General features: G+C 43.0%; 1 protein-coding gene across 2 annotated transcripts; it reads right to left on the bottom strand.

Annotated features, from left to right (window-relative positions):
* Positions 1-44,286: 44,286 nt before the first annotated feature.
* On the bottom strand, positions 44,287-59,879 carry MGST1 (microsomal glutathione S-transferase 1). 2 transcript variants are annotated; one of them, XM_083365330.1, is made up of 4 exons: positions 59,716-59,879; positions 50,291-50,439; positions 47,705-47,799; positions 44,287-46,758 (listed from the first exon to the last, which is right to left on the bottom strand). In XM_083365330.1, exons 2-4 carry the CDS (start codon positions 50,414-50,416, stop codon positions 46,509-46,511), a joined length of 471 nt encoding a protein of 156 aa, XP_083221456.1. In that variant the 5' UTR covers positions 50,417-50,439; positions 59,716-59,879; the 3' UTR covers positions 44,287-46,508. The 2 variants fall into 2 exon arrangements, with proteins under 2 accessions (XP_083221456.1, XP_083221457.1); XM_083365331.1 differs by lacking the exon at positions 59,716-59,879 and adding an exon at positions 51,003-51,286.
* Between the last annotated feature and the right edge of the window lie 12,210 nt (positions 59,880-72,089).

Genomic DNA, 72,089 nt, shown 5'->3' with positions numbered 1-72,089 from the left:
TGAATCAGTTGCCAAGCATCTGAATGTAAATCACAAGACCCTGGAGATGCTGCAACATTCCAGCTGATCGGCGCTTCTTGTGGGCTCAGCAGAAGCACCAGGATCAGCGCAGAGCTCCAGCTGGAGCCTGGCGCTGATCCTGGCGCTTCCACTGAGCCCTGACAGCCCTGCAGCTCCAGCCATCTCTCGCTCAGGCTTGTGCGGTGCTGCCACCGGTTCAGCTCATTCCCCTCCCCCGCTACCACTTTTCTAGGATGGTCACGTACCACCTGCTAGGTGCCAATGTACCGCAGGTGGTACCCGTACCATTGGTTGAAAAGCCCTGGTCTAGACCAGCGGTCCCCAACTTTTGCAGCTTGGCAGCCCGGCTGTTGGGAGGGAAGGAGAGGGGAACTGGGCCTCAAGAGCAGTGGGATGGGCTGCACTCACACAAAGAAAAAAGAGAAGCCTTTGGGGCACAGGTTTCATGCTCCTTCAGGCTTCTCTGCACCAAAAGCAAAGGCCTGAAGCAGCGCGAGATCGCTCCCCCCGAAGCCTTTTGGCTGATTGCAAAAGCATTTGGCACAGAGAAGAATTTGGGAGTGTACTCTCATGCTCCTTCAGACTCACCGAGGCTGTCCGACACTCCAAAAGCAGATCGGGTATCCTGCACAGGCAACCTCGGTGAGTCAGCAAAGCTGAGCAGGCCACACTCGTCCCGCTCAGCCTCTGCTTTCACCACTCTGCTTTTGGAGCATCAGAGCAGGTGGCTTGGCGGCCTGGCTGGGACGGAGGGTGGGGTGGGGGGTCAAAGGGAACTGTGTTGCATGAGCAGCAGGCTGAGGCACTTGCATGAACACAGTTCCACACACACAAAAGAGAAGTGAAGCCTTTGGGGTGCCGCTCGTGCGAGTGGAGCTGCACGCGCGCACCGCCCCACCTCTTGCACGGCCCGGTTCTGAATAGGCCACAGCCTGGGCAGTAGGGAGCCCTGTTCTAGACAGTTAAAAACCAACTGAAAGCTCTTCCATGTCAGCATTCACTTCAACAATGTGGTCCTGGTTTTAGAATAAAAAACATTTCTTTCTCTTTTTTTCTAAAACAAAATAGCAACCCATATTACACGGTACATACGGTAAGAATTTTCCAAACTCCTGTCTGGGTAGATTTGAGGCAGTCTCTTCTCTCCTCGTCTCCTGCTACTGACTGGCCTAAGATCACCCGGCTGGATCTAGAACTCACAGTCTCCCCGTTTCTAGCCCGATGCCTTCACCACTCTTCCAAACTGGCTCTTGTAGTTGTGCTTATGTGCCATGTTACAACATCTACGTGGTGTCCACTGGTGAAGAGAGAAGCCAGATGAGGCTTGTTCTCTGCAGCAGGGGTCCCCAACCTTGTCCACTTTATGATTTGTGGACTTCAACTCCTAGAATTCCTTAGCCAGCCATGCTGGCTGAGGAATTCTGGGAGCTGAAGTCCACAAGTCATAAAGTAGACAAGGTTGGGGACCTCTACTCTGCAGGACTGGTTAAAAGCAGAACCCCTTCAAAGCAGCAAAAGCCAAACACATTTGCTTTTGTGACTGTAAAACTGCCCACCCCCATCACATCCTTTATTCTTCCTTCCCAAAGCAACGCCTCTAACAACTGTTTTCAGATGTAGGTCCGGGGTTTTTTTTTGCCATGGCCATTCTCAGCATACCAAAGCATTGGTTCCCCCAGCTTGATTAGCAAAGCTCTCTCTTGCTTGTTCTGAGTGGTCTATTTGTTCCCATGGGGACATTATCATTCATCATACTTATGTTCCCTTCGCCCTATTCTAATCACAGCAGTTTTCATGTAAAGGGGGGGGGAAATAGAAGAATGCAAGATTAATACCTTGTTACCACACCTTTATGACTGCGCACACGCACCTCAGAAGGAAACACGAGGCCCCACATTCTGTTTTGTCCCCCCCCCCCATCTGCTCTCCCTTCCCTTTGTCAGCATTACCAGACTATATAAATATTAGACAAAGCTGTAGGGAAACAGAAAGCAACCTGTAAATCTGCATATCCACCAGAGATGCAAAACGCCCCCCCTCCTAAAAACCCCCCAAACAAACAAAGAATGAAAATGCAAGCCAATCATCTGTTTTTAAACAATGCTCCATTTCAAAGGTAACTATTTATAAAGCAACGTCTACTGATGATCGGGCAGATTAGCATAAGCACACGTCAAGCCTGCCTTTGCTCCAGGTGCATTTCTCATATGCCCACCAGATTGCTAATAGAGACACGGCTCCTTTCTTTCATTTAGGATCTTATGGGGAAAGGAGGTTAAATGAGGCTCAAGGGGGTTCTTGTAGACCAGCAGCTCTGCAGGCTGCAAAATTGGAGGTGCGTGAAGTGTTGATCTGGAGATTCAATCCAAAGTCAGTCAAAGTCGGCAGGATGGTGGCTCCCTTGTGGGATACCCCAAAGGTCAGTACCTTTCCCCCTTGCTATTCAACATCCACGTGGAGCCACTGGGGAAGTCACGTGACAGTTTGGAGTCTGGCACGTTCAATATGCTGATGGTGCCCAAGTGTAGATTACAACCCTAGGCCAGGCCAGAAATGCTGTTCAAGTCTTCTCTCTCGTGCTTGGAGACAGTGCCGGAACTGGAGGACAAGCTTAAACTAGATCCTGGCAAGACAGAACTACTGTTTGTGCATCAAATATTGCTTGTGTTTTGTCACAGGATGGGGTGGCGCTGGTTCACAACTGGGTCTCCTTCATGCTCACCCAGAAATAGAAGAGGGTTTGCAAAATGCAGAGACCCTTGTGGGGTCCTTGGTGTTCTCCAAGCTTGGTTGTTTTCCTGCAGATCTTTCATTACCAAACTAGGCAGCACGATCAGTGCTAGTAAGGGAGCACCAAGGACCCCACAGTTCAATCCTGAGCTACAAATATTTGTCTTCTGTCAGCACACCCCATTAAACAGCTTTCAATTTCCAACTTGCAATAGGTCTCTCAGCAACCCTATTCAGTGTCCTATGGCAGGGGGTCTCTATGGCATCCTTTTAATCACCTGTCAAACCTATCCAGAAAGATAATAATTGACACTCTGGGCAATGGTATTCAATATTCAGGACTATCAAGTTTCTAAATATATATATATATTTCTCTTATCCCCTCTTTTTTTCCCTTCTCCTCTCCTAATGGGATGAAATATCTCCCAAACCTTGATAGAACTTGACAGGTGACTTGAAGTCACCTTATACCTGATGGAACATTTTAGCCCATTTAAATATTACCACTGCGTGATGGTATATTAGGATACCAACTACCAGAATTCCCATGCTGGCAGTTACTCTCCCAACACACTTACATGAGGTTTGATGGAAACTTAAGGAAGATGTAATCTAGCTCCATTTCTTGATTCTATGGTCTGTCCAACAGAAGATCAGATGCATTACAGTCTACTCATCCTTTCAGTAAGTAAGTACTCTGTAGAGAGGCCTGATTTGTCCCTAGTACTGTTCCATTTATTCCTTTCTGCTTAAAAAGTATTTGGGGGGGGAGTAAGACAATGATGGGGTCATTGGTGCTCTCTGAGCTTGTTTTCTTGCAGACGTTTCATTACCCAGTTTTTAGCACTGATGATGTTGCCTAGTTCGGTAATGAAACATCTGCAAGAAAACAACCAAGCTCAGAGAGCACTAAGGACCTCGTCATTTCAGCCCTGAGCTACAAATATTCTACTTTATTGTAAGTAAGATAAACCAAGGTTATCCACACAGGTAGTTCTCAACTTATAGCAATTTGTTTAAAGATTGTTCAAATAACCAACATCGTTGAAAAAAGTTATTTATGACTGGGCCTTGCACTCATGATTGTTGCAGCATTCCCATGGTGACATGTTCAAAATTTGGACTGTTGGCAACTGGCACGTATAGGTAGTTTTCACTTAACCCCCATTTGCTTAGAGACCATCTGAAGTTAAGGCAGAATTCCCCCTTAAAAAATATACCTACAATCCAGATTCAAAGATCGGAGGGCCAGCCCCCCCCCAAAACCATGGTCATATGATTACATTTTGGGTGCTCAGCAACCAGCCAAACATTTTCTTTCATTTGCAACATCTCCCAGTCATATAACCGTGGTTTACGACTTATTTTGCCAGAAAACCGGTTTTGATTTACGATTTTTAGCAAAAATGTGCATTGAGAACAAAGGGTTGGCTTAATGACTGCACCATTTGCGTAATGACTGTGGCATTCATTTTACGACTACCACATTCACTTAATGACTACTGTAGAAAGTGTTGTAAAATTGGGTGGGTCACATGACAATTTCCAAAATTTGCGACTGTAATTCTGGGCTTAATTACATTCGTAAGTCAAGGACTACCTGCACAATGGGTTGCAGTGTTCCAAGTTCTTCTAAGTGATTTCTGACAAAACCAGTGGAGCAACCCAAATTTGCTTAAAGAGCATGCGATTCACTCAACAAGTGCAGTCCTAATTGTGGTTAGAAGTCAAGGGCTATCCCCATACTGCACCCTCCGCCTTCTTGTACTCTTGCAGATACGTAGCATACACAATGCAAAACAACACCACATTCCAAATCCCCTTGAAAGCAAGGATGGTCATGGTGGGGCCTCTTAGAACAGAGATGTTCCTTAACTTAAAGAAATGGGATGGGATTTTTCTTTTAATCAAAAGATGATACCTTTTAGATCTGCAGCTAATTTACTCAACAGGTTTGATTGAAGAAACTCAAGCTGTTTTTGTCATTCGTGATGGGCCCCAAAGGTTACCTAGATGTTTCTAGTCCACGACTTGATGAGCAGATGGAAATCTGAGAGTCAAGGTTGTTGCTAGGTTAGGATTCCACCCCCCCACCCACACACACACAAATACTTACATTAGCAAATTCCTATTTGCTTTCTGGAAACATTCCTTCGCTTCTCCTTGAGCATTCAATGCCAGTAAACACAATCAGAGGAATGATTGCTGAAAACAAACACAAAAGGAATGCAAGTCAAGGCAAAGGGGTTGATTTTATTTTATTTCTTTTTAAAAAACTGAATATGTGCTTGAGATTGTGTTGCAATTTGTACTTTATTCATGTCACATAAAGCATGTTGAGAGACAGCAAAACCCAACTGAAGAAAAGTTAGAAGGGACTTGATTAAGGTATTCAAATGCATAAAAAGACTCCGTGAAAACTAATCAGCCATTCTTTTTAACTCACATCTACCCCCTTCCACCTTCTTCCTCTGACTTTCTTCGCGTTTTGAAGTTTTGGTCACTCCAAATGAAAGGGCAATAACAACAGAACAAATTAGAGTTGCTTCTTTCTGCTACTTAACCAAACAAATTCACATGCATGAGATATTATCCAGTTGAGTGCATTGGCTTGATTGAAAAGGGCTGGTGGAATCTAGCTGATTTTCTGAATATAGTTATTAAAAATGGACTAAAAATCTTTCTTTCAGAATTTTTTGATTGACATCTCCTCCTGTTCTTTTGGCTCGGTGCTGAATCTGCAAGCAAGAGAAAGCCTGCTAGAAAAAATAAAATAAAGTCAGGTTGTGATGGCATTCCTGGATTCAAAAACTGAATCATGTATGAATTTTGAACTTATGCTTCCCCCCCCAGTTTGGTGAAGTTCTGCTGAGGAAGTGAACGTCATGGACATCATGAACAAAAATCAACTGCTGCCTGTCAGCAAGTTGATCTAAATCATTCCGTATTCTTTGTGTGTAACAATATATGGCAATGGTCTTTTTGTTGTTGTTGTTCAAAGCAGGTTTTCAATAAATGTCAACAATAGAAAGAGGAGGAGAGGAAGAAGGAGAAGATCTGTTCGTTATTTCATTCTACAGATTTGGATGTCCTCAATATAAGATACACATTGATTGGAAAACTCAATTTTTGGAGGGCGACGTACAACTTAATAAAAAAAAAGTTACGTGACAAGTAGACAAGAATATTTGTAGCCCAGAGTTGAACTGTGGTGTCCTCGGTGCTCTCTGAGCTTGGTTGTGGGTTTTGTTGTTGTTTTTTTTGCAGATGTTTCATTACCTAACTAGGCAACATTATCAGTGCTAGGTCCCATTTGCATGCTTTCTGAAGCATTTGACATCGCTAAGTGGTACCGATAGAAGGGAATGTTTGTAGTTCAGGGTTGAACTGTGGCGTCCTTCATGCTTTCTAAACTTAGTTGTTTCCTTGCAGACATTTCCTTACTCAACTAGGTAACACCCAGCTTGGTAACTCTATCACTGCCAGCAGTGCTTGCTAGTTGAGTAATGAAATATCTGCAAGAAAACAACCAAACTCAGAGAACACCAAGGACTCCAAAGGGGCAAATGTTTGGATCCTTTTCATTTGCCATTGATCCAAATACACAAACTCTTTAAAGCAGCAGTCTCCAATCTTTTTGGCACCAAGGACCAGTTTCATGGAAGACCATTTTTCCACGGATTGGGGGAGGAGTGCACAACCTAGATCCTTCCCACACACAATTTACAGTAGGGTTCATGCTTCTATGAAAATCTGGGGAGGAAGAGCTGAGGCAATGATACTACTAGCACTGGGGAGTGGTTGCAAATGCAGATGAAGCTTCATTCGTTCATCTGCCTGTCACCTCCAGCTATGCAACCATTTCCTAACAGGCCATTGACCAGTACTGGTCCACGGCCCAGGGGTTGGGAGTTGGGGACCCCTGCTTTAGAAGTAACGGTTTTTCTTGTGTACCTGAAGAATAACAGGTTAGCCAAGGCTAAAGCATTTTTTAATTCACACTAATTGCAGCTAAGAGACCTTTAAGATAAGTAACCTGCATCTCTTGTAAGCCAACACGCCCAATCTTGGTTTGAGAAAGCCCTTCTATAAATGGTCTTCTGTTGGGTCTCTTGCTGCATCAGTGGGATCTTTAGCAGTTCCCTATTCAACAATAGGGAAATGAAGGTTTATTTATTGATTAAATGTATATGCCACCCCTCTCACTGAGATTCCTATACAGTGTGCTGCTACTCTTGCCATTTTCATTTTCAATATATATATATATATTGTTATTTATATATATTGTTATTTGAGAATGTTGTGGGACATTTAAAAGGCTGGCGCCCTACTTTTCCATGGGAAATTTTAAAAAGTAGCTTGTTTCTTAGCATTGATTGACAGGTTCACTGACGTCATTGATGGTTCATCTCACTGGACCAATTTACCTATTCAAGAATGCAAGTTCTGACAATGGTTTGAGACACATTGCCTTATTAATGCTGTTGAATTATAATTTCATTAGCTCATCTGATACTGCAAACCCTTAGCTAGATAGGGAAGCTGAAAGTGACACTTCTTTGCATCACTCTGAAATCTCCCTGATGCCCCCTTCCCCAATTTGGGGGAAGAGGTTAGAAGCCCCTGGTTGAAGATTAGGCGACAGCGAGTCTGAGCATCATTGAAGAGATGATTGTTCAGTAAAAGACAGAAATTCTTGGCCAACTTGTTCAGAAACGTTCCACAAATGAGAATTTCATCAACGTTTTCTTCTAATTTGAAATTTCAGCAGCAAATTTTCTTTCACATCATGAGAGGTGGTAGGAAAAAAGTAGAAGAAATGGGAGTTACCTTCTATGATGATGATGATGATGATGATGATGATGATGATGATGATGATGATATCCATTCAGTTGTGTTCAACTCTTAGCAATTTGATGGGCCAGCCTCTCCACATCTTCCAGTCTTGCACTACTACTTTGGAATTTTCTATGCCCTGGCTTGTGTCAGCTTTGATGGTGTCTAGCCACCATATATAGGGACGCGGTGGCTCAGTGGGTTAGGACACTCAGCTTGTCGATCAGAAGATTGGCAGTTTGGCGGGTCGAATCCCGAGTGCCGCGTAACAGAGTGAGCGCCTGTTACTCGTCCCAGCTTCTGCCAACCTAGCAGTTCGAAAGCACGTAAAAATGCAAGTAGAAAAATAGGGACCACTACGGTGGGAAGGTAACAGCGTTCCGTGCGCCTTTGGCATCTAGTCATGCCGGCCACATGACCACGGAGACGTCCTCGGACAAGCGCTGGCTCTTTGGCTTTGTAACGGAGATGAGCACCGGCCCCTAGAGTCGGAAACGACTAGCACGCATGTGCGGGGGAACCTTTACCTTTACCTTTTAGCCACCATATTCTTTGACAGCCAGAATCAAATGGAATCGCATAGAATAACAGAATTAGAAGAGACCTTGATGATCTTCCAATCTAACTCTCTGCTTGAGCAGGAGACCCTATATGATTTTAGACAAATGGCTGTCCAGTCTCTTCTTGAATGCTTCCAACAATTTGGGGCACCAACAATTTGTGAAGGCAAGCCATTCCACTGGTTGATTGTTCTAACTGTCAGAAAAGTCCTCCTTAGTTCTAGGTTACTTCTCTCCTTGATTAGTTTCCATCCATTGTTTCCTGTCTTGCCATCTGGTGCTTTGGAAAATAGGTTGACCACCTCTTCTTTCTAGCAGCCACTCAAATATTGGAAGACTGTTAGTCTTCATGTCACCCCTAGTCCTTTTTTTCACTAGACTAGACATATCCCATTCAGCCCCCTAATCACCCTTGTTGCTCTTCTCTGTAGGCCTTCCAGAGCCTCAACAACTTTTTATATGGTGATCTAAATTGGATGCAGTATTCCAAGTGTGGTCTTACCAACACTTTGTAAAGTACTAATACTTCACATGATCCTGATCCTTGTTGTTGTTAGTTGCGAAGTCGTGTCCGACCCATCGCAACCCTATGGACAATGTTCCTCCAGGCCTTCCTGTCCTCTACCATCTTCTGGAGTCCATTTAAGCTCACGCCTACTGCTTCAGTGACTCCATCCAGCCACCTCATTCTCTGTCGTCCCCTTCTTCTATTGCCCTCAATCTTTCCCAGCATTAGGCTCTTCTCCAGTGAGTCCTTCCTTCTCATTAGGTGGCCAAAGTATTTGAGTTTTAGCTTCAGGATCTGGCCTTCTAAAGAGCAGTCAGGGTTGATCTCCTCTAGGACTGACCGGTTTGATCGCCTTGCAGTCCAAGAGACTCGCAGGAGTCTTCTCCAGCACCACAGTTCAAAGGCTTCAATTCTTTGGCGCTCAGCCTTTCTTATGGTCCAGCTTTCACTGCCATACATTGCAACTGGGAAGACCATAGCCTTGACTATACGCACTTTTGTTGGCAGGATGATGTCTCTGCTTTTTAGTGTGCTGTCTAGATTTGCCATGGCTTTCCTCCCGAGGAGCAAGCGTCTTTTAATTTCTTGGCTACAGTCCCCATCTGCAGTGATCTTGGAGCCCAGGAAAATAAAATCTGTCACTACCTCCATTTCTTCCCCATCTATTTGCCAGGAATTGAGAGGGCCAGATGCCATGATCTTGGTTTTCTTAATGTTAAGTTTCAACCCAAGTTTTGCACTCTCCTTTTTCACTTCAAATGGTTTGCCATTTCCTTCTCCAGTGGATCACATTTTGTCAGAACTCTCTGCTATGACCTTTCCGTCTTGGGTGGCCCTGCACGGCATAGCTCATAGCTTCATTGAATTACGCAAGCCCCTTCGCCACAACAAGGCAGTAATCCATGAAGGGGGATCCTGATCCTATCCCTCTATTAATGCAGCCCGGGGTTGCATTGGCTTCTTTGGCTGCAGCTGTCTGGTTTCCTTTTACCACTAGCTCTTCCAGACATAATTTTTTTCTCCAGTGAATTGTTGCCATTTATTTCTTTAATGTGCCAAGAACAAAAGGATTTATATATCTGCCCCATATATGGTTGTAGCTTGTTAATAAACATACCCTGTCAATATGGGCAATAAAAATGTGACCTATTTTATGGCACAATCCCTGATGTGTAGATCATTCCATTGTCTTTTTGGGGCACATAATAATCGGAGGACTTCATGATTCCAGTTGGCCAATCTGTGTTTCTTTCCAAAGATCAAAATGCTGATCTCACTGGAAAGGAAGACGCCAAGAAACCACAGCCAGCTGGTTTGCGCCATTACCAGGAGTAGCATGTTCCTATGGTGAAATGACAGAAGTTATACTCCGTGTTTCCTTTTAACTATGCTTTGCCATTATACTGATAAATGGCTATTTAAATACCTGCAAGTTTAAATTACTCAGCTGGAAAATGCAGCAGGGGGAGAAATCAAAGACAAAGAACTTTTGAATAAATCTCAACCTGCCATATGAAGCAATTTTCATACCAGATGGCAGGTGTTTATGATGGTGCTTAAAACAAGTAAAAAAATTAAATGAATCTCAAAACTTACTTGTTTGAAGTCTAAAAGGGCACCCTAAAGAAGCTTTGAGGTATATTTTCTCCACACACCTCATTCAGTTTGGCTATGGGTCTATTTAGATGTGATACCCACACCTCCAAAATTATAATTTAGCTATAAAGGAAAAAAAAGAAGCTTCAAGAACACAAAAGTTTTTTTTCCTTGTGTGTGTGTGTGTGTGTGTGTAGAATGAGGACCTTAAGTCACTCACAATGCCACAAAATGCAGAAAACCCAAGAACAGAATATGCAGAGAAATTCTGTATTTGAGGGAAAGGTTTTTAATACTTTTGAGTGTGAAAATGTTTTAGCAGGTGATTTATTGGTTTATTCCGTTCAGATGGCCACTCATCTCAACAAGTGACTCTTGATGTCTGTTCAGATCTTATAAGGAAGAACAGTTACATGACTTAAAATAAATAACACCTTGAGCTGGACGTCAGTGTGCCATGTAAGTATTTGCCTTTCTCTATGATTTGCAAGAATCTAATAACCACTTTTAAAATAGTTATAGGCATATAGACTTATATGTAGACTTGAAACAAGCTCAACTCCTGGTGACTGCAGCCATAAAGTTTCACCAAACAAGGCTGACATTATCTTCTTCTGAGATTCTTTTCAACTATTTCTTTCTGTGGATAAAAGCCTTGGAATTTTAAGGATAACCCCAGTATCCTGGGGTTTATCCGTGTCCTGTGATTCCAACCCAAGGAGGATCATCCTTGCCTTCACAAATTCACCAAGGCCAGCTAGGGCCCTACCACTTGCTGAAACAATTGCATATATATGTGTTGGAAGAAAAATCAAGTCCAGTTTCAATCCAGGAATAAAATGGAGGCTGCTTAAGAAAGGAGGTTTCTGTTTATTGATGAGCAGAACCGGAGACAGCATGCAGTTCTGCGACAGCTGACAAAATGGAGTTGAGAGTGGGTGGGTTTTTATACCTTCTTTGGGCTTTGTATCTGAGATGCCTGTTGCTTGTGAAATGTAAGGAGTTGATCTGTGCTTGTGTGTGCCCTTTTGGTATTCTAATTATCGTTTCCTGACTCCCATTGTGGCTGGGTGGTCCTTGGAGCTGGGGAATGTAGATTTTTGGAGTCTTTGTTTTTCTAATCCCATCAAGGCTCAAGCCTTCTGTGGGGGCTGTGGCTGAAGGCATTTTGTTTTTTTTGTTTTTTAAATTCCATTTATATCCCGCCCTTCTCTGAAGACTCAGGGCGGCTTACAAGCTTAGCAGTAGCCTTCATTCTATGTATATGCCTGCTTATTAGGGCTTTCACACACGCACAAGCAGCATTATTACTAAGTCAGCTTAATTGCCCCCAACAATCTGGGTCCTCATTTTACCTACCTCGGAAGGATGGAAGGCTGAGTCAACCTTGAGCCTGGTGGGATGCGAACCTGCACTAATTGCAGGCAGCTGGTGTTACTTAAGGAGGCATTAGCCCACTGCTCCACCAAGGCTCTTATGAATAGTGTGGCCTGTGTCTTTCTGAATGGATCTCCTAAAGACTGTCCTCTTCATGTTTTTGCTTGAGGCTGGGACTGCTTTCTGCTGATGTTAAGATTTTTCTGCCTTTCTCCTATAAACTATCTTGCCTTTTTTTTTAATATTCCCCAAAATATTTCATCCTCTGGGGAGGGTGCTGACTTCCTACATATGCACACAGAGATATTTTCTAAAAGCAGAATGTAAAGAAAAACAAATGTCAGGCCTGACCCAACTTGGTCAGACAGGAAAGAAACACTCTCGACTCCATTTGTAGTGAAAAGGCTACTTTACTAATAGCCAAGTTGGTTACAGGAACAAAGCAAATCTAAGAGTTTGCATGCGAATATTCCCTACTTGTTTCCCTTCTCTGTTCCACACACCACAACCACCACCCGTTATCTCCCAATTGTCTGGTCACATTCAAAGATGTCTTGGTGACTGTCCCTGCAAAGGTTGGGCAGATAGGTAAGCATACGCATTCCATTCCCAAATCCTTGAGATGTCTCAGGATGGCACGAAGATCACTTTCACTTTCCTCGTCTTCCCACAGCTCCCTCCCCCTCTCCCCCATGACTCATGGCAAACCAGCATCTAGCAAAGCGTAGCGAGCGAAGGATGGCAGTTCTGACATTACGCATAAACACGTACTGTACAGAAACTGGTCCTTCCCCCCTCAAAAAAGGATAAATTATCAGAATTTCTTCCATTTGGATGATGTGCAGATCAAGAATTTTCAGCTTGTCTTGATATCGGTTTTCATTTTCAGGACACAAAGTTTATTTATTTATATATTTGTTTTTAGCATGATGTACCGCAGTTGGGATACACACAATAGCTTAAAGGAGGAAGAAAGGGCTTTTGTTCACCTGCCCCTGACCTTCGCTCATTCTGCCGGGACCTGAAGACCTGGCTCTTTGAGCTTTCGGGCCTGGACTGAGGGTATTAATTGGGGTTTTAATTGGATTTTAATTGGGATTTTTTTATTTATTCAAGGTTAATGTAATCATTTTAATTGTTTTTAATTTTTGCAATTTGTTGTATTGTTTTTAAAAAACCTTTTGAACCACCCTGAGTCCTACGGGAGAAGGGCGGTATATAAGTTTAATAAATATAAATATATGTATAGTGGTCTAGGCTGTACCAAAAATAAAAAAAAGAAGAAGGAGGAGGAATGCCAGGGCATGAGCAACACTGATTGTAGTTAGAAGGAAGTGTACCTACATAGAAAAAAGATAATCAGAGGACACACTGTCCATGAACTAGCAGTGCATTTAAGCAAGATCTCCATGCTTCATTGCTGGTAGTCTGCAAATGTGAAATATGAAAAACAGATTTTTAATTCTGGCTCTAAACCTGATAGTCATCTAATATTTCACACTCTATTTTGCAAAAATTCCAAATTAGTTAACTATTTTAAGAGAATATAGTTCCCCCCATGATCATATGGGGAGAGAAAGGATGGGTACATTTATAAAATTAGCAATTTTATATGTGGAAAAGATCATAAATCAGCATGGATGCTGATCCATGATCTCATCCATATATAAAGTTGCTAATTTCATATACAGACTTGAAACAAACTCAGTTCCTGGTGACTTAAAGTCATAAAGTTTCACAAATATAGAGAGACATTGCCTTCTTTTGAGATTCTTTTTAAATATTTCCTTCTGTGGATAAACGCCTTGGAATCTTAAGGATAACCTCTATATCTTGGAGTGTCTGCAGGCTAGAATAAAAACAATTAAGATGGCCGGGACAATCTAATTAATGCTCTGTCTGTTTTATCCGTGCCCATATGTTGCATCCAAAAGTTTCTATATTACATCTTGACATGTCCACTTAAAAGGACCAACTAGCAAATGTCAATAGTTTGGCTGATCTCCCAAAGCCAAAACAAGTTTCTGGATGATCCCCAAAACCATAATGGGTTACAGGCCAAATGGGAAGATTGGGAAGGAAAAGGATTCTGAAAAAGGTTGAAAGCAAAGCACTTCTATACTGTTGCCGGTAAGTAAGAAGTAGAAGTAAGTCTCTATGAGGCACAAAGAGATGTTCATCTGGAGGAAGACTGCACATAGTCTTCCTACATAATAGGAGGTAGCCAAGATTTCAGCTTGAGAACTTGGAAGTAGCCACTGCTAGTCAGTGGAACCAATATGAGGTTACATTAATCAACTGTCTTATATATATAAAAAAATCCATGTGGCTGGAATAGTAAATTGTAGGTTTGGAGCAGAATATATGTTTTCCATACAAATTTTCTACATTAGTACATAATGATGAATCACTGAACAAATCAACAAATTTTATATCTTAATGTTGCTATTGTTATATTGTTGATATCATTATGTCATATTTGTTAGCAAAGTGGAAATAGTCAAAAGATCAAAAATTGTCCAGTTCCAAATGACAAAATCTCTTGCCTGTTTGGCGCCCTCTAGGTGTGTTGCGCTGTAATGGGCTGTGAGAGTAACCTTGGGGATGACAGGACGAAGACATGCAGCTAAGACAGATAAGGGATATCTCAGCCCGCATTAGCATTGGGGGTGGTGAAAGCATCTCAGAAGGGACCCTTCCAAATTCTCCAGAAAGTGAAAGCAAGGAAGGAGAGAAGTGCAAGATTCTATTGCTGTAGTTTTACAATAAAGGTAGCATTGCTACTCCTGGTTTTGATTTCCTGTCTGAACTACCTTAAAGGGCAGATATGGACTAAGGTAAAGGTAAAGGTTCCCCCGCACATGCGTGCTAGTCGTTTCCGACTCTAGGGGCCGATGCTCATATCCGTTTCAAGGCCAAAGAGCCAGTGCTTGTCCAAGGACATCTCCATGGTCATGTGGCCGGCATGACTAGACGCCAAAGGCGCACGGAACACTGTTACCTTCCCACCGTAGTGGTCCCTATTTTTCTACTTGCATTTTTACATGGCTTTCGAACTACTAGGTTGGCAGAAGCTGGGACGAGTAACAGATGGTCACTCTGCTACGCGGCACTCGGGATTTGACCCACCAAACTGCCGACCATCTGATCGACAAGCTCAGCATCCTAACCCACTGAGCCACTGCGTCCCTTAGATATGGACTAGCTAAGGACAAAATGTGTGCCCATTCATAGCTTGAGAATATAGATATGAAAGTCATGCATAGATTGAATTAGAGGATATATATGCAGCCAATGAAGGACGATTGATATAATGTGGTATTGAAAGGATTGTTCTGTTTACAGCACGAAGCCTGGCAGTAACAGAAGGAAGCCTAGACTTGTTTCTGTAGATAGGTGGAAGTATAGGCTGGCCTGTCCCAGTGTTAGTCATGTATGTCACTAATGGCAGCTCCAGAGATCATAGATTGGGTATTCATGGAATCTATACAATGCAAAAAAAAACCTTCTCTTGAACAGACAAGTACTACTCTATAGTGTTGAAAGTCAACTAGGATGCATGATCTAGAAGTTACTTAGGGGAAGTGCCAGGTTGCACGATCAGATAGATGGAAACAGACATGGAAAAACAAACCAAAAAAGTTGTCAACAGGATCTGTGAACTCAGAAGAAGAGTCCAACCTAGGACTGATATGCTAAAAATGGGAAAATAATAACTCATTCAAGAAACAGTGGAAGTGTCAACATCTAAGATACTTTAGAAGATTGTTGAAAGTCAGCTAGGATGCGTGATCTAGAAGTTAGTTAGGAAAGTGTCAGGTTGCATGATCAAATAGGCAAATGATCTAAATTCCTCTTCTGGTTCCCCACTTCATGTCAGATAATGACATGGAAGCCTCATCTTCTGATCAAGACAGCATCTTCATTGAAACCTTGGATGGATGTAGGCGACCATCCACAAAATGATATACAAACAACCAGTTTACTATCAGCTTGCTGGGGGGAAAAAAATCACATAAATTGAAGCCTTGGTGCAATCAATGGTTCTGCAGAGGAGAAGGGCAAATTAGACTCAACTTGAATGGTGTGGATTACATTGAAAGTCCTGAATCATTTCCAAGGTGATATGAGATGCAAACCCCAGTTCCACTAGGTCCCATTTTTTAAAAAAATCTCATCATCCCAGAAATGGATCTTAACCTATCAACTAGATTTGTAGATCATAATTAGCGAGGGGAAGAGGAGGAGGAGGAGGAGGAGGGGGAGACATTTTTATTAGGCAAACATAAGCAATCTTTTTGCCCTCCACAATGGAGATTCATTGACGAAACAATGAAGTGCACGCAACACCCTTCCTAAATACAGTTTCACCAATAGTGCTGTATGTTAATGGAGCTATTTCATTGTTAACGTGACTGACTGCTTATTGATTCTTCCAGTAATCCAGCGACGGTTTCAGAGTACAATTTCATTTGGAGAGCCACGGGCCCAACTTCTCTGCTCAATTACAACTTTCAGAAGGTGGGATCGATAAAATTTAAATTGCTTATGGTAATCACAACTTCAAATCATTGCGATCAGCATAAGCAATCCGCTGACCCCAGCTAAGCTCCTAAATTGAAACGGGTAATGAGTGGTCATTTAGTTTGGATCCATTCATATTATTTGGAAGGCAGGTGATGAACAATTAAAGATTAGCCAGCCTTTTGCCAATCCAGCATTCCCATCTGAGTTTCCAAAAGTACTAATACGCATTTTACCTGGCAGGTACGGGATTTTGCACTTCCTTAATGTGCATTCGGTATGAATAAGCAATTATATTTTCTATTAAACTATTTCATTGTAATTGAATTAGCAACTATAATATTGCTAGGGCAAGCGGAAACCTTTCCTAGGGAAAAATTAAACAAGATTGGGTAATTCAAATTAACGGATAGGGTAGGATGGGAGGGGGGGGAGAAATGTGACCATTAAGGAGAAATTGCACCCTTACCAAATGACAATTAAGCAGTATATTGCTTTACAATATACATATCCTAATACTTCAGGAGCTTAGGTGGTTCATAAAGACATTTCCTATTTCATTATCAAATTCTACTCGTACTAATGAAAATTTAATCATTTGTTTTCTTTGACAAAGTAGGTTGCACATTTAAACCGAGATAGCCCGCAAATTTCATTTTATGATACATACGTACTAACCTGGAGATTACATTTTAATAAATCATTGACAATAAATCTTCGTTGATGTTTCACAAGGCTTTACATGGGAAATGAGGAGGGAGAAAAGACGAGGGAATATATTAAGGGAAATGATCAATGAAAATCTCTTTATGCCAATAAAAGAACAGACTGTCTATCCCAAATGCAAACTTTGTTGCCAAGAAAAGGGGCCCAAAACCTTAATTTAAAGTAGATGGAGGCAAGACAAATATCAATAAAATCGTTAGGCAGAAATGGGATTGAATCACAGTTATTCATATTCACACAAGACCTTTAGCAAACAGAGAGGACCCATCTGCAATTTAAAACTCTTGGCTAAATTCTAAAGTCCTCCTTATTCAAGATTAGACCTGGTGCTGAATTGTTAAAAAAACTGATTTTCTGAATATTTTCATTAATAAAAGGACCAAGTTAGTTTTCTCCTTAGTTTCAATAATGGCTATTCATGCATATTTGGATTCCTTGTGGATGTTACATTAAAAGATTCACAAATCCAATTTGAATTACAATCTAAATGCAACCTTTCCTTGTGCAAAAGTCTCAGTATATTTAATGCAATTTCGTCCTGTTTAAAATGTTTCCAGCAAGTAGCAATCAAATATATTTCCACCTGGATATGAACCTTTTTTTTTTATTCTCCAGCTGTGTTGAATATCATTCTGCTGGCAATATACATTGAATGCCACCTGGATAACATCAAAACAAAATTATCATCCTAATTTCCCAGAATATTAACTCGGTTAGGTTGTTGCTATCATTTGATGAGTCACTGTCCCCAGAGAAACAATCACAGCAAACTAAACATGATTGCTTTTACTGGCAATGTGCAACAGGATGATCAATACATTCAATGCAACTTTTGCAAACAAAAATAATTTCAAGAGCAATAGCAAGTTCTGAATCAAGAGTTATTTTTACAAGAGTGTAATGGATTCATTAATGGCAAAATTGTATATTCTAGAAATGGGCACCCATTCAGCTGTTGACTAATTGGTGAACCATCACTTTGATCTCCTCCTCCTCCTCCTCCTCCTCCTCCTCCTCCTCCTCCTCCTCCTCCTCCTCCTCCTCCTCCTCCTCCTCTTCTTCTTCTTCTTCTTCTTCTTCTTCTTCTTCTTCTTCTTCTTCTTCTTCTTCTTCTTCTTCTTCTTCTTCTTCTTCTTCTTCTTCTTCTTCTTCTTCTCCTTCTCCTTCTCCTCCTCCTCCTCCTCCTTCTGTTTTATCACTTCAGGTGTCAAGGATATCGTGTAGGTAAACTCTTATAATTAGTTTTTTAAAAAGGTTCTGGTCCTAAAGCCACCTTCCCTAATGTGGGTATCTCCAGATGTTATCTGCAGTGAATTATCTCACATAAGTGGCTGCAGCTATTAAAACAACTGGAAGGATCAGCTTTATGAGGAATCCAGCTGGCATTAGATCTCTCTCGAGGTGAAACTTCATCTGGGCAAGGTAGTCTTTATGTTTCCAACGTTTGACTCATTTGATGTGCCAAATTTAAAGAACCAGTAACTTTAAATTTGACTCGGTTGATTGCTGGTTACCACTTCTCAGTTCTGGCTTCAGGTTCAATGGGGTCTCTATAGGGCTCTGACAATTGGCAAGGACGGTGTTATTATACTGTATACCTTTGGAGACTGGTGCTTCCTGTTTGCTGAGACCAGGAAGGCCTTTAATTTCCTAACATAAAGATTGCATGCCCTCAATTTCCCATACACCAGGGGTCTTCAAAAGTGGCCCTTTTATGTCTTGTGGATTTCAATTCCCAGAATTCCTCAGCCAGCATGCCTGGTAGAGGAATTCTGGGAGTTGAAGTCCACAAGTCATAAAAGGGCCAAGTTTGAAGACCCCTGCCATACACCCAAAAGAAAATAAGAAGTGCCCTGCTGGATCGGACCCCTTGCCTATGCAGGCAGCAGTCTGTGCTCAGTCACCAATCAGCTGCACAAGGTTTTCCAGCAGATGGCCTTCAAAGGCAGTCCCATTGCCATCAAGGCTAATACATGGAAAGGTTTTATTTAATTATCCAGCAGTTAGTTGCCAAAGAGATAGTTTGGACCAGAAACTCTATAGCAGCCTTCAGATGAGTATGTTCATTCATTCATTCATTCATTCATTCATTCAGTTGCCCTGCTTCCTAAAGTGATGGTTCCACATCTTCGTCAGGTAATTTTTGCAGACTTTCCCAAACTGATGCACCCTCATGCCCAGGCAGCAACACCTTTTGCCTAGATGGAAAGTGTAGTCCACAATATCTGGAAAGCAGGAAGTTAAGGTTAACTTAGTAAAAGAAGGCAAGTTGGTACACAAGATAGGGGGGAAAAAGCACTATTACAGGTAGTCCTTGACTTACAACCACAACTGAGACCAGAATTTTGGTCATAAGTCATTGTGGTCATTAAATTCAGTCCCCATGTGGCCAGACTCAATTTTACAACCGTTTTTACAATGGTGATTAAGCAAGTTATTGCCGTCATGAAGCAAATCATGTGGTCATAAGTTTGAATCCAGCTCATCCAATGGGTATTTTTTTTGCCAGTATTGGTGGGATTATGTGACCGCTGGATGCTGCAACTGATTGTAAAAGCAGGCTGGTTGCCAAGCCCCTGAAGTGCAGCCAAGTGACCGTCATAGTAGTGCAACAGTTGTAACTTTGTGGACAGGTTCTAAGTCACTTTTTTCAAGTCTATCATAACTTCAAAAGGTCATTAAGTGATCCGTTGTAAATTAAGGACTACCTATATACATGGATAACGATATATAGTTATTTGGGCTGCACTATTTCACAATTAGTCTGTCATTAACAATAACAGGCTTGGTCCTCCCTATGTTACTTTGGATTACAGATTGGTTCCTTTCTCCTCCAAAGTTTGATCTGCTTGCCCCAACTTCAGCTGGTCCTCTTTGCATCAGTCATGCCTTGACACATAGTACCCAGAACAGCAGCGTGATTCAAATATGTGAACAACGGGTTCTCTGGGTGGATGCTGCTTCCAGAAGTCCATTCTGGGCCTGGGCAACAAAAAATTAGCTACAGGTTCTGCCAAACTGGTGCGAACCGGCTGAATCCCACCACTGCCCCAGAACCAATAACCTTTCCTAAACATGCCTAAGGAAAGATGGCTGGCTTTCAGTTTTGCTGAAATTCTCATGTTGTCAGCTGCAACTTCTCTATGAACATAGCAGAGAAAGTTCATGCAAATATTTTTATGCCCTAACCCACACATATCTCTTAGGTATGTCACCTTCCTCTTTATGTCTATTCTTGCATATACTGTTTATTCTATTTATATCCCACATGTTCTCTGAGATGACAAAGAGATAAGTTACACACTTACAGGATTTACAGGCTGCTCCCATCTACCAACTCTCTGCAAAGTACGGCTCCCTGAATTTGTAGTTTGGGATTAGAGGCAGATAAATAATCAAAATTAAAATGTATAACCATAAAATAACCATATAAAACCAGGAAACAACATTTAATCCTTCCCCCATGTTCTGCTATGTTGACTCTTTATGGTTGGGTGAATAAGTGCAAAACACTAGAAGTGTTCATCAAGATCATTTAATAAAGGTAAAGGTTTCCCCTGTCCAGTCATGTTCAACTCGTGGGAGTGGTGCTCATCTCTGTTACTTAGCCAAGGGAGCCAGCAATGCCCGAAGATGTTTCCGTGGTCATGTGGTCAGCATGACATCACGCCACAGGGTAGAAGGTGTGATGAAACAAACAACACTGTTACCTTCCTGTTAATACCACTTCATAATGCCTTCCTAAGATCACATTTGGAATATTACGTCCAATTTTGGTTGTCACAATATAAAAAAGAAGTTGAGACTCTAGAAAGAGTGCAGAGAAGAGCCACAAAGATGATTAGGGGACTGGAAGCTAAAACATGCGAACAGTTGCAGGAATTGGGTATGTCTAGTTTAATGAAAAGAAGGACTAGGGATGATATGATAGCAATGTTCCAATATTTGAGGGGCTGCCACAAAGAAGAGGGAGTCATCCCATTGTTCAAAGCACTTGAAGGAAGAACAAGAAGCAATGGATGGAAACTAATCAAGGAGAGAAGCAACCTAGAACTAAGGAAAAATGTCCTGATAGAACAATTAATCAATGGAATGACTTGCCTCCAGAAGTTGTGGAGGCTCCAACCCTGGAGGTCTCTAAGAAGAGATTGGACAAGTGTTTGTCTGAAATGGTATAGGATTTCCTGCCTGAGCAGGGGGTTGGGCTAGATAGAAGACCTCCAAGGTTCCTTCCAACTCTTTTATTGTGTTAAGAATGTATAATCCCAGCAAGGTCAACCAAAATGTGAAGAGCATCCCAGCTTCCCTTCTAAAGCAGGTAGGAATCTGTATCAAGTAGCAGTAATCAGGAAGATGCAGGAGGCTTTGCTAATGGCATCACATCATGTCTGCAAGTGAAGGAAATGGTGAACCATCTCTGTATTTTACCAAGAAAATCACATGGATGATCAAGATGCAAAGATTGATGATCTAGTACTGGATGACGGATCCCTTGGGTCTGATGACACTCAACATGTTACTGCACAATAGCTGAGGATCTTTACTAATGGTGCTTATGGCATGAGTACATTAAACCTAGATTCTGGATATTCAGTAGCTAGTAAATAAAATCTGAAACTGCAAAGATAGAATTATAATAGGAAGATGAAGAAGCCTGAACATGGGACAGCTGAACACAGCAAAAGATAAGCATTTGTGAATTGAAAGGGATTGGAATGTGACACTTTTAATCAGACAATCAAAGTTTACTACTCTGGATGCAAAAAATAAAGAAGGAACAGCATTGCTTTCAGAGTCTGAAAAGATGCAGCAAAAATAGTACATTGGCACAATGCAGTTATTGACTAAATAACATTAATTAGACATCACGGATAATCCTTAATGTGATGGTTATCTGAGTTTATGCTCCAATTACTGATTCAGAAGAAGAAGAGGTTGACAAGTTTTATGGTGAAGACTAATTTGAAATCGACAGAGCATGCAGGCAAGATGTATTGTTTATGATCGGAGACTGGTATGTCAAAGTTGAAAATAGTTATGAGGAAAATGCTAGTTGGACTGTAGGGCATAGGAATCAGAAATTAAGCACCACTTTCTGCAAATACAATAATTTCTTCATTTGCAATGCATTATTCAAACAATCAAAAAATATATATGCGTGTGGACATCATGAGAAGGCAGGCACTGAAATTAATTATATTATTGGTACAAAGAGGTAAAGAACTCAGTGAAAATAGCATAGTTGTGGTCAGAATCTGAATGTGAAACTTATTGTGAAGTATGCCTGTTCTAAGGCAAGCTAAAGCAGAAAAACAAAGTTATCATGCCGTAGTCTTGAGCATAGTATGCCCACCATTTTCAAAGAGAGCATCAGGAATCGCTTTGAAATCCTGAATCTTTGAATAGGAAGCAAGAGAAACTGTGGAATGAAGTCAGGGAAGTTGCTAAGATTAATGTGAAAAGAGTCTGCTCAAGTGTCAGGACCCACCCCAATCCACATCTTAGGAAAATAACTCTTAGAGCCAGGGCTTGTCCAAAAGGAGGTTTTACTAGGATGTGATCGGTTGTGGAAATACAAGACAGGATCTGGCATTGTGTTACAACTTGATACTTTATAAAGAGTTCCCGGTTCAACCCCCTCCCCTCAAAACCCATTTGGTCAGACCCACATCAATTAAACTTCGGTGTCAACCCTTTCCTGGGAAAGAGGGAACTTCCCGTGTCTTTATGATTATTGCCTCCTTCCTTTTCAGATTCAAATGGAGATACAAACCAGATCCCCCCTCCCTTCCCCTCCTTTGTTGGGGTTTTCCCTCCGGCCAGGCTGAATAAACACCTTCTTTTCTCCCCCTTGGAGAAATGGCAGAATCCAGGGAAGGCACAGTATTTTAAACATACATTTATGAATGCGATATAAATGGATTCTGACACCAAGACTAATAAACAGAAGAAAGCTAACTAGATGTCAGAACAGACTATAGAAATTGCCAAGAAGTGGGGGGAAACCAAATCCAATAAAGACAAAGGAAGAATTTAGGAAAGAATTTCAGAAGCTGGTTGAAGGGACATGAAGCCTTGCTAAAGTGGCAGATGGAAAGACATCAAAGATGGAAACAGACATGGAAAAACAAAACAAAAAAAATTATCAAAAGGATCTGTGAACTCAGAAGAAGAGCCCAACCTAGAACTGATATGCTAAAAAATGGGAAAATAATAACTCACTCAAGAAGCAGTCAACATCTAAAATACTTTAGAAGACGGTCTTATTTACAACTCTAGTAATAGAAGATGGAATTAAATCTGCATTATGGTTACTGTATTACCAAGTTGAAAGATCACAGGAATATGGCAAGCAACAGAAGAAGAATCTGTAAAGGTTTTAACCAAATTATTCCAAGAGAACTGAAGGAGAACACAGTGTCAGTCAACACACTGGAAGAAATCAACCTACATATCAATGTCAAAAAGAAAAAGAAAAGAAATTTCAAGAGAGTCCAAACTATTGTACCCTATACTTAATTTCATGTGCTTAGTATTTAGGATATTTGAGGGAACACCTGCTGCCAGCATCAAGTTCCCTTCGTCCAGTGCACTCACACAGGGAGGGTCTTCTCTGTTGTGATTCAGGGTCAGCCTGTGGGTTCGGCAGTTGGGTCGGATGACTCAGATGAGGGGGAGGAGGGGGGTGTTGAAGAACTTGCTGATGATGGCTTTGAGGCTCCGCAGAGCCCCCAGCCAGGCCCCTCCTACCTGGTGGAGACCCAGCTGTGTGAGCCTGACAGTGTGGATAAAGATGACCCACAGCTGGCCCTGTTCAAGGACGCCCGACGCAGGAGGCAGTCAAGTAGGAGCAAGCAGAGGAAGGCTGTGGGACTTCTCGGAAGGAGGCAAAGAGAGGCCACGCCCTGAACTCTTTATAAAGGGAATGTTTGGGGGAGGGCTGGTTTGCTGAAAGCAACCGCTCCGATAGTGTTTCAAAGCTCCGGTATCTTGTTTCATGTTTTGTTTGTTTTTGTAATAAATTTGGCAGACGTATTCCAGCCTTTTGCCGTCTGTAAAGGGGTTGCCTTTTCTGTAAGGCCGGTAGCAGGCTGGTACAGAACATTCTCAGGGTGCCGCCGGTAAAAGATTGCCGGCGGGTAACACCCAGGGGGAGGGCCTCTCTGTGGGTGCGCCTGCCCTCTGGAACCAGCTGCCCGTGGAGCTCAGGACTGCCCCTGACCTGCGTTCAACCGCCGGGACCTGAAGACTTGGCTCTTTGAGCTCTCTGGCCCAGGCTGAGAATTTTTAACTGGGGTTTTTATTTTCAGGGATAATTTAATCTTTTTAATTGTTTTTTAACTTTTGTATTGGTGTGATTTTAAAATGCCCTGTAAACCGCCCTGAGTCCTTCGGGAAAGGGCGGTATATAAATCTAATAAAATAAAATAAAATAAAATTATCCAATGCAGAGTAGAATCTGTATGGATCAAATTGTTATATTTTGAAAACGTTATGTTTAGATCATGTTCTCTTGTGACATCATTAAAGCTGGCAAGAGGAAAGGAAAAAGAAGAGGATGACCAGCATAAAAGGGAATGAGCTCATTTAAAGAAGTGATGGATGCACCTCTGGCAGACCTGAAGGTCCAAATTTTGATTAGCTCATCCTGGAAAAGGTCTATGTAGTTGCTAAGAGTAAATAGCAATTTGCTGGCACCTAATCAATCACTAAGGGACACGGTGGCTCAGTGGGTTAGGACGCTGAGCTTGTCGATCAGAAGGTCGGCACTTTGGCGGGTCGAATCCCGAGTGCCGCTTAGCAGAGTGAGCACCTGTTACTCGTCCCAGCTTCTGCCAACCTAGCAGTTCGAAAGCACGTAAAAATGCAAGTAGAAAAATAGGGACCACTACAGCGGGAAGGTAACAGCGTTCCGTGCGCCTTTGGCGTCTAGTCATGCCGGCCACATGACCATGGAGACGTCCTCGGACAAGCGCTGGCTCTTCGGCTTTGAAACGGAGATGAGCACCGGCCCCTAGAGTCGGAAACGACTAGCACACATGTGCGGGGGAACCTTTACCTTTACCTTTTAATCAATCACTCCATCAACATTTAAAACACTAGACTAATTTATCATCCAGAGGTAATACCCATAGCAGCCCTGTTCCCAAGGCTTGATGAAACAACCATTATGAGGTAGATGGTCAAGTGAGAGATGCAACTTAATGCATTTCCTTGTTTTTCTATAACACATATTTTATTATGAATATGTTTTCATAATACACCATCTAGCCCTCAAATTAATTATCCCATTCTGTTCACTCTGTGATATCGAGTATATCACGTAAGCTGCCCAGAGTCATTTACTGAGATGGGCTGCAATAGAAATTGAATAAATTAATGAGCATAAATTGATTTATTTTTATTGCAGAAGTAGATTTAAATGTGCTCTCAATAATAAGCAACGTTTCATCTTGCTATGTTCTCATGATATCCAAACAACTTTATTTTATTTTAGGCTTTGGCCAGGTGACTGTATTTTCACTGTCTTGTGTTATCTTTGATATGTTTCACTTGTACTTTTTTGATACCTTGAGTGGTCATTGACCATAATAAACAATACGTGAAATGAACATGGAATTTAGATTTTGCTTTCTGTAGTGAACTGTAGAGAAAAAATCTGCAAAGTATGAGATCTAATCAAGAAATTCTGAAAAGTGTAAAATCTAAGATTTGCTTCTGTATCCATACTGAGAAAGTTATGACTGAAATTCTTATTTTTGCAACTAACCCCATATTTGGTAAGAGGGAAAACAGGGAAAATGCAAAGGACAAAGTCTTCTGTCCTAGTAAAACAAATTCTAAACTTCATTTCTAAAACTTGATATATTAGAATTCATTTCTATTTTATATTAGAATTTTATATTAGAATTTCATTTCTATTTTACTGGGTGCCGCCGGTAAAAGATTGCCGCCGGATAACACCCACGGAGAGGGCCTTCTCTGTGGGTGCGCCTGCCCTCTGGAACCAGCTGCCAGTTGCGACCCTATCTGGACCGAGATGCCCTACGCACAGTCACCCATGCGCTCGTGACCTCCCGGTTAGACTACTGCAACGCTCTCTACATGGGGCTGCCCTTGAGGACCACTCGGAGGCTTCAGCTGGTGCAGAATGCGGCCGCGTGAGTTGTGATGGGGGTTTCCCGATACTCCCATGTAACGCCTCTTCTCCGCGAGTTGCATTGGCTTCCGGTTGCCCTCTGGGTGAGATTCAAAGTGCTGGTGATGACCTATAAAGCCCTAAATGGCTTGGGTCCAGGTTATCTGAGGGAACACCTGCTGCCAGCATCAAGCTCCCTTCGTCCAGTGCGATCACACAGGGAGGGTCTTCTCAGGGTGCCGCCGGTAAAAGATTGTCGGCGGATAACACCCAGGGGAAGGGCCTTCTCTGTGGGTGTGCCTGCCCTCTGGAACCAGCTGCCCGTGGAGCTTAGGACTGCCCCCGACCTTCAATCATTCCGTCGGGACCTGAAGACCTGGCTCTTTGAGCTCTCCGGCCCAGGCTGAGAATTTTTAACTGGGGTTTTTATTTTTAGGGATAATTTAATCTTTTTAAATTGTTTTTTTAACTTTTGTACTTTGTATTGGTTTGATTTTAAAATACCCTGTAAACCGCCCTGAGTCCTTCAGGAAAGGGCGGTATATAAATTTAATAAAATAAAAATAAATATTTGTACATCAAGTCATGTGGAAAATTCTGAATTGGAAGAAGCTGTGTGGATGGACTGAAAACATTTTCACTTATTCTTTCTTCTCCAAAATTGTCTCTCATCTTTTGAATCCACTCTGGATTCCTTTGTCTGGAATCTTGGCTTCACATTCCAGTCGATGAAACTTCTAGATCAGGGGTGTCAAACTTGCAACATCACGTGATGTGTCATGACGTATCATGACTTTTTTCCCATTGCCGGCAATGGGGTGGGCGCAGTTTCGGCATGACGCATCCGGCCTGCAGGCCGGCAGTTTGACACTCCTGTTCTAGATTAATTTCATCAAGAAAAGAAGGGGACCGAGAAAACATACCAGTATTTATTTATGTATTCAATTTTTACAGCCACCCATCTCAAGCCAATGACTCTGACCGGCGAACAAACATAAAAACAATTAAAATTCCATATGGGAAAGAAATTAAATACAAACAACAGCCCAGAGATATATAATTTGTGAGTGGCAGCGTAACCAAAAAATGGGGCCCTTCACAACCTGGGACCCCAGTGTCTCAGTTAGTTTTTTTCCCCTTCCTTTACTTCAAATGAATTTATGTATTTTATTTATATATTTATTTATATCCCACCTTTATTATTTTCACAAATAACTCAAGGCACCTTCCTCCTCCTATTTTCCCCATAACAATAACCCTGTGAGGTGAATTGGGCTGAGAGAATGTGACCGGTCCAAAGTCACCCAGCTGGTTTTTTCATGCCTAGGGTAGGACTAGAACTCATTGTCTCCTGGTAATTGGTTCAAAGTCACCCAGCTGGTTTTTTCATGCCTAAGGCGGGACTAGAACTCATCGTCTCCTGGTGATTGGTCCAAAGTCACCAAGTTGGTTTTTCATGCCTAAGGCGGGACTAGAATTCATCGCCTCCTGATGATTGGCCCAAAGTCACCCAGCTGTTTTTTTCATGCCTAAGGGGGGACTAGAACTCATCGTCTCCTGGTGATTGGCCCAAAGTCACCCAGGTGACTTTCATGGCTAAGGTAGGACTTGAACTCACTTTCTTGCTTTCTAGCCCAGTGCCTTAACCACTAGACCAAACTGGCTCTGAGCAGCTGGATGGCCACGTGCGCTACCGGCAAGGCTGTCGCTCAGCTGAGGGCCGCGAGCCGTCGCCAAGCAGGCAAGGACCGTGGCGGTGCCCAAGAGGGAGGCGGAAGCTCACCTGGAGCATAGAACAGCTCTGATGCCCCGTTGCGTGGCACAGAGTTGGTACCAACTGGCAGAGACTGGGTGACAGGCCAGGGGGGAAACGGGGACCTGCTATGCTGCCTTTTAGGACAGACACCGGATACTGGCTTGCTGTGTGTGAGGGGTGGAACTGCAGGGAGGGAATGAATTTAAGGCACTGGGAGCAGATCACTCCCATTGCTGACTTTGTTTGTGAGCCAATTTTGGATTAAAGCACTTATTGGATCATTCCTGTGTGCCAGTCTCCTTATTCTTCTTTCACATATGAGGAGACCAGGGACTGGTAAAGACGCTGACAACTGGTGAATATCAAAGTTCTTGATTACAGTAGGGATTCCACAAAGGTGGGGCATCCACATTTACCCAGCATGGCATCCTAGTCAAAGCTTTGCCCCTTTTGTGTATACACACTTGCACAAAAGGCTACCAGGGTGATTTTCCCTCCCCACAGCTGGTCTTTCTATGTGTAATGTAAGACTGGTGAAGCCTATCAATCTTTCATGTACCCTTCTCCCCTATTCTCCCTCCTTCCATGTATACTGATGCTTTACAGCCATTCTTGCTTTGCAATACAAATGACATAATTACTTGGTTTTGTCTGGAGGCGGTCCAGTTTCTGAGTTCATTTTTTAAATGCAAATATTTTAAGTATTTCATCCTAAAATGGCAAATGCAAAAAGGGGAGCTCGAGACTAAGATGGACAACCTATCACCCAAAATAAATATGGTGCAAGTAATGGAACTTGCATTCCAATAGCATACGGCAAGCTAAATTGATTACTTATTGAAATATGTTAACATAGTATAATGGGGAAGTGCCAGAGTCAGATGGGCAATAATCTTGCATGAATCATTGGAAAGAACCTGGCCAGTTTTATTAATAACAAATAATGAAACAATAAAGTATCGTTGTTCCTTGGGAGTTGTACAGGAATTAATCTATAGCCACCTAGAAATTTATACACTGTATGTTTAAATGCTGCTGGCCAGATAATTCTTACAGCCCATACATGCTCTCAGCTGGCAAAGTTGACTGGATTAGTGAGAACATCTGGAAAAAAGAGTGTATTTCCAGTCTTTCAAGTTTAAAGATAGAGCTTTAAACTTCCCAGTCCAGAAAGCACTGGGAAACTTAGAAAAAAGCCACCTGCAAGCAAATTTGTGCTACTGCTAGCAGGCTGTGTTTTAAAATGTATGATCAATGTTTGAAAAGTTCTTCTGACCACCTCTTAACTCCTTTCTTGATAGGTTTTATTGGGGGAGGGCAGGAGGTAAGCTAATTAATGGAAGCCAGACTTTATTTGTAACCATAGTGGATTCCTTTGGGGAGAAAATTATAAATTTGTTTTCAGAAGATTCTATAGCGAGCTTCTTGTAGATCCCTATCTACAAACTCAAGTCAACCTGGCCACAAAACCTGAATCCACCCAGAGAAAGAAGATGAGGGTTTAAGACTGGTCCCTTTAAGCCAGGGGTCTTCAAACTTGGCACTTTTCTGACTTGTGGACTTCAACTCCCCAAATGCCAGAATTATAGCACCAAATTGGTGGCACATTGTTGTGGACGTGGCCTGCCTTATTTGCCCTCCTACAGTTGTCCCTATTTGAATAACAAAATCTCTCTGAATATTTCAAACGCTTAAGCGATTAGGTGAAGCTACAAATAACTTGTCTCCTCTCCCCAAGATAAATATTTATGGCATTTTGGAGTTGAAAAGCGACCTGACAATTTATGGATTTGTGATGTTCTTGAATGAAATCTGCAAAATTGGCCTGACAAATCCCTAATCCATTTATCCATAAAATTCAAACTTTACTTGACTGCTCTTAAAGAACTGTGCATAAGTTATCAGTTGCTTCAGGTGTGATTGAAACGCTGATAGCAGAAGGCAGCCTGGAAAAAAAAATCTCAGTATTGTTGGGGAAAGTTCAGAAGACTCACAATGTAACCATGTTTGATTTAACTTTAATGCTGCAGTTTGGATCAGAAATTAGGTTTCAGTAACGGCATTCATGCAGGTAATGACGATTATAAACCCTGCTATCCTTCCACTGCTACTAAGGTAGGGTTGCTAATCGATACGAAATGGGATGTTGTGGGAACAGCTTGGTCAATGTTTTGGCCTCAGGGCCACTGGCCTGAATCCTTTGTGAAAAAGCCAGCATTTTTTACTTAGTTCTCAGAATGTGTTAAATTAGAAATAGCAGCATTTTCCTTGAGTCAGGTAACTTACCGACAGGTTACAACTGGGACTTGTTACAAAAACAATACACTCCTTCAGAACAGTTCATCAGTATTCAGGCGCTAGCTTGCCGGCCATGCTCAAAGATGCCACTCCATTCCCCTCCACATATTTTCAACACGCCATCCTTCCACAGAAGACAATTAAGATTACAAAGAATTCAAACTTGGAAAATTGAGTGTGCCCTGAGTGTGTATGATGCTCTTTCAGAGCAAATGAATTGCAATTAATGGAGGGTGTTAAATCTTCAAAGAAGTAAGCAATGCCACAAGGTCACCCCTTCCTTTTAAAACTTTTTTGACCCAAGAATCACAGTAGCCAATCAGTTATACTTTGCCTCTATGAAGTGAAGAAACTCAACAAGGAGAAGCGCCATAACTCCATGGGGCAGATCTATACCATATCAATAGGTAGAGAACAAATTGTCAAGATCTACCTAGTCAGCCAACCAAGGTAGGGAGAACCATATGGATTTCACAAAGATGTCATTAACGTTGGTCGTGGGTGAAAATGTCTTGAAAAAGGCAAGAGTAAATTTCCAGATAGACTTATAAGATAACAATTAAGCTGAAATCTCTTTAAATACCATCTTTCCATCTGGGTTGGCTTGCCTCTTCTCAAATACAGTAAAATAAACTCATCTTTCCCAATCTTCTTCTTACAGTTGTGAATGCTCCAACACTGGAAGTTTTAAAGAAGAGATTGGACAACCATTTATCTGAAATGGTATAGGGTTTCCTGCCTGAGCAGGGGGTTGGACTAGAAGACCTCCAAGGTCCCTTCCAACTCTTCTCTTCTCTTCTCTTCTCTTCTCTTCTCTTCTCTTCTCTTCTCTTCTCTTCTCTTCTCTTCTCTTCTCTTCTCTTCTCTTCTCTTCCCTTCCCTTCCCTTCCCTTCCCTTCCCTTCCCTTCCCTTCCCTTCCATTAGTCTGTCACCCAATGAATGACTCTTTTCAGAAATAGTATTCCACTAATTACTACCTGTGTTGATGATACTGTACATTGTACTCCTCAACTTATGACAAGTCACTTAGCAACCATTCAAATGAAGGATATTTATGACCCCGATTCAAAGTTCCAATAATAGGAGACACACACACCCCACAATCACATGATCACACTTTGGGGCTCAGCAACTCGGCCGCATTTACAACCGTTTGCAGCATCCCACAGTCATATGATTATGTTTTACGAAAGTTTTGCCCCCAAATGGCATTGCCTCCTGGTTTTCATCAAAACCTGCCCATCAAACGAATCATGGGTTCTCTTAACAATTGTGATGTTCACTTAATGACTGCTGTAAAAAAGATTATAAAATTGGGTCAATCACATGACCAATCAATCAAGATGATTTATGACCATAATGGGGAAACTTTATTATTTCATAACTCAAGGACTATCTGTAGTGAAAGTTGACTTCTGAGATAAAAGTGGGGAGGTGACAATGGAGAAAAAGAAGGGTGATGGAGGAGGAGGAGGAGGAGGAGGAAGAAGAAGAAGAAGAAGAAGAAGAAGAAGAAGAAGGGGGGAGGAGGAGGAGGAGGAAGAGGAGGAAGAAGAAGAAGAGGAAGAGGAGGAGGTGGTTTATATCACTTTAACAGGTTCTCAAGTGGTCACTGTGGGGTTCTCACTCCAAATACCTAAGCCTTACTTTGAACTGTAACAGCAACTTGGTATATTGTTTAATTAGGGTTTACTTCACAAACTATGGCTTCATGGGCTGTGTCAGCACACAGAAGGAGAGGGAACCCCTGCCTACTGACTTTTTCATCCTGTGTTTTGTTTTGTTTTTGAATTAGAAGCATGTGCTGGGCCAGGGGTAGGCAACGTCAGCTCTTTTATGACTCATGGACTTCAGCTATGCTGACTCAGGAATTCTGGGAGTTGAAGTCCATGAGTCATAAAAGAGCCGAGGTTGCCTACCCCTGTGCTAGGCAAACATACAACTTCTGGTGGGGAAGAAGGTTCTAGCATTTTGCAGCAGCATCACACCTGAAAGTGCCCAATTTCAATAGCTTACACAAAGTGCAGATTTTTGTTCCCAGCACAAATTCTCCCTGTCTTTTCTAATTAAATTATACGTTGTCCCAGAGAGTCGTCTCCTCATAATTTTTCATAATGCAATTCCTGTCCGCCCTCTGTAAGCCGGTGTGAGCCACTCAATTCATTTCTAACCCTCCCCCCCCCCGCCCGCATTCCTTTTCCTTAGCACCAGAAGTGCTTCTTTCAAAGTGATAACCCCTTTTTGGAGAGATCATTCTGAAAGCTAATTCTTCCTTTTGATTGTGAATAATGAATAGCGGGAGAAGAAGGAGGGGACATAAAGAGAAGCACTTGTGTGTCATTTTTCTTTTTTCTTTTTTGTAGAGAATGTTCCTTCCAATTGCCATTCTCATTAAGAAAATTACTACAAGGGTAGGCTTGTAAAGGAACGTATGTGTCACCAATACTCAAAGTGAGTAATAAAGAGAGAAGCTGAAGCACCCCAGTAGCTGTTCATCAAAGCATTTAAGCACATGCTTAATTTTCAGCAAGAGCAGCCATTGCCAAGATGGCAGACGGAAATGGGAAGCATCAACCTCATGGAAAATCCGGGACTTTCCACCGTGGAACTAGGTTAAGCTTCAGGCCAGAAACAGCCATCCCAACAGAATGGCTGGAAAGAAGGAGAGTTTCTTCAAGGTTCCCCATTCTCATGCTCTACTTCTTCAAGATGTTTGCTTTTGAAATTCCTTTCAAAGGAGAAGAAACATTTGTCAACTTCTCACAGATGGAGTGTGACATTCACTGTACAATTCTGAAGAGATGTGCAGTTTCTGGAATTCTTCCGTTTCATCCCATCCTTTTGCACGTAATGCCGTCCCTTCATCAAAGTGTGTTTTTAGGGAAAGGGCCATGGGAGCAATTTTACTGAGTCACACCAATGGAAGTCTGATCCACTATTTGAAATGGTCTAGTCTAGGGGTGACCAACCTTGGCAACTTTACGACTTGTGGGTCTCAACTCCCAGAATTTACCTGCCAGCCATGTGGGCTGGGGAATTCTGGGAGTTGAAGTCCATAATTCTTGAAGTTGCCAAGATTGGATACCCTTGGCCTAGTGCATGCTGAAGTCCAGACCTGTTAAAATGACCAAGACTGAGAAACATTGGCCTCATGGATCACCTTTTTCCATTCAAAGCAGTACAATTGATTATATAATTTCAGGAATTCTTCCCAAGGCTTGGGTTTTCCCCGTACATTCTTAATTATCAAGCGATTGCTTTTGCCAACCAAAATAAAAAATGGCATTGATAGAAGATGCTCAAATAAAGTTTTAAAATGTCAGTGCCAAAAGCCATTATCTGCAAAGAAAAAAAGTAGAGATTTTGATTCCATCCAGATGCTTCTAAACTCACAGCCAAGTGGTGACTGAATGCTATAGTGACATTGTCCATGTAGATGATGTCTAACATGGTCCCTGTTACACCACATTAAAAAAGGTTTGTGTGTGCGTGTGTGTGTAGTGTGTATCATTCTGCCAAATTATTTTTCTGTAATTGTTCTTTGAAATCTGTCCTGTTGAATATTCCCCAAAGGACATTAAGCGCTCTGAAAACAAATTAAGAACAAAGATGGAGAATTGTATGAAGAAGAAATAGAGACAATTCTGTAGCTGAAATAAACAGTGAGCTTTTGTCTGTGTGTTTGAAGCAGACTAGAGATTAAAACAAGTCCGTGAATCATTTAAAAACACTTTGTCAGAATGAAAGATAGTGAATACTAGGCAGATTGTCTGTCTGTCTGTCTGTCTGTCTGTCTGTCTGTCTGTTTATATCATCTATATCAGGGCTTTTCAACCTTTTCACCCATTGTACCACTTTTAGGATATGGCAATATCCGAGTACTACCAGTCCCCTAGCAAGGTGTCAAAAACTTGATGACCAGAAAAAAAAAAGGAAAAAAGTGATGAAGTACAGGCAGTCCTCAACTTACAACAGTTCGCTTAGTGACTGTTCAAAGTTACAATGGCACTGAAAAAAGTCCCCCCCAAGCCACAGCCGAGCAAGACACCTGTCTGCCTGCCCAGCAGCGCTCTTCCTCCTGTCCGAGGTTTTCATTGTTGTGAGCATTTCTGTTGAGGACTGGCAGTTGGGGTGGGGTGGTGTGTGTGTTTGGTTTTTATTCCCCCCGTCTGCTGGGTGGTTGCAGCAGGTTTAGATCACTTCACATGACCCTGGGACACTGTGACCGTCATAAATATGAATCAGTTTCCAAGCATCTGAATGTAAATCACAAGACCCTGGAGATGCTGCAACATTCCAGCTGATCGGCGCTTCTTCTGGGCTCAGCAGAAGCGCCAGGATCAGTGCCGACTCCAGCTGGAGCCTGGCGCTGATCCTGGTGCTTCTGCTGAGCCCTGACAGCCCTGCAGCTCCAGCCATCTCTCGCTCAGGCTTGTGCGGTGCTGCCACCGGTTCAGCTCATTCCCCTCCCCCGCTACCACTTTTCTAGGATGGTCACGTACCACCTGCTAGGTGCCAATGTACTGCAGGTGGTACCCGTACCACTGGTTGAAAAGCCTTGATCTATATCTATCTATCCACCTGAAATACATTAGAGGCAATACCATGAATATATAAGTACAGATAGTTCTCAACTTACAACCACTTGTTTAGTGATCGTTCAAAGTTACAATGGCATGGAAAAAGTGACTTATGACGGTTTGTCACATTTAGGACCATTGCAGCATCCACACGGTCTCATGATCAAAACTTGGACATTTGGCAACTGGCGTGTATTTAATGATGGTTGCAGAGTCTCGGAGTCATGTGATCACCTTTTGTGACCTTCTGACAAGTCAATGGGGCAGCCAGGTTCATTTAACAATCGTACTACTAGCTTAAAAACTGTAGAGATTCACTGAACAACTGCAGCAAGGAAGGTTGTAAAATGGGGCCAAACTCACTTAACAACTGTCTTGCTTAGCAAGGAAAATGTTCAGTTCAGTTGTGGTCGTAAGTAGGATAGCATGCTGCAGGTAAATATATTTTAACTAGTTGGGCATAAATGTTATTTTTGAGCAGCAAAATGCTCTGAAAACTCCGACAGGCCACGCAGATGCAAAATTGAGATCTGTACAGGGAAATCTTCAACTTATGACTGGTCACTTAGTGACCCATTGAAATTACAATCTACCTGAAAAATGGGACTTAGGACTCAGACCCAACATTCCAATGGTCAGCCCCTTGCATTCACATGGCCACACTTCTGGTGCCTGGCGACACACTTTATTTATGGCTCTTTGCAGTGTCCCACTGCATTTCCCAAGGTTTTGCAGAAAACCGGTGCTTCGTTTTTTTGCAACACCTTGCCCATGGTGAACAATAGGTTCACACTTATGACTGCCACGTTTGCTTAATGACTGCTGCAAAAACATGATAAGATTCCAAATCTACCAAGTATTGGTTGACCATACCAAGTGCTAGGACACATGGTGGAATCAGATGTGTAAGTAACGATAGTACTCTTTCAATAGCAATGGCAATAGCATTTAGATTTTAATCATAATCATAATAGTAAAGTTGGAAGGGACCTTGGAGGTTATCTAGTCCAGGGGTGTCAAACTCAATTTCATTGAGGGCCGCATCAGCATTGCGGTTGCCCTCAGGGGGCCGGGTGTGGCCTACTGGGTGGGCGTGGCTACAGTGCGTATGGCCTACTGGGTGGGCGTGGCCAGCTCTACATCGTTCGCATCAAGGGTGCCTATGGGGGCCTGGGCAGGAGTGGGACAGATCTGAGGGGGTCTGGCAGAAGGAGGGTCTCTGGGCCAGGGCCAAGGCAGTGGGGGCCATTCCCTCACTGTTTCCAGGATGGCTTCCCGGGCCACATGAAACCACTTTGCGGGCCGTATCCGGCCCCCGAGCCTTGTGTTTGACATGTCTGATCTAGTCCAACCCCCTGCTCAGGCAGGAAACCCTATACCATTTCAGACAAATGGCTGACCAGTCTCTTCTTAAAAACTTCCAGGGTTGGAGCATTCACAGCTTCTGGAGGCAGGTTGTTCCACTGGTTAATTGTTCTAACTGTCAGGACGTTTCTCCTTAGTTCTAGGTTGCTTCTCTCCTTGATTAGTTTGATTAGCTTCTGACAGTCTGCAATATCAAAGAACAAGAAGACCATAAAACCCAGTATAAAACATAAGCATCCCTAAACAATGTAATGGTGACCATTCATTCAGATAAAGACCCAGTAGTCCTCTTTTAGCCAAATGACTTCACAGGGTTGTTGTAAAGGTAAGAAGTAGAGAGCAGTTAGAGATTTAAGCTAAATTCTTTTGGGTTAAAACATAATTCATATTTTATTGGTACACAGCTACTGCCCCAGTCATGTACAAGTTAGACCTTATCTAGAGCTGGCCCTATTGTTTGGTTAGTTCTGGAAATGGTTACATTTCTTGAAGGCAGAGCTTTATATTTATTTATTTATTATTTTATTTATTTATTCATTCATTCAATTTGCATAGCCACACATCCCAACAAATGACTCTGGGTGGGGAAACCCTCTTACGACCAGTTAAAAACCATTCCAGTCACAGATACAGGTAGATCAAAATTGACCCCCAAATTCCCATTGCTAAGCAAGCCAAGTGAGCGTTGCCCCATTTTACAACCTTTCTTCCCACCGTTGTTAAGTGAATCTCTGCAGTTGTTAAGGGAGTAACATGGTTGTTAAGTGAATCTGCCTTCCCCATTGACTTTGCTTGTCAGAAGGTCGCAAAAGGGGATCACATGACCCTAGGACACTGCAACCGTGATAAATGGAGGCCAGCTACCAAGCATCTGAATTTTGAACGGGTTGACCGCGGGGATGCTGCAAGGGTCATAATCTGAAAAACAGCCATCAGTCACTTTTTCCAGTGCCGTTGTAACTTCAAACAGGCGCTAAACAAATAGTTGTAAGTCAAAGACTAGCTCTACACAGTAGCCAAGGAAGACATTGATAGTCCAGTTCGTAAACTTGGAGTCCAAGGCCCAGACTTTGTTACCTGGCATACATTGACCTCCCCCAAACTGCCTCAAGTCCACAGAAGTCCAGATGGGTTCTCTGCAAGAGAAAGTGGGGGAAGGGGAGACCCCGTCACGTTCCCCACTTTAGGCAGCAAGAAGTTTTGGTGGGAGGATCAGTGGCAGAAAGGAAGTTTTTCGAAACCCCAGACAAATTAGAGACACAGTTCTGTTCGGAAGACTCTTTCTCCTCTGCTGTGAAAACAGAGGAGATTTTGAATACTTTATTTCCAGGCAGATGGGAATAAAATGCCTTTTAAGTAATTGATCCTCACCGTGAGAATTAAAAATAACTTTTCCATATGTCCCTGCCTCAAAGCAAAGTAATACTAAATACATGTGAAAAAGTTCAGATAGGAACCGCCAATGATTAAAAACATTGTCCCTTGGTTTGCTACTGGGTGAGGGAGGACAGAGATAAAGTAGCAAGCAAACGAGATGAAATACAAATAGGGATGTGCTGTGGTGTCCAAATGAGAAACAGGACTTTAAAAGGAGTTGCATCATTAATAATTTCAGCACCGGGTTGTGCAAAATGGACTCTCTATTGCTTAGTCCACTTGTCCATAATTTGGGATCCAGGAGCTATCAGCAATCGCCCTTCCCCTCAAATCATTCCACAAAAAATAATAAAAAACATAAAGATAATGTTTAAGGCCCAGGTGTTTTGCTCAGGATAATTGCTCTTCAAAACTGCATCAGTTTTATGACTGGTTAGGGTATCACTAAAGTTATGGAGTGTCCCTAGGTTCTTTGTGGAATATTTGGGGCAGTGGGGTTTATAGTTGATTGTTTCCATACACAAACATCAATAGAAGAGAATATTTGTAGTTCATGGTTGAACTGTGGGGTCCTTGGAGCTCTCTGAGCTTGGTAGTTTTCTTGCAGATGTTTCATTACCCAGCTAGGTAACATCGTCAGTGTTAACTGATTATCTGGACCCATACCAATCGGGTTTCAGGCCCGGGTACAGCACGGAGACGGCATTGGTCGCACTGGTGAATGATCTCTGGCGGGCTCGGGACAGGGGATGTTCCTCTGTCCTAGTCCTTTTAGATCTCTCAGCGGCTTTCGATACCATTGACCATGGTATCCCAATGCGGCGTCTCAGTGGGTTGGGAGTGGGAGGCACCGTTTTACGGTGGTTCTCCTCCTACCTCCTGGGCCACTCGCAGTCGGTATTGATGGGAGGGCAGAGGTCCGCCCCGAGGTCTCTCGTTTGTGGAGTCCCTCAGGGGTCGGTCCTCTCTCCCCTCCTGTTCAACATCTACATGAAACCGCTGGGCGAGCTCATTTCGGGGTGGGGTATCATCAGTACGCTGATGATACCCAACTTTTTCTTTCCACCCCGAACCAATCCAGTGATGCACTCTACGTGATGTCTCGTTGCCTGGAAGTGGTCCGGGTTTGGATGGGGAGAAACAGGCTTCGACTCAATCCTGCCAAGACTGAGTGGCTGTACATATCGGCATCTCGGATAAACCAGGTTGTTCCACCACTAATGATGGGGGGTGAGGTGTTACCCCCCCGTCGATAGGGCTTGCAACTTGGGCGTCCTCTTGGATTCACGGCTCAATTTTGAAGATCATATAGGAGCCATATAGGGGGGCTTTTGCCCAGCTTCGTCTGGTGTGCCAGTTGCGGCCCTATCTGGACCAAAATGCCCTACACACAGTCACCCATGCGCTTGTGACTTCCCGGCTAGACTACTGCAACGCTCTCTACATGGGGCTGCCCTTGAGGACCACTCGGAGGCTTCAGCTGGTGCAGAATGCAGCTGCACGAGTTGTTATGGGAGTTTCCCGATACTCCCATGTAACACCTCCGTGAGCTGCATTGGCTTCCGGTTGCCCTCCGGGTGAGATTCAAGGTGCTGGTAATGACCTATAAATCTCTAAATGGCTTGGGTCCGGATTATCTAAGGGAACACCTGCTGCTGGCATCAACTTCCCATCGTCCTGTGCGTTCCCACAGGGAGGGCCTTCTTAGGGTACCGCCGGTTAAGGAATGCTGGCGGGTTATCCCCAGGGGAAGGGAGTTCTCTGTGGGCGCACTGGCCCTTTGGAACCAGCTTCCCACGGAGCTTAGGACCGCCCCCGACCTTCGCTCATTTCATAGGGACTTGAAAACTTGGTTTTTTGAGTTGTCTGGCCCAGACTGAGGGGTTTTAATTTTTAATTAATGGGGTTTTAGTTAAGTTCAGGGATTAATTTAATCTTAGTTTTAATTGAGCCTTGGTCCCAAATGGCAATCACATCGACCCCAGGATGTGGCAACCATCATAAATGAGTACTGGTTGCCAAGAGCTCAAATTTTGATCATGTGGCCATGTGGATGTGGCAGTCATAGGTGCAAGGACTTCTCATAAGTCATTTTTAAAGGTACCATTGTAACTTGGTGGAGCAGCAGGCTAATACCTCCTTAAGTAACACCAGCTGCCTGCAATTAGTGCAGGGTTGCATCCCACCAGGCTCAAGGTTGAGTCAGCCTTCCATCCTTCCGAGGTAGGTAAAATGAGGACCCAGATTGTTGGGGACAATTAAGCTGACTTTGTAATAATGCCGCTTGGGGTGTGTGTGAAAGCCCTAATAAGCAGGCATATACATAGAATGAAGGCTACTGCTAAGCTTGTAAGCCGCCCTGAGTCTTCGGAGAAGAGCGGGATATAAATGGAATTAAAAATAAATAAATAAATAAATAAACTTCAAATGGGCATTGAACAAATTGTTGTAAGTTGAGAACTACTTGTATAGCCGATCTGATGCCTTCTAGCAGTAGGGGACTTGGAGCATCTAAAACGTTCTGTGGATTGACTTTTGTGATGGCTTCACATGCCAAAATGGAGAAATAGTGCTGTGTTACTGCCACAACCAGCAATAGTTCTATATTTTCTCAAAGCATTTCTACTTTCTTTCAGTTTTCTTTTATGAATTGCAATTGTTCTAGAAACGATTTGAGCCATGTTACTACAATGTCCCAAACCCTCAGTTTTCTTGGCGCAGGACTGGAAACCAAAACCAATTTTACTCTGCAATCTGGATAGAGCGGAGTAGGCGGCTTCTGGGTCTGCAAAACATGAAAAGCCGAAGAGAGACATCTAGTGGCAGTTCTCAATCTTTTAACAAAAAGTAGCTACAGAGTTTTCTCAAACGAAGGAGAATCATCAGCCGACATTCTCCCGCATTTAGGAATAACGACAAACCAATTTTGGAGCAGCCCAATAAAAGTTGGCAGTTATAAAAACGTTTTAGCTTGAAAAAGAGCTTTGTGCTTGATACCCTTCATGTTTGGCACGGAGGTATGTCCTTTGGATGTTTTCAATCTGCTTGTTACCCCAAAATGCTGAGAGGCTAACAAATATAAGGAGCTAGACATAGGCTGCCCTTCTAACATGTAGGTCACCTAAGGAAAGGGGCAGTGGTGGGATTCAGATATGTGAACAACCGGTTCTCTGTGTGGATGCCACTTCCGAAAGGCCATTCTGGGCCTGGGCAACAAAAAATCAGATACCGGCTCTGCCAAAGTGGTCCAAATTGGCTGAATCCCACCACTGGAAAAGGGGATGGGAGGGAAGAGCAGTAGGGGGGCACTAATGTTGCAGTGACTCGCCTCCATCTTGTTTCCAGTCGGTGGTGACAGGAGAGGAGAGAGCATGCTGCAGCCCCTCACTTGAATAACAGAATTGGAAGAAACCTTGGAGGTCATTCAGTTTAACCTATACCATTCTGGACAAATGGCTGTCCAGTCTCTTCTTGAGAACCTCCAGTGATGGAGCACCCACAACTCCTGGAGACAAGTCGTTCCTCTGATTCATTGCTCTCACTGTCAGGAAATGTCTCCTTAGATCTAGGCTGGATCTCTCTTTGACTTGAGGGGTTGACTCTCTCTCTCCCCCTCCTGTTTGATGTCTACCAAGCACTGAGTGTGGACATCCATCATCTTGGCTCTGTGACAGAACCCAATTTTATATCTCAATAATGGGCTATGCAGGTGAAGTTGCTATCCCAGCATCTGGAGCCCATTTGAGTCTGGATGGGGAAGGAGAACCTCAAGGTCTGTCTGTAGATGTTTGGACTCCTGGATCAGGAAGGTTTTGACCTTGATGTTCCAGGAGGTTGGGGCAGCATGCTGAGTCAGTGGTTAAGAAGCTGGCCTTATTGACTGGAAAGCCAGCAGCCCAGGTTTGAGACCTGAGCTCCAAGCGATGAGAGAGCTCCTGTCCTCATCCCAGCTCTTGCCAACCTAGGAGTTCAAAAGCATACAAATGCAAGTAGATAAATAGGTACCATTTTGGTGAGACGGTAACAGTGCTCCATGATGTCATGTTGGCCACATGATCATGGAAATGTCTTCGGACAGAGCTGGCTCAATGGTCTTGAAATGGAGGTGAGCACTTCCCCCTATAGTTGGCAAGGACAAGTAGAGTAAAATCTGTAGGGATGCCTTTATTTTACTTGCAGGGGGTTGCACTTCAGCATTCAAGACTACAGTAGTGTGCACCATGAGGGTTTTCCTGAATTCTTAGCTTTCTACTCAAGGAGCAAGTGGAGTTGTGGTCAGGAGGGCATTAAAGGCCAGTTTGTGTACTATTTGTGCCCTTTACTCGACCAAGAGTTCTGCAGTCTATTCATGCCCTAGTTCTCTCAAAACTGCACTATGACAATGCAATTCTATATGATGCTGCCCTTGAAGTGTTCATCTGGCTGATCCTGCCACAAGGGCAGAGACCATGGAAGATAGATGCACCCTCAAATAACCATGTCCTGCACCTTGAAGGGCTTTAACAGGGACATCAGACTTTGAATTGTATCTAGAAGCCTACTTGGCACGCAGCGCAGGTTATGGATCACTGGGGTGCCGTATGTAAATATCTGGGGGGTTGATAGTCCAGATGGCAAGCTTTACATCAGAGAAGACCTGAGTCTATTAGAATAGAGGATATTGCTTAATTGATGGAACCAGGAGAAAACCAAGGCTGGCATATCTTACAGGACAGGAAGACACCATGGGAGACAATCCCTTAAATGACTAGGCCCTATGCCAGACAGCAGGGGTCCCCAACCCCCGATTCGTGGACCAGTACTGGTCCCTGGCATGCCAGCAACCGGTCCACACAAACAAGCAAAGCCCCATCTGTGGGATTTAGGCAGCACACAAAACCACGCACCCTCCGGTCCACAGAAAAACCTCTCTCCACGGCATCGGTCCCTGGTGCCCAAAAGGTTGGGGACCTCTGCCATACAGGGTTTTAAAGGTGACAACCAGCACCTTGAACTTACATAGAAGCAAATGGAATATAGATGTTATATAAGCATCTAGACATGCCCAGTGCCCAGCTGTAGCTTTAAAGGCAGTCCCATGTAGAGCCCATTGCAGTAGTACAGTTGTGGTGAGGTGACTAGTGAGCACCTGGAAAAGTGCCTGATCCAGGAATGGATGCAACAGGAGCACCATACGAAGCTGCAGAGTCCAAGATGACCCATTGATTATGATCAGTCTCGAGTGAGGAGCTCAATCCCATCTAAAAGTAAAGATGGAAAGTACTGAGATCCAAGAAGCCCCAAATCTACACGGTCTTGACGGGACTGAACCCAAGTTTGTTTCCTCCCAACTCACATAAATCCCAGATACTGGTGCATACATACACTGAAGTTAACTTCACGGAAGTTATTACTTCAGATGTTAACTTTAAAACTGTACAGTATGTATTCAAAAATATTGGTATTGGTGTTTATTTCTTTGCTATCCTTCGATTTATGAAGAATTGGGATCTGTCAAGTCTGGATTAAGGTCAAAAAGAATAGTGTGATCTTGGAAAGAGGCTTACATGTCAGATACCAAAGGAGCCTTTGAACTGATTCTTTTATTGCCAGAATAGTAAGATAAGGCAGTATACAAATTGCCATTTGGTCAAAGTGCATTAATGTGTTGCTTTAGTAATTGAATTATAACTCACATGCAGCCTGGCCAGGAATTCCCCTACCCTCAGGGCACCCCATGCTTCTTATCTGGGACACCGTCCACTTCCCACTTAACAACCCATGTATCTGGAGTTACGACGGCATTAAGGACTGCAGAGATTACAGTCACTAAGCAATGCAGTAATGCAATGTCACCCTTTACAGCTGTATCATTTAGCAATGGAAATTCCAGTCCATTGTGGTCAAAAGTGGCGGACTAATTATACTATAAAGGTAAAGGTTCCCCCGCACATGCGTGCTAGCCATTTCCGGCTCTAGGGGCCGGTGCTCATCTCCGTTTCAAAGCCAAAGAGCCAGCGCTTGTCCGAGGATGTCTCCGTGGTCATGTGGCCGGCATGACTAGACGCCAAAGGCACATGGAACGCTGTTACCTTCCCACCGTAGTGGTCCCTCTTTTCCTACTTGCATTTTTACGTGCTTTCGAACTGCTAGGTTGGCAGAAGCTGGGACAAGTAACAGGCGCTCACTGTTACGCGGCACTCAGGATTCGACCCGCCAAACTGCCAACCTTCTGATCAACAAGCTCAGCGTCCTAACCCACTGAGCCACTGCATCCCATAATTATACTACACGTGACTTCTAAGTATTTGGTCACATCATTATGCTCTTATTCTTGAAATTAATCTACTCCATGGATTGTTATGTTGCTCATTGTTACTGCTTACTCTTAGAATTCCTGTTCTGCGATATGATGGAGAACTTGTATTTTCTAAAAAGGCACAGAACATCTCCTTGTCCATCTTTCTATGCCAAGAATGGGCTTTTTCTCAGATTTTATCCTTGATGTTTCGTGGTGTCACAAAACTAAATTTGGTTACCCTTTCCTAGTACATATATATAAACCACTGGTCATATATTATTCTTTCAGGAGATAAGATTTGAAGGGTCCAATTGCCCCTCGTTTTCTAAGAAATAAAAATTACAAGAAAGCTGAGAAGACATAGCAAGGGCCACTTAAAATATTCTCCTTTGTATAGGTACATTAGACAAAAAGAAATTTCATTCCCAGTGTTTATTCCAGCACTTGGTTAAAACACCTATTTGTATCAAAGTCTCTTTTACAACAAGGACTGGCATTGCTTGCAGTATCCTATTATGAAGGTAAATATTCTTCAAAGAACTTGATGCTCTGAGTGCCTGATTCTTTGTGACATCTTATTTGCTGACTGTAGTCAAGGAGGAGGGGGGAAAAAACAGCCACAAAAATTCCAACACACTTTTTTTCCTGTTGTCTTTATTATTTATGCTTCAAAAAGATACATCCCAAAATAGCATATGTAGAAAATTACCATTCATATATGCCCTCAAAAGAGATGGTGCACATTAAAAATCTTAAAGCTTGCATGAGCTAAGTCAACATGTGAAGGAGAAAGCAGGAATAAAGGAAGTTGTTCACAAGGTTCAAATCTTAACAAACAGAAACCAACTTAAATTTGGAACGCTGATAGAACACGAGGAACATCAAACATGGTGAAACATTCAAAGCCCAACCATTCAAAGTAATTGGTTTATAACTTCTTAATTGGTTTATAACTTCTAGCTTCTGGCCTCGTGCATTCAAAATATAGAACAGGGGTGGGGAACCTATGACTCTCCAGATGTTGCGGAACTATCAATCTGAACCATTGGCTTAAATTTACTATTCAGGAACCAAACAAGAACTCAACTCAGGATGAAGATGAGAAGTTAAACGGCCTAAAGAGTTGGAACTGAGACATGCTTTGTGAGCCTCAAACACACTGTTAACTTCCCAGATCTACAATCCTAGGACCTACCAAAATGTACAGCTTTCCGGATACTGTTGAACTTCCACGTTAGCATAGCTAATCACCAGGGATAAAAGGAGTTGTATTCTGAGGTCATCTAGAAGACTATACCTCAACCACTCAAGATGTAACATAGAGTAAGCCATAATTGCTTCTCATATGGTCTGCATTTATTGCAGAAATAATGCAATGTCCTCAAAAATTACAAACTAAAGAATTAATATCCTAGGAAAATTAGTATCCCAGAAAAAGGGATTCTACCATCACTTATTATGAGGAACATTCTTTCTTCTCTCATAACATTGAAACAAGGAAGTTTTGCCAGCAAATCCAAGAAAGATTTAGTGGATTACACCAGAAATCCAACTCGTCCTTGTTTTGTTTTTGCCAACAGCCATCAAGCTGATGTAACTGGAAGGTCAAAGACGGTGGCTATTTTTTGCAATAGTCTTCTCCAGCTTGTGGGTCTCCAAATGTGGTGTTCTACAACTTTTCTTATTTCCAACCAGAACCACTGATAATGACCATAAGATATCAGGATGGCCCTAAGTTAGAGAACACTGTCTTACTGTCAGTCTTCCACATTTGACACCTTTGAAGAAAACTGCTTCCATGTATGTCATGGCTCAGAATCTTGTTTGGAAAGTAGAAAACATGGGTATTAGACACAAGACAACAGAGGATAAAGAAGCAACCAGCTTCGGTTACTGTGGAAAAAAAAGGCAAAACTGTGGAGAGTAATCACCTCAGTGGCAGAGCCAATGTTCTGCGTATATAACGGCTTCAGATTTAATCACTCACACTGAATTTCTCACATATTGAGAGTGAGAGGAAGGAATGAGAGACAAAGAATATAACCACTGTCTCTCGTATGTGACTTTTTACGCTAACAGAGATTGTGCCGAGGGTACAAAGTATTTGCACTATCACTAAGTGATGCTCCGTTAAGACGAAGCATAAGGGACATATTTGAGGAAGCATAAGGGACATATTTCCTTGGAAGACAGATTCTCCACACAAAACTGTTTTAGCAAATAATGACCAAAAAAAAAAAAGTTCTAGAAATGTCAGGTCTTAGAAGACAACTAGAGGTCCAACATTCCTGGAGGCACAAGTTATGTTCTGGAAAGTTGGGAGGCAGAGACGAAGGAGTTTCTCTGAGGAAGAATTAATGGTGGAGTCCTTGCTGCTTGTTGAGCTTGGTTGTTTGCAGACATTTCATTACCCAATTAGGTAACATTATCAGTGCTAGGGAGTGTGGGGTTTGTTCCATTTATATACAGTAGCTTGTCCTTCCAGTTTTGATGGGGCTGTGGTTTTTCTCTTTAGTAATTCCTTGATCCAGGAAGGGTTATTTATCATATTTATATGGCTTTGATAATTCCTCGAATCAAGGAGAAAACCACACTCCCACCAAAAGTGGCACAGTGAGGGTACTATATATAAAACAGGGAGAAAACTCCACACTCACTAGTACGGATAATGTCACCTAGTTGGGTAATGTAACATTGCAAACAAACAAACAAACAAGTTTAGAGAGCACCAGGGAGTCCACAATTCAACCCAGAGCTAAATATATTCTCTTCTATTGGCTGGACAAGGCACTCTCCAAAATACGACAGGCTGAAAACATCGCTAGCTTTCTTTTCTAAGACATAGTGAAAGCAACCATTACAATCTTGTACATCATTGAAAAGGTAACTAAGTAACCAGCCATCCAAGCCAAAGCTCTACTGGGCTGGGGAAGAGGTATCAGGTAAGCAAAGGTGTGCAAGATCCTAGAGCCAAGAAAAATTCGGTAGTGCATCAAGGCGGTAGAGAGGGACACACCACAAAAAGAATAGAAGAAGCCAGCGAAAAGAAATGGAACGATGTTCTCCAGGTCGTTGAGATGGATTCTAAGGGAAAGAAGCAAAGGAGATTCAGTGTTAGAGGCTTCCTTCATATTTGATGCCAACAAAATGTCCTTACGAACGAAGGGCAATACACGTGTTCCAGGATAAAATTCCAATCTGGGCCAGTCTTTGGGACCGGAGATTTAGTCTTCCGAGCTTTCGGACGTTTGCTGGACTCCATCCTCAAGGGAACTTCTCTCTCCCAGAATGTTCACATCCAAAGGTCAGAAGACTAAACCTCTGGTCCTGGACACAGACCCAGACTGGATCCTGTAAAAACATTCGTATGTCTATAACCATAGGATTTCTCTACCAGTCACATTAACAGCTGTCCTTGAACTCACATTAATCTTCAAAAGAAAAATGGCTAGTTTTTCTTGGCCATCTGTTTATCAGACCATAAACATATGAAAATAAAAACTTGAGCTTTTTTATTATTATTATTATGAGGTGGTGGTGGGGAAAGGCAATCCCAGTTATCCCAGCCTGGGGATAAATTCTCCTTCCCTCCGATTCATTTGCTTTGTGTTTGTTTGTTTCAAAAAGGGGAAGCAGCAAAATTGTATTCAAGAAATCAGCACCAGAACAGCAGCATGGCCAATTCATGCTACTACCCATTTCTGGTGTGAATTAGATCGCATATTGACTGTGGGAATTAAATATGCAAACTCGAGACGCTGCAACAGCACAGGCTATCATAAACACGGCCAGGAGAGTGGAGAGATGGGACTGTGCAAGCAAACGGTCACGGAACATTTTGCACACCCCTACAGAGGACCATCAAAGAAACAACAGGGTTATTAATGGACCGAGGGAAGGCGCTATCAATATTTTTTCTAAGCCAGTGATTGAAAATAAAGTGCGAACACATAGGTGAGAGCCTTTTGCACTCCCCGTGTATTTTTTTTCTTTCTTTATGGGCGTGCTTGGCAAGAAGTTCCTGAATTACCTCCGTACACGTTCCACATCAGGATCAGTTCTTAGGTACTTTTTCGCATTCTCTCCTTTTCCAAACGATGCTGTATCTTCAGGATTAACAAACGCCTATTCAAGAGAAAGGTTTACAGAAAAGAATAGACGATGAGGTACCATGCCAGAGTCAACAAGATGAATAAAAGAGTTGTGGTGGCACAGTGGTTAGAATCAGTTTTGCAGCATTGAAAGAAATGATATGCCACTCTGGCTAACTACTACACCTATTATTATTATGGTTATTAATATTATTGTTACTGCTATTCACACGGTCTAGCGCCATGGTGGCGAACCTATGGCACGTGTGCCACTGGTGGCAAGCAGAGCCCTCTCTGTGGGCACGCGCGCCGTCTCCCTAGGCCTTCAGCTGGGTTTTATAAAACCTTTTTGCTTTACGCCTCCGCCACCGTGTGCAAAAAAAAAAAAGGTTCCATCAATCAATCAATTTCAACTTCTCGCGGGAAGGAAAAAGATCTCGCAAAGTTGGAATTGATTGATTGAACTTTTTAGTCCCACCCAGTCTGCCGTTACCACCGCAGCAACGCCCACCCAATTGGCCACACCCACTCAATGGGCCACACCCACCCAGCACCTGACATAAGTGGGTTTGGGGTTGCAGTTTGGGCACTCGGTCTCTAAAAGGCAGTGGCGTAGCGTGGGTTGTCAGCACCCGGGGCAAGGCAAGTAATTTGCGCCCCAATAGTCCCTCACGCTCTCTCTGCACCGCAACGCACACCTGGCACCCCCCCCTCCACAGTGGGAGGCGACCCGGCGGCTCGGATCGGATTCGCACAGCCAGCACTGCAGTGAGAGAGAGTGAGTGAGCCAGGCAGGGGCAGAGAGCTGCGAGTGCGACTGCGCCCCCCCAGATGTTGCGCCCGGTGCGGCCGGCCCCCCCTGCACCCCCCACGCTACGCCACTGCTAAAAGGTTCGCCATCACTGGTCTAGCGGGTACTTCTGAGTGGATTTAGTACTGCTGACTAAAGGTAGTCCTCAATTAAGACCAGAATCTCAGCCAATGAATGAAGCAGACGTTAAGACACCAACATGACTGCTTTGCTCAACGACCTGGCATTTTCCAGTTGCAGTTGTTAAGCTATCTCCCATGTTCTTAAGCAAACACAATGAAAAAGCTGCCTGCCAACAGATTTCAGCTCCGCATGGAGGTGAAACCTTCCTAGAAGGCAGCCCTTTTGGTCTCATACATCCCTGCAGCCACCAAAAGATTTAAGTTCCCCTTCCTGCACCTTTGTAGGGCTGCAGAAATCCTGCCGAAGAATTTTTCTCTCTGTCACAAAGAGGATTTCAGCTCCCCTTCACTTGCAACCTCCCGTGCCGGCTTCCCCATTTACTTTCTGGGGAAGTGGGCAAAGAAGATTGCAAATGGTGATCACAAAGTTGTGAGGCACTTGGCAACCAGTTGTAAAGGTGAGCCAGTTGCCAAATGGCCAAAATGTAGTTACGGGACTGCGCTGGGTGGTAGTGGTGGGCTACAACACTTTATGATGGCCAGAATTACTTTAAGGGCTGTAAAAAGCACTTTTTCCAAGGCCATTGTAAGTCAAGGATTTATTTGCATTTGGCCAGATCTAGGAAAGCTATAAAGATTGTAAACATAAGCACTATCCTTAGTAACACTATTTTTTGTAACTGATGAACTGAAATCCTACCCATTCTCATTGTGTCCTGTTACTTTTAGGATGAGGGTGAAAGTTTGTTCTCAAAGCTTGTGGGTTGGTTTCCGAACGTTTAGTTAGGTAACATCTTCAGCGGAGTTTAGGGGATGTCAGGGTCAGTGCTCTTCTGTTTATAAGGGCTGCAGGTGTGGGTGTGGCAAGCGAGGATCTTGTGATAGGTAGGTTACATCAGATCATTGTGAGATGAACTGCTGGTCCAGCTTAGGGGGGCGTGCTTTGATTCCACAAGCAATTCCAACAGACACATTGACTTGCAACCAGCCTACAAACCTCTCAGAATCCAGATCAACCGCACAGCCAACCAAAGTCAACACTGACCCACTGAAGATGTTACCTAGCCTGGTAACGAAACGTTCGGAAACTAACCCACAAGCTCGGAGAACGAACCTTCGCCCACATCCTACACCCGAGCTACAGATATTCACCACTATTGCAAACTTTTTCAAATCTTTGGTTATTATTACTGTAATTAACATAGTTAACATGGATGCCAATAGAAATGAATCCTCCATGGATGCCCTGATTTATCTTAATTTATTTTAGATACTTTAATATTATTGCACCTATATTACACTCCCCAAGTCACGATGCAGTTGTGGTGGTACACAAATGGAATAAAGAAAACTACTGTATGCGTAAGCTATTTTGAATTATGGTTTATTAAGAAAAACCCACAGAGGCCTGGTTTGTACATAATGTTAGTCCATAATAAATTACAAACCCAAAGATATGATGGGTTAGCCGGTATAGATTAACTTGGAGCTTTTCAGATAGGTTTGGAAGCCCAACTCCCATCAATCCTGTCTTCTTACGGTCATGCAAAGGGTTGTGCCCAAAAGTCTTACTCCATGCCCTCATCTCTCACCTTTTTCTTCATTCGGAAGAAAGCAGTGATTGTGCTCATGAGCATCATTTTTCCAATAACAATGACTCCATATCTAAGAAATGCCAGAGTGATTTCATTATCCAAAAATTCATGCGTGTTTCGCATCTTGGCCAATTTCCACCAAAGACCTGAAACACAAAGGAAGAAAAGCAGATAGGACAACATTCAAGCTATATATGATAGGATACAGGCAGTCCTCGAATTACAACCCCGCAACTACGGACATAAACTGGGAGAGGTTTATGGAGGTTTTTAAGGACAGATTGGACAATCATTTGTCAGAAATTGTACAGGTAGACCTCGACTTACAATCATAATTGAGCCCAAAACTTCTGTTGCTAAGTGAGACATTTGTTAAGCGAGTTTTGTCTCATTTTATGACTTTTTTCCACTGCTATTAAGTGCGTCACTCATTGACTGCTTGTCAGAAGGTCGCAAAAGGGGATCATGTGACCCTGGGAAACTGCAACCGTCATAAATATGAGTCAGTCGACAAGCATCTGAATTTTGATCATCTGACCGTGAGGATGCTGTAACAGTCATAGGCGTGAAAAATGGTCATAAGTCACTATTTTCAGGGGCGCTGTAACTTTGAATGGTCACTAAATAACTGTTATAAGTTGAGGACTACCTGTATAGGGTTTCCTGCTTGAGCAGAGTGTTGGGACTAGAGTACGGTTGTCAAACCCACCACATCACGTGACGTGTCGCGACGTATCTCAACTCTTTTTGCATTGCGCAGCTTCAGTATGATGAAACCGGCCCGTGGGCCGGCAGTTTGACACCCCTGGACTAGAAGAACTTCAAGGTCCCTTCCAACTGTGTTATTCTGTTATCATATAACCAGGCCTGATTTTATATTTTATGATCATTAAGTGGCAGTTAAGCATTGTTCACTATAAGGTGATTTTGCTGGAAAAAGGAAGTAAGCACCATTTTCTGGCAAAAGCATCCTAAATCGTGACTGCAGGACACTTTGCAAATAGCCATAAAAATGACCGATTGTAAGTTTAGGACTATTTGCATCACAACCTCTGCCACCTGGTAGATATAAGAGGACTTATCTTGTATAACTGGCCAGAATATATATATAGATATATATAGATATATATATGTAGATCTAGAGTCTCGGGTTTCTTCCCGCGTTCCTTTCATCTTCAGAAAGTTGTGGCGACGTTTCTTCATATATATATATATATATATATATATATATATATATATATATATATATATATATATATATTTGTTTTCGTAGATTCTCGCGGGTGTCTGTATGTGTAGATCTAGAGTCTCGGGTTTCTTCCCGCGTTCCTTTCATCTTCAGAAAGTTGTGGCGACGTTTCGACGAAATCCCATCCGTCATCCTCAGGCTGGTGGCTTCAGCTTCCTTCTTCTGGGAGAAGCATGTGGTAGTGTATGTATATATGTATATATAAATATATGTATATATATGTAGGTCTTGGTGTATTCGGGTCTTTTCCCATGTAAGATTGAGAGTGTCTTGGCGATGTTTCGACGAGGTCCCACTCGTCATCTTCAGGCTGGTGTCTTCGGCTTCGTGGCACGAAGCTGAAGACACCAGCCTGAAGATGATTAGTGGGACCTCATCGGAACGTCGCCAAGACACTCTCAATCTTACACGGGAAAAGATACGAATACGGCAAGACCTACATACCTGTACCCGTGAAAATCTACGAAAACATATATATATACACACACACATAATACACACACACACACACACACACACAGCCTTTTATGTGTAGGGGGAAAACAGGAAATGGTTGAACACTCAAGACACCAATCCTATGAATTTTGCTTATTTAAAATTAAATCACATCTCATTTAGCTTTGTCCTGGCCTAACAACTTTTTGATCCTCATCCCACTTAAGCCAAACCCAAACCAAACATAATGATTAGCATGACAGGTGAACCAGACACCATTGCAGCAAGATCCATCTTTCCAAACCCAACATTAGTGAGGGAAGGTGGTTAAGCAGATGGACGCCCAGGTCAGAGAGAGTGCATTCCAGAGGAGTAAGAGGCAGCTCAGCCCAGATACGATGTGTGAGAGAAAGAGGGCGAGGGACAGCCCCTCCCTAATAGTACACAGAGCGTATATTGTAAAAAAGGGAGTTCATGTAGATGCAAATAGAACGGTGAACAACAAAGGTGATTTAGAAGGCTGGAGGCTAAAATATATGAAGAACAGTTGCAGGAATTGGGTAGGTCTAGTTTAATGAAAAGAAGGACTAGGGGTGACATGATAGCAGTGTTCCAATATCTCAGGGGTTGCCCCAAAGAGGATGGGGGGGGGGTGTCAACTTATTTTCCAAAGCACCAGAGGGCAGGACAAGAAGCAATGGGTAGAAACTAATCAAGGAGACAAGCAACCTGGAATTAAGGAGAAACTTCCTAACCAGGGAGAACTGTTAACCAATGGAACAGTTTGCCTTTAGACGTTGTGGGTGCTCCATCACTGGAGGCGAATAAAACAGAACAGAACAGAGCTGGAAGGGACCTTGGAGGTCTTCTAGTCCAGCCCCATTTCAGACAAACGCTCGTCCAATCTCTTCTTAAGAGACCCCCAGGGTTGGAGCCTCCACAACTTCTGGAGGCAAGTCATTCCACTGATCAATTGTTCTGTCAGGAAATTTCTATGTCCTATGTCCTACACCATTTTCAGACAAGTGACTGTCTCTAGCCTGTTCTTAAAAAACTCCAGTGATGGAGCGCTCACGATTTCTGGAGGTAAGCTGTTCCACTGGTTAATTGTCCTCACTGTTAGGAAGTTTCTCTTTAATTCCAGGTTGCTTCCCTCTTTGGTCAGTTTCCAACCATTGTTTCTTGTCCTGCCCTCTGGTACTTTGGAGAATGATTTGATTCCCCCCCCCTTTTAAAAAGAGACTGGATAGCCAATTGCTCAAATTCTTAGGGTCCCCTTCCTGAACAGGAGCCTGGGCCTCCTCCAAAGTCCCTACCAACTCTATTATTCTGTTATTCAGAGCTTATTCTGACAACATTTTGTCTGTAGATGTGAAACAATAAAAAGAACTCAGCTTGGAAAAATCACCACACGTCATTCTTGGCTTGGGGTCTGACATTAACCCACCTTTCTCCCAACAGCTCAAAGTATGATCAGGATGTGCTTATAAGGAGAGTAAAAGATCGGGCCTAAGTCATCCCGCCAGCTTGCATGGTTGAGCCCTGCTTCAAACACCGGTCTCTTACCCAGCTCCTGAATCCCAACACCATAGAAAATGCAGATTTTGCACAAGCTTGATCAACATTAAGCGGCATGACTAAATGAATGAAGAGACCACTCAACCCTGAACATACAGATGCAAATAAACAACAAAAAATACATTTGCAGCGATTATTTGTGCTGAATCAAAAGGATGTGCAACCCCTTTGCACGCTATTACTTAACAAGCCAATTTCCACATCAAAATATTTCATTTACTTATTTTATTATTAATTTTTTGCACCTCCCATCTCCCCTACAAGGTGACTTTGATGGGGATTTTTTTGCTTTGTTTCTAGTCATTCAATTTTGTTTTTTCCCAAATGAGAAAGAAGCATCTCCCACTCATCCCCCAGTCAATTTCTGGAGCTCACAGAGGGAAGCAAATTCACTTCTAGTGCAACAGTCAAGCTTGCATTCTGGAGTTCTTGCCTCAAGAGGACTAGATACATGGACTTGTATTCTATGCAGGCCAAGTTTTAACTGTTGGCTCAGATGTCGCTATTCAAACCTCCACTGGGTCACAAGCAATTGCATCTACAGGCAGACAAGACACTGTAGGAGAACAACACTGTGCAATACTGCATCCACTACAGACTGACCCATTCTAAATATTTTTTCCTGTTTGCTAAAGGTTGAATATTGCAACTGAGCAAAACTATATTTTCCCTCATCTGGCATCCTGGTGGAGGTAGGGGAGAGACTAAATGCAATTAGTCCTTGACTTACAACCTTTTGTTTGAAGTTAAAATGGCATTGAAAAATGTATCTTCTGAACAGTCCTCACTTTTACAACCATTGCAGCATCCTCATGGTCACATGATCAAATTTTTGGTGCTTCGCAAATGGCGTGTATTTATGAAAACTGCAGCATCTCTAGAGTCATTTGATCACCATCTGCAACCTTCCCAGCTGGCTTCCAAAATGATGCAACTCCTTGCTTAGCAATGGAAATTCTGGCCCCAATTGTGGTCATAAGTCGAGAACTACCGTGTTTCCCCGAAAGTAAGGCCTACACCAACAATAACCCTAGCTTGATTTTGGAGGGTGGGCCTAATATAAGCCCTACCCAAAAAATAAGCCCTAGTTTTGGGGCAAGGCACACACCTAAAAATCAAGCTAGGATGGGGGTATGGAGGTGCCCCATCCGCCCTGCACCCACTTACCTTGCAGCCAGTCCTCTCCTTGCCTGCCCACCTCTTCTTCTGAGGCCTCTTCTGCAGCCAGGCCTGCATTTCTCAGTCACAGAGCTTTCCAGAAGGCCTGTGCAGACAAGATAGCTCAATTCTGCAAAACCTCAGCAGTTGAGCACCAAGCTATGGATTGAATCCATAAATCAGTACTCGGCTCCTTAGGCCTTCTGGAAAGGCCTGACTGCAAAATAGAGGCCTGAATGCAGCTGAAGAACTTTGGCCCCAGAAGAAGTGGACTGGCTGGGTGGGGCTGTAGGTGCCAGAAGTAAGGCCTACTCCAAAAATACCTGGTGCCTCTTTTGGAGGCAAATAAATAAATAAGACCCCATCTTATTTACGGGGAAACACAGTATCTGTAATATACCTGTAGTCAGGGCTGACTGAATAGCACTTATGAAAATCAACTTCACTTCAACCAGGCCTGGCTAAAGATACTATTTTCATCTTTACTTTGCTGTAAACTCCTGCGTTAATTTCTTCTTCTCTGTGGTAGATTTGGGGCCTTTGATAAGCTAGGCCTCACTTTACAGCTTTTCTAAATTGTTGCTGCAGCAATTAAAAAAGTTTGGTTGGAAAAGCAAAGTTGTGCCATGGGGCACTACAGGAAGTCCTCAACTTAGGACCACAATTGAGCCCAAAATTTCTGTTGCTACATGAGACATTTGTTAAGCGAGTTTTGTCCCATTTTATGAACTTTCTTGCCATAGTTAAGTGACTCACTGTAACTGTAAAGTTAGGAACACGGTTGTTAAGTGAATCTGGCTTCCCCATTGATTTCGCTTGTCAGAAGGTCACAAAAGGGGATCTCATGTAACCAAGGGGAATGCAGCAAGGCTGGTAAGTGTGAAAAACGAATATAACTCACTTTTCTCAGTGCCGTTGTAACTTAGGGTGGTCACTAAATGAATGGTTATAAGTTGAGGACTATCTGTATTTATAAAAATAATACAGGTGGGAGAAAATCAAATAAATAAATGAGCACTATATTTTTTTTCTGGATTTACACTCCTCTGGTAGTTTATTTATTTTATTTTTATTTTAATCCCATTTATATCCCGCCCTTCTCCAAAGACTCAGGGCGGCTTACAATTCAAGCACAAACCAATGTGCTTAGCAATTACCTTCATTCTATGTATATGCCTGCTTATTAGGGCTTTTGGGGGCCCCCAAGCGGCATTATTACAAAGTCAGCTTATTGCCCCCAACAGTCTGGGTCCTCATTTTACCTACCTCGGAAGGATGGAAGGCTGAGTCAACCTTGTGCCTGGTGGGACTCGAACCTGCACTAATTGCAGGCAGCTGGTTGTTACTTAAGGAGGCATTAGCCCACTGCTCCACCAAGGCTCTTGAAAGTTGAAAGCAATATTTTCCACTGATCTCAGTTTGTCCCTAAACTTTAGAATATGACTTGCATGTAAACACTTAAAACTGAACCAACCCAATGTCCAAGCAGAAATATATTCCTGCCCTTTTTGGCTGGAAAAACTTATCTTGCATAAAACTACTACGGTATGTGATGTTAAGATAGCTACTGCACACGGTTACTGGTGGGACAATATTGGAAGAAGGATAGTTTGCCCACTATAAAAGAATGGGTGTTTAAAGTTTCGAATCTTGCAGAAATGTCTAAGATTTCTGCTTATTTGAAGGATCATTCACAAGAAAGATATATTTCAGTTTGGAGGAGATGGATAAATTATATTCAGAACAAATATGGGACTAAAAAGTTCCATTTAGCTTATGAGTAGATTTTAGTGGGATATTCTTATTAGCACATTGTTTGTAGTTATATTAAAGGGGAGTTAAAGCACATTATGAATTTGGTTAATTGTATATTATGCATAATTTTTATTTAGAATACGATTATTGTAACTATAATCCTGTATTTAGCTCTGGGAAGTGGGGGGGGGAAGTGGGTGGGTTTGGGGTGGGAGGGATTTGGGGATATATTGCAAAATTTTGTTTTTGTAAAACTCTTTAATAAAAAAAAAAGATAGCTACTGCAGCCTGTAATCATTTTCTCCTCCCTAAAGTTGGTAACCCATCTTAAATCCTTTTTACCTCTTCCTCAGCCTTTTTCCTGGCTCAGCTAACACTAAAACTGAATTCCCACAGGTGATGAAATCTGTATCTCAGTTGCATCTTGCAGATGAACTTCACTCTGTGCGGAAAACTTAATTAACATCTTGTGCAAATATGAACTCCCACTCCCTTGACCCTCACCCTATGCTCAAGGACAGAGCAATTGTGACCCACCAGCTAAGACTGAACCAGTTTGGCAGGCAGGTGAGGACTTGGCTTGCTTTCCACCGGCACTAAATGATGCTTGGCCTCAAATCAAAGTAAGTTGGTTACTTAATCTCTGTACAAATGCCACTGCATTTTGCAATCATACCAGATTTACTGTCTAGTGTGGGAAGTCAGCACCACACACCCCCTCCCTCCAGAGAAGGAAATATTTTTGGGGGGTATTAAAAAGGCGGAATATTACATTTCTCCAAAGGATCTTAAGGCAGGAAAGCAGGCCCAGGTTTTCTTAATAGCCACAAACAGAAACTAAGCAGGCCAGATCTGTAGAAATACAGATCTGATCATCCCATTCAGCCCCATTCATGAGCAAATAGTACCTGCAGAAGCCAATTCTAGACAGGGTTTTTCAAAATCCCTTGCAGAAAGAGTTGATAGCTAAAAAATAGCAAAGTGACAGAATTAGAACTGCAACCTCTCACCCAAAAATTTGACACAGGACATAGCCATCAGCCCCAGCCCCAGGGAAAGCAGGACATGACCTTTAGAACATAATAGGATTAACCCACTACCATCAGAATACCAAAAGGACACACTCAAAAGCTCAGGTCAAAGTTCATGCCACAGGAACTCCAAACACAAAAGCCCAAGAGGGTATAAAAACCCACCACTCCCAGCTCCATGTGATTAGCTGCCCCAGAGCCGTATTTCTGTCTGGTTTTGCAACTCAATAAACAAGAACCTTCTTTCCTAAAGCACTCTCCATTTTGTTTATTCCCGGCTTGGATTGAACCCTGATGAAGATCTTTCTTTTTAAATGAAATCTACACTTGGCTTTAACGTAAGTTGGTTGCTTAATCTCCGTACAAATGCCATTGCATTTTGCAATCATACCAGATTTACCATCTAGTAATTGAGTGAAGTTGGACTATAAGAAAGGCTGAGCGCCAAAGAATTGAGGCCTTTGAACTCTGGTGCTGGATAAGACTCCTGCGAGTCCCTTGGACTGCAAGGCGATCAAACCAGTTTTATTTATTTATTTATTTTAATTCCATTTATATCCCGCCCTTCTCCGAAGACTCAGGGCGGCTTACAAGCTTAGCAGTAGCCTTCATTCTATGTATATGCCTGCTTATTAGGGCTTTCACACACACCCCCCAAGCGGCATTATTACAAAGTCAGCTTAATTGCCCCCAACAATCTGGGTCCTCATTTTACCTACCTCGGAAGGATGGAAGGCTGAGTCAACCTTGAGCCTGGTGGGACGCGAACCTGCACTAATTGCAGTTAGTCCTAGAGATCAACCCTGATTGCTCTTTAGAAGGCCAGATCCTGAAGCTAAAACTCAAATACTTTGGCCACCTAATGAGAAGGAAGGACTCACTGGAAAAGAGCCTCATGCTGGGAAAGATTGGGGGCAATAGAAGAAGGGGACGACAGAGAATGAGGTGGCTGGATGGAGTCACTGAAGCTGTAGACGTGAGCCTAAATGGACTCCAGAAGATGGTAGAGGACAGGAAGGCCTGGAGGAACGTTGTCCATGGGGTCGCAATGGGTCGGAAACGACTTTGCAACTAACAACAATTGAGTTACACTTTGAACTACGACCAAGCTGGTGCAACAGGGTACTGAAATCCACCAGTGAGATGAATGGTGTGCAACCCCCACGCCTTTCTGCACAGCCCTTCTGAGAATTCCCGTTCCCCCCGTAATGAGGCAACAGATCAGGGATTCAGGCAGTGAAGTAGAGGCCTGGAGTCCTTGGTGCTCTTCCAGCATGGTTGCTTGGTTGCAGACGTTTCATCCCCCGACTAGGTCACCTCACCAGTGTGAGGGAGTGTGGGCTTTGCTCCCAAGCTCATTAGCCCGGATGATGCGACCTAGTCGGGACAATGAAACGTCTGCACGCAAGCTCGCAGTGCACCAGAGGCCTTCACAAGTTCAGCTGCGAGCTCCAGAGAAGCCTCTTCTAGAAGAAAACAGAGCTTCTTCCGCATTTGCAAAAAGCCCTGCAGATGGGTGCGCGTCTCTAAACCTGCAGGTGAGCAGGTTTCCCACAGTCCCAGATGGGAGGCGTGGAGAGAGCTGCACTCTCCGCCGATCTCTAAGGAGAACCCCGCCCGGCTTTCACACAACTCTCTCTTTCACGCGCGCGCGCACACACACAAACACCAACCGCTCTCCCATCTAGGATTTCGCACCAAACAAGCTGAGAAGCGGGCGCAACTTTTGCAAAAACGCTTTTCCTCCTTCGGAGCGGAGCGGGGCAAAAGGAACCTGGCGCCTGCAAAAGCGCGCCTGTTTTCCAGTCGCGCGCGCGCGCGCGCCCTTCACGCACCCACCCACCCACTGATAATAATAAATAATAATAAAACCTTTATTGTCAAAGTACAACACGGGTGCATTGAGATTAGCTGAGCCTTCCCCCACCCCCCGTGCTCTCTCTCCCCCCAACACACAGTGACAACAAACCCTCCGTCCCACCACACCAGGGGTCGGCAACCTCGGCTCTTTTATGACTCGTGGACTTCAACTCCCAGAATTCCTGAGCCAGCATAGCTGGCTCAGGAATTCTGGGAGTTGAAGTCCACGAGTCATAAAAGAGCCGAGGTTGCCGACCCCTGCACCACACCATGTGAACCAACTACACCACGCACCGGCCTCCCAAGTCAATCCCACTCGAGTCCGCGCCCAAAGAGACAACGTTCTGCCTACCGACCTAAGCCGGGCTGCTTCTGCTCTTTGGCACCTCTCTGCTTCTGCCGACCGCGAGTTGCCGAGAGCCGTTCCGCCCGCCAAGCGCACTTTTTTTGCTCAGCCCGGGGCCAGCGGGAAAGTTCGCTCCTCCCTCTCGGCTTTTGTGTTGCAACTTTACTGACTTGCGCTTTCTCAGCCACTCGCACGCAACACGTAACGCTGTTTGAGACAGGCGTTGCCTTGGGGCTTTGCCGCCGCCCACTAGGCCCTGCAACCTAACTTGTGTCCTTAAGGCTCCAAGGGGTCTTCAAACTCGGCCCTTTTATGACTCATGGACTTCAACTCCCAGAATTCCTCAGCCAGCTACGCTGGCTGAGGAATTCTGGGAGTTGAAGTCCATGAGTCATAAAAGGGCCGAGTTTGAAGACCCCTGCCTTTTAAGCAGAATAGAGCTGGGAGTGGATCTTGGGAGGCCTTCTAGTCCAGCCCTCTGCTCAAGCGGGAGACCCTGTGCAATTTTTGAGACAAGTGGCTGTCCAATCTCTTCAGTGACGGAGCGCCCGCAACTTCTGAAAGCTCTCTGGGGAGCTTGTCGTGTCGTGACTCGGTTTATTTTCAGTTATGCTTGGCTTAAAGCAGGGCTCTTCAAACTTGGCCCTTTTATGACTTGGGGACTTCAACTCCCAGAATTCCTCAGCCAGCCTGCCTGGCTGAGGAATTCTGGGAGTTGAAGTCCACAAGTCATAAAAGGGCCAAGTTTGAAGACCCCCTGGCTTAAAGTGTACCGGCGTGTGCAGAGAGAGCCTCTGTAAGCCTAACAAGGAGTGAGGAGCTCTGATTGAGCTGGAAGGTAAACTTCTTGGTGGTGAATTAGTCGTTTTCAATGTTGCAAAAGGGCATCTGGCACGGTTGTTTATGTGCCTGTGGAGATTCTCAATCATCCTGGTCATGGTTGTCCCAAAGGTGTTTTTTTTTTTCAAAAGGCACCTGGACCTTGTTTTCATTTGAAAAACGTTTCGTGAAACGTTTTCAAAGAAAACAAACCAAGAAAATCCAGTTGCCTTTTGAAAAGAGTACCTTGGAGTTAGTGGTAAGTGCATTAACCAGCCTATCGTCCCTGTCACATTTTAGCTTTTGTTCGTTTGAATTTGTAATCGTTGTTTGACAAATAAAACAGAAATAAAATGCGTGTGCCCCAGGTGAGCAGTTCATTGGAAAACAGTGGAAGGATAATGATATTTTTTTTATTTTTTTATTTTATTTTAATTCCATTTATATCCCGCCCTTCTCCGAAGACTCAGGGCGGCTTACAAGGCTTAGCAGTAGCCTTCATTCTATGTATATGCCTGCTTGTTAGGGCTTTCACACACACCCCAAGCGGCATTATTACAAAGTCAGCTTAATTGCCCCCAACAATCTGGGTCCTCATTTTACCTACCTGGGAAGGATGGAAGGCTGAGTCAACCTTGAGCCTGGTGGGACTCGAACCTGCACTAATTGCAGGCAGCTGGTGTTACTTAAGAAGGCATTAGCCCACTGCTCCACCAAGGCTCTATATTTTTTTAAGACCCCTATGTTTGTCGAGTTTTAAACGAGGGATGGGTTAAGTCAAGATCTCAGAGAAGGGAGATTCATATAAAGCAGGGTTCAGATATTTAAATTTTAAATCCACTTTAATAAAACACAACAACTGTGTTCATTTAACAGGTAGTTTCTAAATATTAAACTCCTACCACTATGCTACTATCTCTCAATGACACCATGGTGTAACAGGACAGATTATTTAAATAAGGGAAGAGATTAGTTTGCCTACATATTACTTACCCCACCATGTGTAATAGTATTCTTGCCTCACCCACTTTTAAAATTCTTCAATCTACTTTGGCTCACTTTCTTAGAGCAGGCCGTGACATGACTTTCAAACCCTGTAAATTAATAATGTTTTATATCCTTTGTAGTGCACTACTACTCCCTTTTCAATATTTCCACTTGAACCACATTAATGGGTGAAGGTTTACAGGAAGGAAAAATGTCAATGAAAACTTCTTAAATCAACTGCCCGAAAGGCCTGGTACAAAATATAAAAACAATTTAGAGTTTACTGTCCAGGAAGCTGTGTAACAATCTGGTGAGATCTCGGGTGGATCACATTCTATCCCCATTGCTTAATCTTCTGGGATCCCTTGGCTTCATAACTTCAGGAAAAGATCCATTTGGTTTAAGATGCTCCTGGCAGGTGTAACAATCACTCCCACCTGTGCTTCAAATTATATTTTGCCCTTTGGATCTGTGCTCAGCTCTATCCACTGTGCAGATACAAGGGAAATGCATAAATTCCTGCTATCTTGTTTTCCTTACGAATATGTTTACTTATAAGGCTTCAGCTGTGGCATTTGTGTACAGGTAGTCCTTGACTTACAACAGTTCATTTAATGACCGTTCAAAGTTACAACAGCACTGAAAAAAGTGACTTATGACCAGTGGTGGGATTCAGCCAGTTCGCACCACTTTGGCAGAACCGGTAGCCAGTTTTTTATTGCCCAGGCCCAGAATTAACTTCCGGAAGCAGCATCCACACAGAGAACTGGTTGTTCACATGTTTGAATCCCACCACTGCTTAAGACCATTTTTCACACAACCATTGCAGCAACCCCATGGTCAGTTGATCAAAATTCAGATGGTGGGCAACTGACTCATATTTATGACAGTTGCAGCATCCCAGGATCATGTGATCTGCTTTTGCAACTTTCTTTAAGCAAAGTCAGTGGAGAAGCCAGATTCACTTAACAACCATCTTCCTAACAACTGCAGTGATTCACTTAACCACTGTGGCAAGAAAGGTCGTAAAATGAGGCAAAATTCACTTCACAAATGTCTCACTTAGCCACAGAAATTTTGGGCTCAGTTGTGGTTGTAAGTTGAGGATTACCTGTAGTCGGAAACTTTTGTGCCATAAATTCAAGGCACAAGGCAATTTAAGGAATATTCACAGGCAAACCTCGACTTACGACCATAACCAGCAGGATTTTTGTTGTTAAGCAACAAATTATTAAGTCATGCCTGATTTTATAATCTTTTTTGCCAGGTTTGCAGATCACCACTGTTGCTAAATGAGTCACATGGTCATTAAGCCAACCCAGCTTACCCCGTTGACTTTGCTTGTCGGAAACTGTGCTGCAAAAGTCACACATGGCAATCATGTGACCCTGGGATGCTGCAACCATCATAACTACATGCCAGTTGCCAGTTGTGATCGGGGAGGGATGCTCTTATGGTCGTAATTGTGAGGGCAGGTCGTAAATCACTTTTTTCAGTGCCACTGTTAATTTCAAATTATTATTATTTTTTAATTCCATTTATATCCCGCCCTTCTCCGAAGACTCAGGGCGGCTTACAAGCTTAGCAGTAGCCTTCATTCTATGTATATGCCTGTTTATTAGGGCTTTCGGGGGGGGGGGCAAGCGGCATTATTACAAAGTCAGCTTAATTGCCCCCAACAATCTGGGTCCTCATTTTACCTACCTCGGAAGGAAGGAAGGCTGAGTCAACCTTGAGCCTGGTGGGATGCAAACCTGCACTAATTGCAGGCAGCTGGTGTTACTTAAGGAGGCATTAGCCCACTGCTCCACCAAGGTCTTATTGCTAAATGAATGGAATTAATTATTGCTAAATGAATGGAATCTCTCAGGAACCCCATTCCTGAAGGCCGGACAAGAATAAAGAGCTTCTTGGTTTTAATGGGAAAAAAAGAATGCTACATTATATAAACCCGGTTAAGACACAAAACTGGTTTTCAAGAAGTTGTTCTCCTAGCTCAGGGGTAGGCAACCTTGGCTCTTTTATGACTCGTGGACTTCAACTCCCAGAATTCCTGAGCCAGCGCTGGCTCAGGAATTCTGGGAGTTGAAGTCCACGAGTCATAAAAGAGCCAAGGTTGCCTACCCCTGTCCTAGATTAATGTTCTCATCTTTGGCAACTCGAAGATGTGTGGACTTCAACTCCCAGAATTCCCAGCCTAGTTTGTGTGTCTGTTCTCCAACACCCTATTTGGACATCTCCCAAATTAAAATAATGTGAAATATACCAAAAGACAGCATAGTTGGCTCTAGAGAAGAGCAGGGGAGGCCTGTAGAGTAAAAGTGACTAACGGACAAATAAGTTTTTTATTGGGAAAGATGTGTGTGAAACTGACAAATAAGGAACAAAAGCCACTTCTCAGGGGGTTGGGAGTGGGAGGCACTGTTTTGCAGTGGTTCTCCTCCTATCTCCTGGGCCGCTCGCAGTCGGTGTTGACAGAAGGGCAGAGATCCGCCCTGAGGCCTCTCGTTTGTGGAGTTCCCCAGGGGTCAGTTCTCTCGCCCCTCCTGTTCAACATCTACATGAAGCCGCTGGGCGAGATCATTCGTGGTTTCGGGGTGGGGTATCAGTACGCTGATGATACCCAACTTTTTTTCTCCACCCCGAACCAACCCAGTGATGCCCTCGCCGTGATGTCCCGTTGCCTGGAGGCGGTCCGGGTCTGGATGGGGAGAAACGGGCTTCATCTCAGTCCCGCCAAGACTGAGTGGCTGTGCATACTGGCATCTCGGGTTAACCAATTTATTCCATCGTTAACAATGGGGGGGTGAGGTGTTACCCCCCGCTGATAGGGCTCGCAACTTGGGCGTCCTCCTGGATTCACAGCTCAATTTTAAAGATCATATAGGAGCCGTGACCAGAGGGGCTTTTGCCCAGGTTCGCCTGGTGCGCCAGTTGCGACCCTATCTGGACCGAGATGCCCTACGCACAGTCACCCATGCGCTCGTGACCTCCTGGTTAGACCACTGCAATGCTCTCTACATGGGGCTGCCCTTGAGGACCACTCGGAGGCTTCAGCTGGTGCAGAATGCGGCCGCGCGAGTTGTGATGGGGGTTTCCCGATAGTCCCATGTAACACCTCTACTCCGCGAGCTGCATTGGCTTCCGGTTGCCCTCCGGGTGAGATTCAAGGTGCTGGTGATGACCTATAAAGCCCTAAATGGCTTGGGTCCGGGATATTTGAGGGAACACCTGCTGCCAGCATCAAGTTCCCTTTGTCCTGTGTGCTCCCACAGGGAGGGCCTTCTCAGGGTGCCGCCGGTAAAAGACTGCCGGTGGATAACACCCAGGGATAGGGCCTTCTCAGTGGGTGCGCCTGCCCTTTGGAACCAGCTGCCCGTGGAGCTTAGGACTGCCCCCGACCTTCGTTCATTCCGCCGGGACCTGAAGACCTGGCTCTTTGAGCTTTCCGGCCCAGGCTGAGAGTTTTTAATTGGGGTTTTATATTTTTCAGGGATCAAATTTAATTATTTTTAATTGTTTTTAACTTTTGTATTGTATTGACGTTTTTAAATACCTTATAAACCGCCCTGAGTCCTATGGGAAAAGGGCGGTATATAAATTCAATAAAGTTAAACAACTTAAACTTCAACATCCTGCACTATTTGGGGGACACTACAATGAGGTTAGGCAGGGCTGCGGCATCTACACGTAAAGATGCCTTTGGAATAGTGTTAAATAGTGAAAAGGACCACCTCTTCTTAGCTGTCCGCTTTCCATAGGACATCTCTGTTCACACCTACAGCAGATCAATCGACCTTGCCTCCAAGTTCATGATTTCCAAAAGGAAAAACAGAAACTGATGTGGCTTTGCAGAAAAATAAATGCATCTATTAGCTTTCATCTGTTTGATTTTAGAAACTCTCATTTAATTTATAAATTCAGTTTAAATAGAAATTCAATGCAGCTTATTCTGGCTGAAACTTCCAGGAGTTTAAAGGCACCAGATTGGGAAGACTGTTATATCCCAGTAGCCCCATGTGAATTTCATGCCTAGCCACAATTCCCTGGATTTAAGTCATGTTCCACACTGCAAAACATCATTCAGTCATAATCTATTGCTACAGCTGTCTCTTTGCAGATCTTGCTGAAAGATAAAAATGGAGGGGCCCTCTGCTCTTTTGTCACCATTTTCCACCACCACCACCCCACCCACCCACGGCTAGCTAAACCCATTAATTAAGCAATCAGCATGACTAATCAAAACCATTTATCAAAGATTATGACTGGGTCTTTCTAATTGGATTTTAATGGGCATTGCTCCTTGCAAAAAAAAAACTGTTTTCTGCTGATAGCATTATCGAGATCGCCACGCATCTGCTTGTGAGAACAAAGAATTTCAGACAATTTTCCTGTGATCAAGCGATTCCTGTGTTATCTGTCACCCTGTCAACCTGCAATCTTAATTAAACATCATTCTCATATTGCTAGTTGTAGCGCTGTTACAGCGTTAGTACCCTAAGCTCTGGGGTTTCTTACAGAAATTTAGCTACGTTGCTCGTCAGTCTGTTATACAGCCTTTGACAGCTTCGATGTTCTCCAGATATATGGACTTCAACTCCCAGAAATCCAAAACAAATTTGGCCATCCCAGAGAATTCTGGGAATCGGTGTTCTTATAGTAGAAATAGATAACATTGCTGTGCTTTGTGGGATTACCTTCATATTCATAAATAAATAAAGGTAGTTTTCAACTTATGACCAGTGACCGTTTAAAGTTGCAACAGATCTCCCTCTGGTACTTATGATCCAATTCTGAAGCTCCGACAGCTGGCCCCTCCCTGCAGTCACATGACCGCAAGTCAGATGCTCAGCAACTGGCCATCACCTGACCTTGATTTTCAGTGGATTTTGCCCCAAACTGGTATTTACATCAGTGTTTTGGCAAAACAGCTCCATATTGAACTGTTGGTTAGCTTGATGACTGCGGTGTTGGCTTAATGACCATTGCAAAAAAAAAAGGTCATAAAAATAAGCCGGTTACGTGAGTGACCCAGTTTATGACCGTCACAACTTACAACCGTGATGGGCAGGCTCCATTCTGATTGTACGTCAAGGACGACCTGTATCCCTCTGCCATTTCCAACAGGTGAAAGTTTCCTAAAGTTTCTCTAACATCCCATTTCTTCAAAGAGTGAAATTACAGTTTTACAGGGTTTTTTTTAAAAAAAAGAGCAAACACTTCATTTTTACCATGCTTATTGATTTCCTAGCCACTATAAAATCAAACAGATGTTGATGTCAGAGTGGATACTTTTTAGCCTGCATCCTAAAATTTAACAAATTTGTGCTCTCAGGTGTTTTGTGTCCACCATTCCTCCAACGGCCTTAAGTTTTGCAACTGTTTGGCTTGCTTGGACACATTTACGCAGCCAGCTCTTTAGTTTCTCTCTTGCAAGCCCAGCTCACCAGCCACTACCCCCGTGGTGGTTCACTGATCTCATAGATTCTCATTACACACTTGCGTGCACATCCACATCTGCGTATACAGCCTTACTTATAGACACCCGGAGACTCAGAGACACCATAAAACAGCTCCTCCCTAAACAGAGGGCTAAAGAGCAGGAGAGACAGAAAAGGCAGAAAGGTTGGAAGATTTATCTCAGACAGCTATTAACCTGGAATATATTAATCCACTGTACTCTCCTAGTCTCCTCCTCCTCCTCCTTCCAGGGCCCAGCAACCTCTGTAGCCAATTGAGAGTCATGATAATAATCAAAATCTGCTTAGCCAGCAAAGGCAGAGATAGCTTAAAAGTGCAAGTATCTGTCTTTCCACCCTCCGCAGATTCTTTTCACCCTGAACTTTTCTGCTAGCTTGCAGGAATGTGTCGTCCTTTCTCGAATAGTTACCAGGCTGACTCTTTCGGCAAAGATTTTCTGCTGCTGTGTAGCATTGCTCCTAATGATTTTATGGGCCTGTGCTAGATATTAGTAGCCGCTAGGGATATTAACTCTGTTCCCCCTTGAAAGAAACACTGTGTGCTACAAAACTGGCTTGTTTGGAAGGGCCGTACAAATGCTGAGCTAGAAGCACAGATTTAGCAATAATTGCAAATAGCATTCAGTCTTATACAGGGAGTCCTCGACTTAACAACAAGTTCATTTAGTGACAATTCGAAGTTACAACAGCAGCGGAAATAGTGACCTATGACCAGTGCTTTTTTTCTTTAAAAAAAAAAGGTGCCGGAACTCTCACCTTGGCAGCCGCAGGAGGCAGGGAGGCGGGGGGGAGCGTTGCTGCGGTCACGAGTGCAAGGGGTGTTGGTGGTGGGCTGCCCCCCAGGGCTGCAGCTGGCGCGGCTGGTGCTGTGGGAGCAGCGGGGTCCGCAATATATGGCGGGGCTGTGCGGGGCAGGCAGCGGAGGCGGTGCGGGCCAGGTGATGCAGGGCGGCCACTTAGGCACGCAGGGCAATGCAACGGTGGCACAGGTTCCAGCACCAGGTAGGCCACCAGCCTGGCTGACATAGAGGAGCACAAGGAAGGAGTGTACATGGACTCCGCAGAACCCACTTCCCACTCCTTGTCCTCTTTTACTTACCTAGTTGAGATAGTGTACTTGGGTTGGGTTGGGCTGGGAAGGGGGGGTGGGGGTGGGGAGGGGTTTTGTTAAAGATAAAATGTATTGAAAAACTTTTCAATAAAAAAAAGAGATAGTGTACTTGGGCAGCAGGGAGGGATGCAAAGTTCCTGCCAAATTGCCTTCGCTGCACACAACTTGCCGGTGCAACATTTGCCTGCCAGGTCTTTTGGCACACTCAGCAGCAATTCCTATTGGCTTTCAAAATAGAGGGAGTAGCATAGCTTGTGCAAAAGCTTTTTTTCTTTTTGTGCAAAAAAGGGTGCTGGAATTCCATTCTGAGCTTTCTATGAGAAAAAAAGCCCTGCTTTTATGTTTTAATCTTATGATTTTAAAAATATTGTAAGTTGCCCCAAACTTCGCCAGGTGCATACAAATTGCATACAAATATTATATAATCGGTAAATAAAGGTAGAACATATGTTAAATAGACATCAAATGATAATATGCTTCCCTACAAAGTCAATTCTTGCTCAATGACAGACCAAGGAGTTAACTCAGAAAGGCAAGAGGAAAATCTAGAAGAGGTCTGTGCAACTTGTAGAAGGGAAAGGCCCACACTGATAAATTAAAAACCTTTGTGGTCTGCAAAGGAATGCTGGTGGGCTAATCAATGATTTGGTGACTAGAGGAGCATCTACAGTGTTGGAGCTTGTGGTCATGGTAAGCCATGGAGGCACTAGGCAACATGACTTTCAGGGCAGTGGTGGTGATTTTATTACTTTTTTTAAAAAAAAAAAGTTTGTGCTCTGTCCAAGGGTACTTGGTAGGCTGCATGTACAGGCCTGGTCTAGAATTTATTTTGGAGCATTCAACTATCTAGAGCAGGCATGTCAAACTCATTTTGTTTGAGGCAACTTCTTATAAAAGAATTGCCATTAATTTGTTTTAATAAAATAATTTAAATCATTTTTTCACTTGATTTCAGATGAAATGAATTATATTGGTTGACAACGAGATTTTTTTTAGTACAATTGCCAAATGCAATAAACTGGTTTTAGGTATATGTGTGCACTAATTATTTCAACACCAATACATTTTAACAACATATTCCATTTGTAAATGAATGCAAATGCTAATTATACATTTTTTGTGCAAAAATAAAACAAAATAACAGATTTAAGAGATGTTATCATTAGTTATCCTTAGATAAAAAATAATTCCATCATCCAAAACTTTGTTATACTGTATTTAATGAACAGATGCTTTGGGATTAAAAAAAAAAGACATTACATTTGATTGTGTATTACCATGGCATTAAAACAAAATTCGAACAGTGTATGAAAAATAAAGGTTCCCTATATGTCTGCTGGCTATATCTATACGTTTTCCTTGATAGCATATCACATATAATTGAAGATTATAATTAGTTGCGTGTGCACATTCAGCAAGTGTGATGTATTTGTGCTGGCATTTCTAGGCCCCTTTCCAACCACATCCAGAAAATTTTGTAACAAACATTGGAATTCTTAAGGCCGTGTTTGGTATTTCCCAGCAATCTGTTACTGGAAGGAAAAAGCAACCCCTGCTGTGTTACTGATCCCAGAGAAGCATTTGCATGTATGCAGGTATCCTTAGGGTGCCATAGTTATGGATGAGAAATATTGGTTGCAAAGTTGGCATTTCTGGATGTAATACAGATTTTTTGGACTTATTTTTCTTTCTTTGCATGTCTGATATTTTTAAAATGGCATATGCTACTGACTACACGTATGCACATATGTAACATCTTTTGCTAGGATACATGACCACTGCTTTTCCAGAATGTGAAAAGTGAAAGATTGTGACTAAACAAAATGTTAATGTACAGATAATACCACCAGAAATTATTTTAGCCTTTTTAATAAATGTTGTTATTGATGTTAACCTCACCATGGAAAACATCATATATTGTTATGTATATACTAGATTAATTATTTAAAGACTGAAGTGCAACATAACTAGATTCTAAATAATCTATTTTTCAAAACACACAACAGTCCAAAGAGTAAAAGTAAAGTCCAAATTAAGAACATTTGATTCTTAAGATTTGTTTAATTTAAAGTGGTTTAGTTGTAATAGAAGGTTAGATTCAAAATAGTTTTCAAGAGTCTGTACAAAAGATATTTTTTTCTAGCATCAGCTAAATTAGACATATTACATTGAGAAAAATGTTTGATTTCATTGCAGAGATGTTAAGAGAGGAAATAATTATTTTGTTATCTAATTTTACCTTCCAAAAGACTGAAGCAGATGAAAAATGTGAGGTTCTTTCCTGTTGGCTTTTTCTTAATTAGCTGTTTTAGATTCTAAAAGTTTCGTTCCCAAAGAAGTAACCCTGTAAATAACTTTAATGTCCTCCTGTAGGGCAGGCTCTTTTATGACTCAAGGACTTCAACTCCCAGAATTCCTGAGCCAGCATGGCTCAGCTTGAAAACCTCTCCCTTTCCCCCTCAGCATAGCTGGCTCAAGATTTCTGGGAGTTGAAGTCCATGAGTCATAAAAAAGGGCCAAGATTGCCTAGCCCTGCAATAGGCTTTCAGACAGAGCTTTTTTTTTTGCAAAAAAAGGTGCCGGAACACCGTTCTGAGCGTTCTATGAGGAAAAAAGCCCTGCCTATGACCATTTTTCACACTTGCAACCATTGCAGCATCCCCATGGTCACGTGATCAAAGTTCAGATGTTTGGCAATTGACTCATATTTATGACAGTTGCAGTGTTCTGGGGTCATGGGATCATCACCTTTTGCAACTTTCTGACAAGCAAAATCTATGGGGAAGACAGATTCACTTAGCAACCATTTTACACCTGCAGTGATTCACTTAACAACTGTGGCGAGAAAAGTCATAAAATGGAGCAAAACTCACTTAACAAATGTCTCACTTAGCAGCATAAATTTCAGGCTCAATTATGGTCATCCATTGAAGACTACCTGTATACCACCCCATAGTGCTTTACAGCATTCTCTGGGCAGTTTACAATATGAGCATTATTTGCATATTGCCCCCCAACAATCTGGGTCCTCATTTTATCGACCTCAGAAGGATGGAAGGAAGAGTCGGCCTTGAGCCCCATCAGGATCGAACTACAGGCTATGGGCAAAGTCTGCCTGCAATACTGCAGTTTAACCAACTGTACCACAAGGGCTTCTGCACATTTACACATTTTCCCATCGTGCCATACTTATTTGTTGTGCCGATGAGTTTTGGAGAGTTGCACAATGTTTCTTCACCCATCCAAGTTCGGGGTGGGGGGGCTGACAGGAAGTTAAATCTTCACTTTTCACATTAAGCAAATGGTGCTTTTTTGAATGAGCACAATTTGGTGGTGAGCTCTATATGCTAAGCCATAAACCATGGCTTATGTTAACACAGCTGCAGCCCCCTCCCCAACAAGCTAAGCCCCCTTAGCATGGCGAGAAGCTATGCAACAATAAATAATCCTGTTCAAGGGTATTAGCAAATGTAGTTTGAAGTCAACATGGGAAGCAAAGTAAGCCTTCTACTTATCAGACAATTTTTGACACTCTTCTCATCTCTTCATCATCTATGAAGATAATCCTTCCTAGCTGTTTATTGTTTGTTTGCTTTTCAAATGTATTTCCATGCCACCTGTATTATTTTTATAAATAATTTAAAGTGGCATGCATACATACATAATATTCCTTCTTCCTCCTGTTTTCCCCTTAACAACAATTCTGTGGGATGAGATGGGCTGTGTGAGAGTGACTGGCCCAGAGTCACCCAGCCATCTGTCAACCCTAAGTTGGAACTAGAATTCACAGTCTCCTGGTGATTAGCCCAAAGTCATTCAGCTGGCTTTCACGCCTAAAGCGGGATTAGAATTCATTGTTTCCTGGTAGCTCCTACGTTGAGCAGGTGCATGCAAGGACTTGGATGTGGCTGCCTGCTTATTTATTTATATAAATATATTTATCAACATGCCACCCACAGACCAAGAACAACCTTCTTTCTGAAAAAC

Source organism: Vipera ursinii (genome assembly GCF_947247035.1).
Source record: "Vipera ursinii genome assembly, chromosome: 6".
Classification (NCBI taxonomy): Eukaryota; Metazoa; Chordata; class Lepidosauria; order Squamata; family Viperidae; genus Vipera; species Vipera ursinii.
This window is presented reverse-complemented; position numbering and strand designations above follow the sequence as displayed.

What these genes read in the sequence shown, in the direction of transcription:
- MGST1 (XM_083365330.1), bottom strand. Translation starts at nt 50,416, where the DNA reads ATGCGAAACACGCATGAATTTTTGGATAATGAAATCACTCTGGCATTT. An exon ending in TCTTCCGAATGAAGAAAAAG is followed by an intron (nt 47,800 to 50,290) that starts GTGAGAGATGAG and finishes TCTCTTGAATAG; the next exon opens with GCGTTTGTTAATCCTGAAGA. An exon ending in GATGTGGAACGTGTACGGAG is followed by an intron (nt 46,759 to 47,704) that starts GTAATTCAGGAA and finishes TCTTTCCCTTAG; the next exon opens with AATCCATCTCAACGACCTGG.